Below are 72,089 nucleotides of genomic sequence, written 5' to 3'. Positions count from 1 at the left end.
GGTCACTAGGAAGCGAGGTACCCCGCAAAAAAAGAAGTAGGAAGCGAGGTGTTTCATCAACCAGCTCTCGGCCACATTCAAAGTGCAGCAAGCACGGTTCACACGAAGATGCGCCACAAGGTTTGCTGACCTGTTTACATGCTGAATAACAAAAAAGAGGAAATATTACTGAGCGCTACTATTTGTAACATGATATGAGCCAGAATTAAGCGAGAATTGTGGCGAGTGTTCCATGAAATCAACTTCCATTATCACATGCGAGAACCCTCAAAGAGAACCAAATGTGTTGAAGATTGCTTTATCACATTTTAAAATTATAATAAGAGTGCAGACGCTCCTCCATCCGGTTCCTAGTACTAGTATAGTACGTACCTTTATGGACTATAGTAGTAGTACTAGTAAACTTTGCGCTTGGCTGTTCGGGAAGTCGAACAATAATAGCACTAGTAGTATAGTGTATGCTTCTGGCAATCTAACACCGAATTAACTATTGCACGTCCACCGCCTGAGCGAGGGAAAGCTTGCATTAGTCAAAAGTTTCTCCTTGTCCTGCGAGCCACCGCGCGCAAGCTTCTCCCGCCCTGCAACCTTCTCCTCAGTCGACAAGTTGACGGGACATAGCAAAGTAATGCTAGTCCATGCTGCCTCCTCTCCGGTTAATATGGATTAATTTCAAACGAGATAAATACACTGTCTATCACTGTATATTTGTAAAAATACAGTCAGTGGACTTCATAATACGCTCATTGTGCTCAATATATATATTTTTCGGTGTTCATACGGTCACTAGCTCACCCTGACTGAGTATGTGTGTGCATGCACGTGTAGGTTGAGCACTTGAGCGTGACCGTGTGTGTTCCGTCGTGTGCTCGGGCATGCATGCATTAGGGCGTCGCACGCGTTTTTGCGTCCATGTGTACGCGTGACTGTTGCATACACGTAGGGGGAGTACGTGTAGGGGTCACTAAGGAGCAGTCAAATCACACAGTAAGTTAGTCGGAAGAAGCAACCATCATTTCACTCTTTAATGACACGTACACAATTTAAAATGGTTGATATGTAGAGAAAAAGAAAACCACTATATATACACTAGCAGGAGCCTAAGCTACAAGCCTGCTTGCTTAGGTTGCTCTCTTCACAAGCATAGAACGACGGGCCTGATCCCGCAGCTGGGGGAAGGGAACAATGTTCTGCGTAGACGCGGTCGGCATCGGCGAGGGAGAAAACCCACAGTCGGTGCGTCCCAATCGGGGGTCACCGCGGTATGGGCCGATGCCGCGTCCCAACCGCCCTTCTAGCTACAGCCCGACGTCCCAGGTAGTCCATCTTCCTTTTGGAGCCGGCTTGCTCCACTGCCGTAGCTCCATCTCCATGTCGATCTTTCTCTACTTCTACCGGCTTCTATTTGTGATGAGTTTATGTCTCATGAACTAGTGCCAGTACTATTATTCTAATCACACTTCTTCAATATCTTCGCCATCAAGGATGCTCAGGTCGATTTTAGTGGAACTGCACAAAAGCATCGTTTGATCCGTGGGTGCCAGTCGTCTTTCCTTCCCGACATTGGAAGTGCTATGGAACAAGAGGTACCAGAAGGTGGAGAACCAAAGAGTGTTGCTTCTATTGTTGCTGACATTCTCACTAAAGAATCTCCCTCTAGCACATTCCTTCGACGGGTTCTACCTGGCCAGGAAATTAAATCATGTTTAGGGTTTAGGGTTTAAGTCGTAGTGACCCCATCAGTACTTTTTCTATTGTACACGCTCTCAAAACTTTTTTCTTTAGTTGTGAAGTAAATATTGGCTATGATCTGTGAATCATTGAGATGCATCAGCATGCGTGTTAGTTTTCCTTTGTATTTGATGGAATGTTGTAACGGGGCAACCTTGGAATAGGAATGAAAATGGAGTGGAAAAGTTTCCATTTTTCTGGAGAAAAAATGGAAACGGAGAGAAACCAACGTTTCGTTTCGTTGGATCGCGCCATCGAGCAAAACCAACGCTTAAATCACGTTTGTCGTGTTCGTGTCTCACCGTCCTCCACGACTCGACCCCACACGGTCGCTCGGCATGCCACTCACCGCAAACCAAGTAGTATACCATAACTTTCCCGCCTTCTTGTCGATGGATCGCGCCATGGAATACTAGCACTACTGGAAGAGATTGACGAGCTGGGGGAGGATAGCTAGCGGTAGCATGGACTCCCAAGAACTTACTACTGGAAGAGATCGCGCATGTTGTACCCGGCTATTGTGACCTTTGAACGCGGAGCAGCCACGTGCACCCGGAAGCGGCGCGGGTGATGCTCTCTCGGTCGGTGCGCCGCAATCAATGCGGGCGCCAGTGAGAGGTCGCGTCCGCTCTGGCTGGCCATGAATGCGGCACTGACCATTTCGGGCGGGAAGTACGCGCGGGTGATGAAGAGGGTTCGGGTTGGTCAGGACCGACCGTGGCAGCGGTCCGGACATGCACAAACAAGAGATGATGTACGTTAATATTGCTGCGTATATAATTAACAACGTAAATAATGTGCCAGTTGGACAAATATGATTGGAGATGGAGATGGAAATGGAATTTTACGTAAACACGGATATGCATGTCTATGTCTATGTGTGTGCGCGCGAATACTCTCGCGACCTAGAAGCGGGGGCGTGTTTTTGATCGAGTTTTCTTTCTTGGTACGTTAGAGAATCAGTTTGTGTAATTCACATCTAGATGTTATTTAAGGATATCACATCTAAGCTCTCACAAGTATATAATGTAGCAACAAGAAACAAAAAAAACTAGGAAAAGACCACAAACATAGTGGACATCAACTTATATGTGACATAACTATGTCACATCTAGATGTGTCCTAGACAGACCCTTAAAAATTGTCCGCCAGTTTTCGGTTCTTTTTTCCGAGCACGCGCGTATTCTATTTAAAACCACTGCTATGGAGAGATTTTTTTACTCCATTATAGCCTCTTGGTTGATAGAGTTTCTCGTGTCTCGCTCTCTCACCCTCTCCATATCAAAACAAGATGACAGTGTCCACTCTATCTCTCTCCTCAGCGGTGGTCACAGATCCGGCCGAATCCCGTTCTCTGCGGGAGGTGAGGAGGTGCGGCATTGACATTGTCGCCGTCGGCGACGGAGGAAGCCGATGCACACCGTCCTCTCGGAGCCGGCGCTGGCGCGAACGAAGATCCTCTGCGCCCTTGTTCGCTGCCGTCGTGTGGGCAGATCCCACCCGCCCGCCTAAACGACATCTCGCCCACCTAAGGTATAACTTCTTGTACTGGTCCAGCTCCCCAGGTCGTTGCGTGCGGGTTTTCTTCTATGCGACTACTCCCCAGCTCCCCATGCATAGTAGCTAGGGTTCGTCGGCTGCTCCAACATCACCTACTAGTACTATTATAGAGGAAATGCCACTCAAAAGGTTGTCTTGATTTATGCCTCGGTAGAGGTATACATGTTGTTTCGATAAAAAGTACATGGTGGTTGTGCGGTTGTTGTCCATATGGTGGTAGTACTATCACTGGTTAAATGAAGAAATGCTTTTTTTCTCGGGTATCCTGGTTTAGTTCCCATCAAGATAATTATGATGCTTCTATTTGTTGGTGTACTTTTCATTAATTCTTACTGACAATTGAGATGTCGTTGCTAACCCTTTTTTATATTTTTGGAAACAGCTATGCATGTCTCCATACCCGGGCATGTCTTCCTCAATTTTAGTGGAACTGCACAAAATTGGATGGCCATTGTTGTTCCGCCTCACTGTCCTCTGCCATGTGGTTCTTCCTTCCTCGAGCTTGATTACTGAGAAGAAACAGACCACAGTGAGGATTTGTCGAACTTCTTAGGTGCCTCACCCAAACTTGATGCCAAATGCATGACGCATCACCACGATGACCTATCGATGCTCATGGTTGCGCCTCATGGTTGCGTCGGCTGGTGAAGCTGATCGATTTTTGACGAAAAACAAGTTGTCTTCCATCATTGCTCTTTGCTTGTTACGCACAAAGATGATATCCTTCGTCAGTTCACCTTGGTTGCGTTGGAGACGCAATCGTCTTTCACCTTGGTGCATTTTTCGCTAGGGTTTTACGACAGGTGGGCCCAAAATGTGGCTGGCTCACCTGTCATACAGCCAAAAGCAGGTGCAGTGAAGGCACCGGAGCTCAGTCCATACTATAGTAGTATATATATAAGCGGGAGCCTCAACGCTTGTTCTCTAGGGTTTGCACTCTCCACATGCTCGCCGCACTACATATATGTTACTCCCTCCATTCCGAATTACTTGTCTTAGATTTGTCTAGATACGGAGGTATCTAGTGCTAAAATGAGTCTAGATACATTTGCTAGGGTTTGCTATATTCACAATCTCTCACCCTCTCTTCACCAGATCTAAACAAGACTGCGTTGGCCTCTTGTCTCTCTCTCTCTCTACCCTCACAGCTGGTGAAGGAGGCGTCCGTATCCCGCCGCACCGGGAAAGGGAGGAGGTGCAACGTTCATTCTATCGCCTTCGGCGAGGGAGGCAATCCACTGTTAGCTGCGCTGTTCTCTTTCACCCAGCGCCTGTGCGGGAGGGCCACCGACCCCTTCTTCCTCGCTGCCGTACTTAGTGTGGGAAGATCCGGCCTCCCGCCGCACGCCTTGCCACATCCCGACAACCCTAAGGTATGAGTTTCTTTGAAACCGTCGTTCCTCTAGCTGCATGTGGATCTTTTTCAATCTGTAGTCGAATCTAGGTCTTGGTTCAAAGAGGAATGAAGGGTGCAGTGGGCTGGAGCAAGAATCTAGGACGTGGTTCAATGAGGAAAGGAGGGGCGGAAAGTAGTATAGATTGGCTATCCAGCCACTTCGTAGGTCGAAAAGGGAAAAAGGGGGTAACCCAGTACACACATCTATAAGGAACCGATCTCTTTGTTGAAAAGGGAAAGAAACTGGGGGGTCGGGTAGTTTGTGCATGACTAGATTTGCTGCCCTCACATAGGAAGAAGGTTCAAAGAGAACAAATATGGGACCAGCGCATATATGCTGCTTGGCTACATACTCTGCATCACTCATTTATACGCGTGGGCGCACATGGTGCTGGCATGTTCCATGCAGCTATTTTTCTGTTGTTAATCTCAGAATTAACTACTGATCTGTTTTAAAAGAATTTCTCTGTTAATATGAATCAATGCAATCGTTTTAGAAATGCTAGTGTCCTATACTTTGTTTTCCATCAAGATAAGGTAGATGCTTCTTTTTGTGGCCGCATGTTTCATCCTCCTTTATTGGCCAGTAATTGTTTTCTTTTTTGCATCTTAAAACAGGGATACCTATTCAACTTGTTGCTATAGAAAACTTAAATGTCACACCGACAACTTTGCTTGATTTCAGTGCAACTGCACAAAACTTGATTGGATTTCCTATTCGTGTTGGTAGATTCGTATTTTATGTTGGTCGTCTCATGAAAGGTCAGTATAGGCCTTCATCCACATGATTGTGCAGTGTGCTTTCAGATGATGTGCTACTGGTATTGGTACTGTTCTAAATAAATGATGAATTGAAGCTATTGTATTGCTGTCTCTTCCCATTAAGTAGTGAACAAAAATGGGAGCAACCCAGACATGATGCTTGTTGCTTTGTTACAACAAATTCAGCGTCCCCCCTTTATAAGCCAGTAATTGATGCCACTCTCAGAATTAACTACTGAATCTTATTTCAAAACTAGAACACTTGTTAGGGATTGGCGGGATTACCATTTTTGTGGCCGCATGTTTCATCCTCCTTTATTAGCCAGTAATTGATTCCTTTTTTGCCTCTATTTATACAGGGATATCTATTCAACTTGTTGCTATTGTGACATTTTGCTTCACTATGCGAAACACTTTGCTTGATTTCAGTGCAACTGCACAAAACGGGATTGGATTTCCTATTCGTGTTGGCAGATTCGTACGTGATCTTGTGTGCGTCATGACAGGTTGGTACTTGCCTTCATCCACATGATCGTGCAGAGTGTTCTGAGATGCTGTGCTACTTGTATTGGTACTGTTTTAAATAAATGATGAATTGAAGCTATTGTATTGCTGTCTTTTCCCATTAAGTAGTGAACAAAAATGGGACCAACCCAGACATGATGCTTGTTGCTTTGTTACAACAAATTCAGCATCACCCCCTTTATAAGCTTTGTCGTTTTTATACATGTTGAAACAACGCATTGTTGATAATGTCTCAGTCATATTAATGAATCACACTGATGGAGAATTGCTACTCTCCTGCTTTGTTTCCCATTAAGATAAAGTAGATCAGTAGATGCTTTTCTTCTGGGAGTACAAGTCATCAACCGTTATTTCTTAGTAATTGTTTCCCTTATACTTATTATTTCTTACAGGGATATCAAAATTAAAGCTCGGTTTTATTCCGACTTCGATTTTAGTTGAACTGCACAAAAGGAGCCAATGTGTAAGGCAAACTACTGCATTACTGGGTCTAGTTGGTCGTTCCACATTGCAGAAAGAAGTAGTCACCGTTTGCACTACATTACAGAAGGAATGATCGAGAAGCTTTAGGGAGTATTATTAGACACCGGTGACATGACTAGTCTGCAGAGACCATTGGCAATTTAACAATACATGGAGTGCCCTGGGCAAAAAGTGCCCAAACAAGTATAAAAGCTACGACAGGACTCCATGATCATAGGCATTACATATTTTGAATGGGAAAAGCTTGTAAAAGTTTAATCATTGATGTTAGCAAGAAGACGTTAGTTTAATATATTGGAATTGGAAAACCTTGTCAAAATTTGCTCATTGATGTTAGCCAGAAGACAAGCATTTGATATTTTTGAGTGGGACGCCCATGCTGTGAGTAGCGTCGAGTGTTTTTTCCTATTCCTATGTTCAGTTTAGAAGTAAATAGTTACTTGCTGAGATATTCCTGTGTTAAGAGTTTGTTTTGTATATTGTCTATGTAATGCCAGGCCTTGTGTTTGATTGCAAAGTTGAGCTTGGAATGTTGTGGCATGCGGCATCACGAGCTGTTCACCGTGCCTCCTAAGAATAATGCTTCGTATTGTTTTGCATGTCGATCTAATGCCAGTGATTTGCTTGTTAAGAAGATCATCCTCTTCTGTTGTTTCCGTGCTTAAGAAGTTCATCGTCTGATGTTTCATTCATAGCCTATACGACAAGTCAGGTAGGTTAGACGTGAAACCATATGATCTTCTGACCAACTCATGATATTAGGCCGGGATTGGATCGTCGTTTTCCAACCAAAACCGCTTGTAAAACTGAAGCTTGTAAATTAAAGCAGATGGTCTTGGGTGAAGGCGCTTGGTTGGTCGATTTCGACTAGTAAAATATCACAAGTACTTGACACATGATAAAAACGCTGAACGACACTCGGACGATTGCTAATCCAGCCGTTAGCTGCTGTTTCAGCCTTGCCCATGGATGGCATGATACGCACGTCGTGCATGTATCGTTTGGTAATGTCGTCCATATAGCAGTGCTCGTAAAATATACACTGGTCTCTCAAATTACACGCGTAACCCGCCGGTTTTACTTACAGACCTCGGGCCCTCGGTTTCATTACGCCTGTATTTTACGCGTTGTTTTCGATGATGAGTAAATTACACTTGTATGTTAATACATGTTTGAAATAAACCTGAGCTCCCAAGCGCGGCCTTACCGTTTCATGCCGTCTCAGTTTCTCGAAGGTGCTCATAGGTGCCCGATGATCCTAGCTTCGTGAATGAGTAGCGGGCGCTGTATCAGACCATCCGTAGGGCCCGCAAGGCCCTCTCCGTTGTCCTTCGAGTTGTTGCGCTCGCCGTGGTGCCGAGCATTGTTAACATCGTCAATAAACATGAGGATTCAGGAGATGACTTTATTTTGACTGGATGACACTAGGGACCCACTAGGGCCATAGCCGTACGTACGCAAGTGCCTCCTTATTATGTACAACTATATTTTTTTTGCTTTCTCCTGGTTTCGTGACATCACGGTCCCACACCATTGTCAACTTATGTAGTCAATATAAATGAGAGAATTGCACAAGCTGCGGCCGACAGCTGGTACCAAGCAGCTCGAGCAGTATTTGTGTTTTTGAGGCGTGAGCACTGCAGATTTTTTCTTGGTGATGATTTCGTTGTTGTTCAGAGGAGAGCAGGGTATTAACTGGGCGGGCTGTGGCCCGTCTAGCCCAGGCCAGATGAGGGCGTCCTGGATTGGGGGGTCTTCGAACAGTCGGACTATATCCTTTGGGCGGACTGTTAGACTATGAAGATACAAGATTGAAGACATTGTCTCGTATCCGGATGGGACTCTACTTAGCGTGGAAGGCAAGCTAGGCAATACGGATATGTATATCTCCTCTTTTGTAACCGATCTTGTGTAACCCTAGCCCTTTCCGATGTCTATATAAACCGAAGGGTTTTAGTCCGTAGGAAAACAGACAATCATACCATAGGCTAGCTTCTAGGGTTTAGCCTCTCCGATCTCGTGCTAGATCTACTCTTGTACTACCCATATCATCAATATTAATCAAGCAGGACGTAGGGTTTTACCTCCATCAAGAGGGCCCGAACCTGGGTAAAACATCATGTCCCCTGCCTCCTATTACCATCCGCCTTAGACGCACAGTTCGGGACCCCCTACCCGAGATCCGCCCGTTTTGACACCGACATTGGTGCTTTCATTGAGAGTTCCTCTGTGTCGTCGCCGTTAGGCTTGATGGCTCCTACGATCGTCAATAGCGATGCAGTCGAGGGTGAGACTTTTCTCCCCGGACAGATCTTTGTGTTCGGCGGCTTCGCACTGCGGGCCAACTCGCTTGGCCATCTCGAGCAGATCAAAAGTTATGCCCCTGGCCACCAGGTCAGGTTTGGAAGCTTAAAATACACGGCCGGTATCCACGGAGACTTGATCTTCGACGGATTCGAGCCCCTGCCTTGTGCGTCACACGGTCACGATGAGTACGATTTAGCTCTACCATCGGACAGTGTTCAGGAGGTCGCACCGGCAGCCGCTCCGACCCTCAATTTGGAGCCAGTTGCGCCGTCCATGGACGGGTGGATGGACCCCGCCACGGAGGCCTTATCCTCAGCGGCGATTGAGCAGAATGTCGACCTTACCCTGCACCAGAGCTGTGTTGTCAAACTGCCGGATCCTTCTCCAGCCACGGATTCCGAACCACCTACGCCCTTTCCTAGCGAATCCGATTGGGCGCCGATCATGGATTTTACCTCCGCGGATATTTTTCAGCACTCGCCCTTTGGCGACATACTGAACTCATTAAGGTCTCTCTCCTTGTCAGGAGGATCCTGGCCGAACTATGACCGGCAGGATTGGGATGCGGACGACGAAGAAATTCGACGCACACCCAGCACCCACTTAGTAGCCACTGTCGACGACTTAACCGACATGCTCGACTTCGACTCCGAAGACATCGACAGTATGGACGACGATGCGGGAGACGAAGAGGAACCACTGCCAACAGGGCACTGGACAACCACCTCATCATACGATATATACATGGTGGACACACCCAAAGAAGGCAATGGTGACGAGACAACGGAGGATGACCCCTCCAAGAAGCAACCCAAGCGCCGACGTCAGCGGCGTCGCTCTAAGTCCCGCCAAAGCAAAAGTGGTGATACCGGCACAGGAGATAATACCACTCCGGATAGTGCCGAAGATGGCAATAATCCCCTCCAGCATGATTTAGGGCAGGAGGATGGAGAGGCCAGCCCTCCTTAGAGAGCGGCAGACGAGGGGGATGATAATTACATGCCTCCCTCCCAAGACAAGGCAAGCCTCAACGATGACGAATTCATCATGCTAGAGGATCCCGTCGAACAAGAGCGCTTCAAGCACGGGCTTATAGCCACGGCAAATAGCCTTAAGAAAAAGCAGCAGCAGGTTCAAGCTGATCAAGATCTGCTAGCTGACAGATGGACTGAAGTCCTGGCGGCCGAGGAATATAAACTCGAACGCCCCTCCAAGGGTTACCCAAAATGCAGGTTGCTACCCCGACTGGAGGAAGAAGCATATGACGTGGCTGATCGGCCACCCCGTGGCCGCGACAGAGAGGCATTCCAGCCAAAATCTCAGCCCGCACCCCGACGCCATTCAAATAAAAAGGCATGGGGAAATACGTCAGACCTGCGAGACGTATTGGAGGACAAAGCAAAACATGCAAGATCGATCTACGGATCACGAGGGCGCGCCACTACACGAGACGATAATCGTCACGCCGGATACAGTAAAAGTAAATCCGGTCGGGCCGAGCACAACGGACAAGAATCATTGGAGCTACGTCATGACATTGCCCAGTACAGAGGCGCCGCACACCCCTTATGCTTCACAGACGAAGTAATGGATCATCAAATCCCAGAGGGTTTTGGACTCGTAAATATAGAATCATACGACGGCACAACAGATCCTACAGTATGGATCGAGGATTTCCTCCTGCATATCCACATGGCACGCGGTGATGATCTACATGCCATTAAATACCTCCCACTCAAACTCAAAGGACTAGCTCAATAGCTTGCCAGCAGAGTCCATTGGCTGTTGGGAAGATTTGGAAGCCACATTCCTCGACAACTTTCAGGGCATTTATGTGCGACCACCAGATGCCGATGACTTGAGCCACATAATTCAGCAGCCAGAGGAATCGGCCAAACAATTCTGGACACAGTTCCTAACAAAGAAAAATCAAATCGTCGACTGTCCGGATGCAGAGGCCCTAGTAGCTTTCAAGCACAACATCCGCGATGAGTGGCTAGCCCGGCACCTTGGTCAGGAAAAGCCGAAATCTATGGCAGCCCTCACGACGCTCATGACCCGCTTTTGTGCGGGAGAAGATAGCTGGCTGGCTCACAGTAATAACATATAAAGAACCATGGTACTTTGGAAACCAAGGACGGCAATAGCAGGTCACGTCGCAACAAACATAAGCGCCGCATTAGCAGTGATAATACCAAGGATACGGCAGTCAATGCTGGATTCAAAGGCTCTAAACTCGGTCAGCGGAAAAAGCCATTCAAAAGAAGCACTCCGGGCCCGTCCAGTTTGGACCGTATACTCGATCGCTCGTGTCAAATACATGGCAACCCCGACAAGCCAACCAACCACACCAACAGGGATTGTTGGGTGTTCAAGCAGGCCGGCAAGTTAATTGCCGAAAACAAAGATAAGGGGCCACATAGCGATGACGAGGAGGAGCCCCGGCAACCGAATACCGGAGGACAGAAGAGGTTCCCCCCACAAGTGCGGACGGTGAACATGATATACGCAACCCACATCCCCAAGAGGGAGCGGAAGCATGCGCTCAGGGACGTGTATGCTTTGGAGCCAGTAGCCCCAATCAACCCATGGTCCTCCTGCCGATCACCTTCGTTTGCAGGGACCACCCCACTAGTATCCGTCATGGCGGGTTCGCCGCACTAGTCCTAGACCCAATCATTGACAGATTTCACCTCACTCGAGTCCTTATGGATGGCGGCAGGAGCCTGAACCTGCTTTACCAAGACACAGTGCGCAAAATGGGTATAGACCCCTCAAGGATCAAACCCACAAAAACGACCTTTAAAGGCGTCATACCAGGTGTAGAGGCCCATTGCACAGGCTCAGTCACACTGGAAGTGGTCTTCGGATCCCCGGATAACTTCTGAAGCGAAGAGTTAATCTTCGATATACTCCCATTCCGCAGTGGTTATCATGCACTGCTCGGGCGAACCGCATTTGCGAGATTCAATGCGGTACCGCATTATGCATACCTCAAGCTCAAGATTCCAGGACCTCGGGGGGTCATTACAGTTAATGGAAACACAGAGCACTCTCTCCGAATGGAGGAGCACACTGCAGCCCTCACATCGGAAGCGCAAAGCAGCCTCTTAAGGCAATCCACTAGTTCGGCATTTAAGGACCCGGACACCTTCAAGCGCGCCCAGAGTAATCGGCAACAGGACCGCCTGGCACGTTCTGAGCTTGCATAGCAATGCGGCCCCCACCCCGGTCCCAGCCAAATGGCGAAATCCGTGCCACGCGTACATAATTACGCATTAAAAATACCATGGGCACAGGCGGGGAGGGGGGAACGACTGCGGCACGCTCCAGGACGCGGCTTAAACCGCACTAGGGGCTTCTCGCTTTGGTATTTTTCTCTTTCAGGACTTTAATCTCTGGAAACCTGTCCGGCAGTATGATTGTCGAACATATGATGCAGCAACCAAGAAGGCAAAAAGCTACGTCACACCACGGCACTCCTAGGTGGATTACGATAACGAGTGAGATATTTGCTTTAATATTATTCCTCAGCTTGCCCTTGGAAGGGACATGTCAAACAGTCCTACTTTTTGCTTATCGCACTACTTGTATCATTCTGCTTTAACACACCTTTTTGAATCAACAATGCATAGCATTAAGACTATTATTGCATTCTTCTTTATATATATATATATATGTTCATTCGTGACATCCAGCACCCGTACACTCTGGTACGGCCAATACGCTAGGGGCTTAAGCATACCCCATAATACGGCGTGAGAAGTCCGAACACTTTCAACAGTGCGGCACCCCGAATTTATAGCATTATATGCATCAGCTCCGAATCGTGTCTTGGGTCAATAGTTGGGTTTGCCCGGCTCCCATGTTTTGGTACCTTACGTTCCGCTATATTGTCTAAGGTAGCACTGGGAGAACTACTCCGATTGTGCCCCGGTTCTGCTGTAGAGAAAGCTAAAACTCACTGTCATGATAAGGCGAGAGACTGGTCGCTGTTCGAGAGGTTTTCGAGTCCTTAAAGACTTATCCCGCTTAGAGCGAGGAGTCGGCCCTGTCCAGCTTAAGGCGTGTATCGCGCCCTAGATTCGGCCTTCCGAATACTAGGGGCTTTGCGGAAATTTAAAATTATAGAATTCTATGGCTAAGTGAGAGTGATAACGCATTATAGTCCGATTGCCTTGTTCGTTGTGCTGAGCACCTCCCTCGAAGGACCCAGAACTGGGAACAAGGGTGCTCAGGTTTATCCCGAACACCGCAGCACTCGTGGCATGGGGGCAGAAGCCGATGACTAGCCATCTCTCAGATTTGATAAACGGCCGAAAAGAAGGTAATATTTTAAATTCAAACAAGCATTGCATAGCGCATATGAACAAGTTTTCATAAATACAGGATTACACAAATGACTTTACTCGAATATTGTATCTTTGGTACAGTCATCCGCTACGAGACGGGCACCCTTCATGACACCCTCATAGTACATCTCGGGGTGGCGATGCTGCTTGCCCTCCGGCGGCCCTTGATCAGCTTCACGGCATCTAGCTTGGCCAATTACACCTTCACACGGGAGAAAGCCCGGCATGCACCTTCGATGCAGACGGACCGCTTGACGACTTCCAGCCGTGGGCAGGCATCCACAGGCCGCCTCACCAGGCCGAAGTAGCTGTTCAGAAGGGCGTCGCCAGGCCACAGGCGGACTATAAAGCCCTTCATGGCCTGTTCGACCGCCTTGTGCAGCTCGACCAGTTGCTTCAGCTGGTCGCTCAGAGGCATCGGGTGTTCGGTCCCAGTATACTGAGACTAGAACAACTTCTCCGTTGAGCTTCCCTCCTCGGCCTAGTAAAACTATGCAGCATCCGACACGCTGCGGGGCAAATCTGCGAATGCTCCTGGAGAGCTCCGGATCCGGGTAAGTAACAGGTAATTTACTTTGACATGCTTGCTTTGCATATAGAATGCCTTACCCGCCGCTATCTTCTTCATCGCATCAATCTCCTGGAGGGCCTTTTGGGCTTCGGCCTTGGCATTCTTGGCGCTCTCAAGGGCCGCAGCAAGCCCGGACTCTCGCGTCTTCGAGTCAAGCTCCAACGCCTCGTGCTACGTCATGAGAGCTTGGAGCTCTTGCTGCACCTCGCCCACCCGCGCCTCTTGTTTTTCCCGCTCGGCACGCTCCCGGGCCACATTGTTTTCGGCCTCGGACAGCGCTTGCTTCAGGGCTGCTACTTCGGTTGTGGCCCTTGGCAAATTCATGATGATCCTGTCATTTTGCAATCGCATATTATATATATATATATAGACTAGGTATTACTTACCTTTGTTCTCCTCGAGCTGCCTCTTAGCAAGGCCTAGCTCGTCCTTGGACCCTTTAAGGTCCTGCTTCAGTGTGGCGACCTCCACAGTTAGTGCGGCAGAGGCCAGCTGCGAAGCCTGCATACACATATTGACATACTTATATTAAACACATGTGATATTGCTTGATCCTCCGTTCGGCTTTTCTTTGTGAACACCGAACAGGGCATCAGGGGCTACTGTCTATGCGGTAATATTTCTCCTATATTACAAACACTTACCTCAAAGCCTGTTAGAAGGCTGGCACAGGCTTCAGTCAGTCCGCTCTTGGCGGATTGAACCTTCTGGACCACCGCACTCATAATAGTGTGGTGCTCTTCGTCGATGGTAGCACTGCGAAGCGCTCCCAGCAGATTGTCCGGTGCCTCTCTATGGACAGAGGTCACCAGCACAGGTGTCTTGCCCGTTTTGGAAGGAGGCCGCCTGCCCGAGTGTGGAACCGCTGGGGTTACCGGCGCGGTGTTCGGCTGAGGGCCGAACTCAGAGCCCTCGGCAGCCTTGCTCCCTCCGCTCCCGGAGTCCTGAAGGTCGCCTTGAGGCGCCTCCGGGACTGTATCCCCTCGACCTGGTGCCTCTTGAGACCATACCGTGGCATTGTCCGTAGGGCCGGGGGAGGTGGCGGTCGGAAGTGGATCGCTATCCATATCGACGAGCCCAGGGAGCCGTCCGACGATACGTCGATACAGGCTGGTGGCGGTCTGCATAGTCATAATTCGGCGTTAGGAAAGGCAGTGCGACAAAGGTATGCTATGAGTTGCTCTTGCATCCGAATACTTACGACTTCGCCAGGGGCTTGTCCCTGAGCAGCCACTCGTCTTCGCCTACGACGGCGGTGGTGGAGTAGTCCAGAAGGAGAGTCCTTCCCTTCTTGGACCCTTCGGCCTCCCCAGTTGGGGCGGCCTTCCTTTTCTTGTCTCCCCCGGCTGGAGGGGGAGCATCTTCATCTTCCTCCTCGTCTTCGGGAGTGAGCGCGTCGTGGAGTTACCGGGCAATGAGTCTGATACCACCTGGCGCCGGGAACTCATTCGGGTTCCCTTGGCCTTCTTGGTCTTCTCCGGCACCTTGTAAGGAGCCGGAGTCAGTATCTTCGTTAGGAGAGCGTCTGCTGGGCCTTCGCGCAAAGGAGCCGGACAGTTGATCTATCCGGCCGTCTCCTGCCAGTCCTGTCAAAGGTACGGGAGATTAGATCCCGCATAGAGTCAAAATATGAAAAACGAGTATCTTGTAAGAGGTAAAACATCTTACCGCACTGGCTTGGTGCTTCGCGCTGAATCCGCGATCCTCGGTAGTGGGAGGGGGAACCTCGGCACCCTTGAATAGCACCTTCCAGGCATCCTCGTGTGTTGTGCGAAGAGCCTGTTCAGAGTTTGGTGCTGGGCGGGGTCTAACTCCCACAAGTTGAAAGCCCGTTGTTGACACGGGAGGATCCGGCGGATGAGCATGACCTGGACTACGTTGACGAGTTTGAGCTTCTTGCTCACCATGTTTTGGATACATGTTTGGAGTCCGGTCAGCTCTCCCGAACTACCCCAGGACAAGCCCTTCTCTTGCCAGGAGGTGAGCCGCGTGGGGATGCCAGATCGGAACTCGGAGGGCCGCTGCCCATTTAGGGTCGCGCGGCTCGATGATGTAGAACCACCCCGATTGCCACCCCTTTCTGGTCTCCACGAAGGAGCCCTCGAGCCATGTGACGTTGGGCATCTTGCCCACCATGGCGCCTCCGCACTCCACCTGGCGGCCGCTCACTACCTTCGGCTTGACACTGAAGATCTTCAGCCATAAGCCGAAGTGGGGCTTGATGCGGAAGAAGGCCTCGCACACGACGATAAACGCCGAGATGTTGAGGATTAAGTTCGGGGCCAGATCGTGGAAATCCAGGCCGTAGTAGAACATGAGCCCTCGGACGAATGGGTGGAGAGGGAATCCCAGTCCGCGGAGGAAATGGGTATGGAACAATACCCTCTCATGGGGCCTGGGGGTAGGGATGAGCTGCCCTTCATCCGGGAGCCGGTGCGCGATGTCGTCGGGCAGGTATCCAGCTATGCTCGGCTTCTTGATGTGTCCCTCTGTGACGGAGGAGACCATCCACCTGCCTCCCGCTCCGGACATGGTTGGTGAAGGTTGAGGTGGGAAGTGCGGACTTGGGCGCTGGAGCTCGAGTGTGCGAAAATGGATGAGCAAAGGAGGAAGAAGGCGTGGATGAAAAGTTCAAAACTTATCCCTTTATATGGGCGGCCGAAACTATGCACCCCCACTAGCCTGGTAAAAATCGCTTATCCCCCAAGTGCCGTAATCGATGGCGTGGTTGGGTTACTCACTCCCGTATTGATGAGAATCCTGTAATAAGGTGGAACACGATCTCTGCTTTGCCAAGACGTGTCAAGGAACTGCCTCGCGTTATGTGCGGGGCTAGTTAAAGGAAACGGTTCGAATAATTACTGAGCCATGGCATAATGTCATGTTGCCAAAACACTTCAGCAAATTATATTTGCGGAAATATTATTCTCTCTACGGTGGTATGTGGAACTTATTTTGCAGGGTCGGACACTATCCTTGTATTCAAATTCTTCCGTGATGTATTCGGAGGAGGAACCCGCCTTGCAATGCCAAAGACAATAATGCGCGCCGGACTCATCGTCATTGAAGCCTGGTTCAGGGGCTACTGAGGGAGTCCTGGACTGGGGGGGTCTCCGGATAGCCAGACTATATCCTTTGGCCGGACTGTTAGACTATGAACATACAAGATTGAAGACTTTGTCTCGTGTCTAGATGGGACTCTACTTGGCATGGAAGGAAAGCTAGGCAATACGGATATGTATATCTCCTCCTTTGTAACCGACCTTGTGTAACCCTAGCCCTTTCCGGTGTCTATATAAACCGGAGGGTTTTAGTCCGTAGGAAGACAGACAATCATACCATAGGCTAGCTTCTAGGGTTTAGCCTCTCCGATCTCATGGTGGATCTACTCTTGTACTACCCATATCATCAATATCAATCAAGCAGGACGTAGGGTTTTACCTCCATCAAGAGGACTCGAACCTGGGTAAAACATCGTGTCCCCTGCCTCCTGTTACCATCCGCCTTAGACGCACAGTTCGGGACCCCCTACCCGAGATCCGCCGGTTTTGACACCGACACCAGATATCCAGCCCAGATACTAATTTTTTCAAGATGGAAATGGCTAGCCCAGCTATATGTCTTTTTGAGGAATACCCACGCAAGGTCAACTTGTTACTCTCCGCCCCACTGGGCTGTAAATCTTTCATTGGGATGTAATTATAAATGGGATGTAATTATAAAAACTAGGCAGTAACTATAAAAAAATGGACCAAACACGAAATTAGTTTATAAAATATTATTTATGGATTTTTAAAGTCTTAAATTTTCATTGTTGCACGCGCAATGTTTCGTTGGATTTTTATGTAATACAAATTTATATTTAATCTGACTAGAAATTTCGGGATAAAAATATTTCGGAGCCCATCAAAATGTGGGAAATTTTATTGAATTCTGTCTTCAATGGTCGGTTGAAATTATTAATCATTGTCCTAGCTAGAAAATGGGCTTTACTTTTAACAAACTATAAATGGGTTGTTGTAAATTCCATTAGAATTCCAAAATGGGTTGTACATTCTTACAAAACGCAAATGGGCTATAAGTTCTCTGCCACACACTTGTGGGCCTACTAAGTGACGCGTCCCCTAAAAAATAAGTTGACGCGTATGCAAGGCTTTGCCAACTTATTATAGTCAACACACGGTTCTAGCAGCAGTGGCCGTTGGATGTCTATCCAACGGATGTCGTGGTTCTTCTTCAATCTCGGATGTTCTTAGCTTCAGCCGCCGAAAAAATGATTCCTTCCCCTGACATTTGGGGCGCACCATTTCGGAGGCTGACCTGTGGGCCTACTAAGTTGGAGCATACCAAGGGCTTTGTCAACTTAGTCAATAATAAACGTTTCTAGCTTTAGTGACCGTACGATGTCCATCCAACGGCCGTAGTGCTTCTTCAACCTCTGGTCTTCTTGGTCCAGCCGCCCAAAGCAGCGCCGGTCGTGCCGCCTGCTCCTGCCTCCCGTGGCCGGCTGTGCTGTCGCAGAGGCCTCACCGCCCCCATACTACTCCCACCGTTGGCCAGGCCATCCCTCCACTCACCCACACCCCCTGTTATTCTGCGGCGACGGCAGCCTCACATCGCAGCCGAACCAGTGAACCCTCGTACTCCTCTCCGCGCGGGCTTCCGCTGCTGCGTCTTCCCCGGCTCCGCGTCGTCCCCTTCCTAGCCTCGCCGTCATCCAGACCACCGCCCTGGTGCTCTCGGCGCGGCGTGGTCAATGTGGTCAATGACCGACTTCCATCGGAAGAGTACTGTACATGGAGAGGCTGACAGCTGGGTCCAGGCGACCGCAAGGAAGTGCCTCCTTATTACACGCAAAATAATTATTCCTCCACCTTACAGCAGTTACCCACCGGACGGGCCACCTTATTTCATGAAAAAAAAATGTTTCCCCCCTGACTGCTCGGACCCACCGGACGGGCCAGCGTATTTCGCGAGAAAAACGTTCCCCCGGCTGTCAGCTCGGACCCACCGGAAGTGCCTCCTTATTACGCACAAAAAAATGAATACTCCACTTGTAGCTGGGACCCACCATGGTGGGAGGATGACTTGTGGGCCTACTAAGTTGACTGGGATGGGAGCCTTTGTCAACTTTAGTCAACATGAACGATTCTAGCTCAAGTGACCGTATGATGTCCATCCAACAGCCGTAGTGCTTCTTCAACCTCTGGTCTTCTTGCTCCAACTGCCCAAAGCAGCGCCGGTCGTGCCGCATGCTCCTGCCTCCCGTGGCCGGCTGTGCTACCGCAGAGGCCTCACCACCCCCCTACTATTCCCACCGCTGGCCAGGCCCTGCGGTGACGGCAGCCTCACACTGCAGCCGAACTAGTGAACCCTCGTACTCCTCTCCGCGCGGGCTTCCACTGCCGCGTCTTCCCCGGCTCCCTGTCGTCCCCTTCATAGGCCTCGCCTTCGTCCACCGCCCTGGAGCTCTCGGCGCGGCGTGGTCAACATGGTCAAGGAACGACTTCCATCGGACGTGGACTGTACGTGGAGAGGCTGACAGCTGGGTCCACGGCCGCAGCAAGGAAGTGCCTCCTTATTACGTGCAAAATAATTATTTCTTCACCTGACAGCGGGGACCCACCGGACGGGCCACCGTATTTCGCGAAAAAAAACGCTTCCCCCTGACTGCTAGGACCCACCAGCTACACCTTCGCACGCAAGGAAGTGCGTCCGGGCAAAAAAACAAAACGATTCGCCCCCCTGACTACTGGGACCTACCAGCTACATCTTCGCACGCAAGGAAGTGCCTGACAGTCGGGCCCCACCTGGTCGAAGCGTACGTAGCGTTGTCATTCTGGTCGCGAACGTGTACATACATATATACTGGTCAATGTAGAGGCGCGCACGTGTCTTAGTAGAGGCGCGCACATAGCATGTACACGTACGTATAGCGGTCAGGGTGCAAGAAAGAAAATACGGCCACGTATGTGTACATGATTATGCTAAGCAATATGACAATGATGAATGTGTCATGATAAACGGAATGGTGGAAAGTTGCATGGCAATATATTTCGGAATGGCTATGGAAATGCCATAATAGGTAGGTATGGTGGCTGTTTTGAGGAAGATATAAGGAGATTTATGTGTGAAAGAGCGTATCATATCACGGGGTTTGGATGCACCGGCGAAGTTTGCACCAACTCTCAATGTGAGAAAGGGCAATGCACGGTACCGAAGAGGCTAGCAAGGATGGAAGAGTGAGAGTGCGTATAATCCATGGACTCAACATTAGTCATAAAGAACTCACATACTTATTGCAAAAATCTACAAGTCATCAAAAACCTCGGCACTACGTGCATGCTCCTAGGGGAATAGATTGGTAGGAAAAGACCATCGCTCGTCCCCGACCGCACTCATAAGGAAGACAATCAAATAACACCTCATGTTTCAAATTTGTTGCATAACATTTACCATACGTGCATGCTACGGGACTTGCAAACCTCAACACAAGTATTTCTCAATTTCACAACTACTCAACTAGCATGACATTGATATTATTACCTCCATATCTCAAAACAATCATCAAGCATTAAACTTTTCTTAGTATTCAACACACTCATAAGAAAGTTTTATTATTAATCTTGCATACCAAGCATATTAGGATTTTAAGAAAATTACCATGCTATTAAGACTCTCAAAATAATCTAAGTGAAGCACGAGAGAACAATAGTTTCTATAAAATAAATTCACCACCGTGCTCTAAAAGATATAAGTGAAGCACTAGAGCAAAACTATAAAGCTCAAAAGATATAAGTGAAGCACATAGAGTATTCTATCAAATTCCAAATCATGTATGGCTCTCTCAAAAGGTGTGTAAAGCAAGGATGATTGTGGTAAACTAATAAGCAAAGACTCAAATCATAAAAGACGCTCCAAGCAAAACACATATCATGTGGTGAATAAAAATATAGCCCCAAGTAAAGTTACCGATAGAAGTAGACAAAAGAGTGGATGCCTTCCGGGGCATCCCCAAGCTTTGGCTATTAGGTGTCCTTAGATTATCTTGGGGGTGCCATGGGCATCCCCAAGGTTAGGCTCTTGCCACTCCTTGTTCCGTAATCCATCAAATCTTTACCCAAAACATGAAAACTTCACAACACAAAACTTAAAGTAGAAAACTCGTGAGCTCCGTTAGCGAAAGAAAACAAAAGACCACTTCATGGTACTGTAATGAACTCATTATTTATTTATATTGGTGTTAAACCTACTGTATTCCAATTTCTCTATGGATTATAAACTATTTTACTAGCCATAGATTCATCAAAATAAGCAATCAACACACGAAAAATAGAATCTGTCAAAAACAGAACAGTCTGTATTAATCTATATCTAGCGCAAGATCTGGAACCCCAAAAATTCTGAAATAAATTTCTGGATGTGAGGAATTTATCTATTTATCATCTGCAAAAAAATTAACTAAATAGCACTTTCCAAATAAAAATTACAGCAGTTCTCGTGAGCGCTAAAGTCTCTGTTTTTTATAGCAAGTTCAACAAGACTATCCCCAAGTCTTCCCAACGATTTTACTTGGCACAAACACTAATTAAACACAAAAAAACACAACCAAAACAGAGGCTAAATAATTTATTTATTGAATAACAGCAAGGATAAATATTGGGTTGACTCCCAACAAGAGCTTTTCTTTAAAGGCTTATAGCTAGGCATTGATAATTTTAATGATGCTCACATGAAAGACAAGAATTGAAGCACAAAAGAAGCATCATAAAGCATGTGACAAACAAATTTACGTCTAACATACTTCCTATGAATAGGCATCTTATAGGAAAACAAATCAAGGCAAGCAAAAACTAGCATATGCAAGGAAAAGGAAAGAAACAATAGCAATCTCAGCATAACGAGAGGTAATTTAGTAACATGAAAATTTCTATAACCATATTTTCCTCTCTCATAGTAATTACGTCTAGGATCATAAGCAAATTCAACAATATAGCTATAACATAAAATATTCTAATCATGATCCACATGCATGCAAAGTTGGCACTTTTCCGAAATAGTGGGATTAAGATTAACTAAAGTCATGACTTTCCCAAACGCACTTTTATCAAAAACTTCATAAGATTGAAAATTCTCCAAATATGTGGGATCTAAAGTTGACATTCTTCCAAACCCACTTTCAGTATTATTGCAAACATTATAATCAATCTCATATTCATCATGGGGCTTAAATAAATTTTCAAGATTAAAAGAAGAATCACCCTAATCATGATCGTTGCAAGTAGAGGACATAGCGAAACTAGCATCCCCAAGCTTAGGGTTTTGCATATTATTAGCACAATTGACATTAATAGAACTAGCGGAGTCACCCGCGCATTTGCGCGGCTAGATTGACTATATATATTGTTATGCTTGGTACTATTTTTCCCTCTTGACTATATGCCATCTTGCTCAAATATTATATTATTTAATTTCACTAATTATATCATATAAATATATTCTAATCAAAAGGCGAGGACCAAGAAAACATGGTTTGATTACTGCATGCATTATAGTTCCAGTTTGTTGATAAAACATATTGTTGTGTGTGAGTTTGAAATACCAAAGAAAACCATATATAAATTCTTTATCAATCTTCACTTTTTTCCAGTTTGATCCACCCCGCATCCCTTGTTAGTTATCTTCACACCAATATGTTTTCAAGAAATTTGGCTTCTATGCAAACAAATTATTCCATTTTTCCACCCAAGCTTATCACCGGTTGCATTTTTCCTTGGCTTTCTTGACCGACATGTTATCTTGATTTACAAAGTTTTTTTCTGTTGTTGTCTGAACCTTCTACCATCAGCCATTCTTGGTGTGTATTTTATTGCCAAACCTTGATCATCGAATGTGGTGCCTTCTTTTCCAATCCGTCTTTACTATTTCTTCTACCATGTTATTTTATTGATTTTTAACCATTCTTTATAAGTTTTTTTTACTATGGTAACTGGTAGATATATTCATGTATGGTGCTTCTGTGATCCCTATTCACCCCATCGACTGATTTCTTACATGCATGGTACTGCCATGCATCTAAAACCTCTCGCATGTGCATGCCCTTCATCAGATCGTGTGAAAATACAAGAGGAGCAAACATATATAAACTATTTGAATCAACTTGATACCTTCAGCTCGAACAATTTTTTGATGGAACTGCACTCTAAGCCTGAGTCGATGTCCAAGATCAGAAAAAAAAAATATCTGAATCCAATCCATGCAAACCGCCAAATCGTATATTGTTGTATGTGGCATGTCGCACCGGCACCTGTGTTTGTCGTCTTTGGGGTTGCCCTCTATCAAATAACCTCATGGCCTTTTGGCATTGTCGCCTCTTGCTAGATCGATGGCGCCATATGGGACTCTTGTTGGACCGTGCCTAAGTCTTGGGGCCTGATTTCATGGCTGTTCGGCATGGTATACCATGTTGTGGCTCAAAATGCATTGTCTGTTCGTTTGTTGCATCTTCGCTTCTTGAACTCATCACATAATTTATGTTGAGCACCAACAGGGATTGTTGTCATCTCAAGATTCATTTGAAAGTGTTAGGGTTGGTACTGTTCATGAACCTTGAGATATATTCTACGACTCCTCGTTCATGCAGAAATTACTCATATGTGATGCTTGCTCATTGATTGATCTGATTAAAGCAGCAACATGACTTATTTATCAGAAAGAGATCATACATAGGTGTATCAGTGAATTAGCTTTTTCTGTTGTACGAAGTATTCCTAGTGTACACTGTACACCATGCATATATCCTTGGTGTATCAGTGAATCTCCACCATTGATTTTCTATCACTAATAATATAATATATTGCTTGATGCATATTTATATACTTATATGTTCTCTCTGATCCAATCGACTAAATTTTATGCATTTTACATTTGACAATAATTCTTCGTCGTTCCAGATGACATTTTAGTTTACATTAATGTAGAGTCCAATTTGTTGTTTTTCATTTAAAATTGCTTTGTTGCATTTAGCTATTCAGTCTGCAATTTTTTTTCTCTGGAAATTATTATGTTAGAAAGCTGCATAGGTAGACTGAGTTAGATTATCCAGTAAGGAGTTTTGAGAGGAACTTTACAATCAACTATAATTATATTTTACCCTAAAAAACTATAATTATATTCTTACTGTATATATAAATATACGTGTGCACAGCCGTGGTGGTGGTTGATTGCCCGGGTTGTACTATCCATCTAGTACACGTTTTGACAGCTGCATGTGGCACATCCGAGGTGGTGAAGTTTTTTTTGAGAACCGTGGTGGTGGCTGATTGATCCGATTGAGACTTACCTTTTTCTCTAGACCGGATGAGTCCTGGGTCTATCCATCTTTTATGTGTACGCCTGATGGTTGTATGTGGCCTGTCGTGCCTATGCACGTACACGTGACATAACAAATCCCAAGAGTTAAAAATATGATTTCTCAAGAATATATTTTCAGTGTATATGTGGATCAAATGAGTTGTTTCTCATTTGTTTTAAATAATATAATAATTAATAGATTTCTTTCATCGAAACAATATAATAAAATATATGCTTTGCACCTTTTCCGTCATAATACATGAACGTGGCAGACATCCTATGTTCCCCTTTTTCTTATATACTTCTCCTTGACCTATACGGATTTTCCTTTGCCGTTTTCATCCTAGCACGTGAACGTGACAGCTTCCTATGTTCCAAAAAAGGCATATACACAATATTTGTATGTAACGTTGACATATTTAAATATTAGCCTTTAATCTCCAAAATTAATGGTTGAGATAATTTAGTATATGTGGATCACCGTGATGGCTTATTTGTCTTCTGTCTTAATAACATCATTGCAATCATGCTTTCTATTCAAAGATCTATTGTGAATCACTTCATAAAATACTTCATCGCAATTTTCAGATTCACGAATTTCAAGCAAAACTTCATAAAGATAATCTAGTGCACAAAACTCACTAGCAATAGGTTCAACATAACTGGATCTTTTAAAAAGATTAGCAAGCGGATGAGGATCCATAGATCTTAGATTCTCTGTTTAGTAATAAATAAACGACTATTCCAACCATACGAGCAAACAAGAAACAGGCGAAAAGAGGCAAATAGAGAAAGAGAGAGAGGATAGAGAGAGAGGGCGAATAAAACGGTAAGGGTGAATTGGGGAGAGGAAAACGAGAGACAAATGGCAAATAATGTAATGCGGGAGATAGGGATTGTGATGGGTACTTGGTATGTTGACTTTTGCGTTGACCTCCCCGGCAACGGCGCCAGAAATGGCTCGTTGACGGGACATACAATTTTAACTTGACTTCGTGTGAGCCTCCCCGGCAACGGCGCCAGAAATTCTTCTTGCTACCTTTTGAGCATTGCATTGGATTTCCCCGAAGAGGAAGGGATGATGCAGCAAAGTAGCGTAAGTATTTTCCTCAGTTTTTGAGAACCAAGGTATCAATCCAGTACGAGGCTACGCTCGAGTCCCTCGTACCTACACAAAAACAATAGCTCAACGCAACCGACGCGCTTAGGGGTTGTCAATCCCTTCACGGTCACTTACGAAAGTGAGATCTGATAGAGATGATAAATAACATTTTTTGGTATTTTTGGTATAGAGATGCAAAGTAATTAAAGTAAAAGCAAAGCAATAATAAAGTGATAGAGATTGATATGATGAGAAAGAGACCCGGGGGCCATAGGTTTCACTAGTGGCTTCTCTCAAGAGCATAAGTATTCTATGGTGGGTGAACAAATTACTGTTGAGCAATTAACAGAACTGAGCATAGTTATCAGAATATCTAGGTATGATCATGTATATAGGCATCACGTCCGAGACAAGTAGACCGAAACGATTCTGCATCTACTACTATTAATCCACTCATCGAACGCTATCCAGCATGCATCTAGAGTATTAAGTTAAAAATAGAGTAACGCCTTAAGCAAGATGACATGACGCAGAGGGATAGTTTCATGCAATATGATAAAAACCCGATCTTGTTATCCTCGATGGCAACAATACAATACGTGCCTTCCTGCCCCTTCTGTCACTGGGAAAGGACACCGCAAGATTGAACCCAAAGCTAAGCACTTCTCCCATGGCAAGAATAACCAATCTAGTAGGCCAAACCAAACTGATAATTCGAAGAGACTTGCAAAGATAACCAATCATACATAAAAGAATTCAGAGAAGATTCAAATTTTATTCATAGATAGACTGGATCATAAACCCACAATTCATCGGTCTCAAAACACACCGCAAAAAGAAGATTACATCGATTAGATCTCCACAAGAGAGGGGGAGAACATTGTATTGAGATCCAAAAAGAGAGAAGAAGCCATCTAGCTACTAGCTATGGACCCGTAGGTCTGAAGTAAACTACTCACACTTCATCGGAGGGGCTTGGATGATGATGTAGAAGCCCTCCGTGATCGATGCCTCCTCCGGCAGAGCTCCGGAACAGGCCCCAAGATGGGATCTTGTGGATACAGAAAGTTGCGGCGGTGGAATTATGTTTTTGGCTCCGTCCCCGGTCGTTTGGGGGTACGTGGATATATATAGGAGGGAGAAGTACGTCGATGGAGCTTCGAGGGGCCCACGAGGCAGGGGGCGCACCCTAGGGGGGCGCCCCCTACCCTCGTGACCACCTCGTGGCTTTCTTGACGGAGGGTCCAAGTCTCCTGGATCTTATCTGATGAGAAAATCACGTTTCTGAAGGTTTCATTCCATTTGGACTCTGTTTGATATTCCTTTTCTTCAAAACCCTAAACAGGCAAAAAACATCAATTCTGGGCTAGGCCTCCGGTTAATAGGTTAGTCCCAAAAATAATATAAAAGTGGAAAATAAAGCCAAATAATGTCTAAAACAGTAGATAGTATAGCATGGAGCAATCAAAAATTATAGATACTTGGAGACGTATCACACAGCCACTTAGTTTCTTTTGTTGAGCTTTCATACATTTATAGCTCTAGTGCATCTGTTGCATGGCAATCCCTACTCCTCGCATTGACATCAATTGATGGGAATCTCCATAGCCCGTTGATTAGCCACGTCAATGTGAGACTTTCCCCTTTTCTGTATTCTCCACACAACCCACATCATTATATTCTATTCCACCCATAGTGCTATGTCCATGGCTCACGCTCATGTATTGCGTGAAAATTGAAAATAGTTTGAGATTACTAAAGTATGAAACAATTTCTTGGCTTGTCATCGGGGTTGTGCATGATGAGAGCATTTTTGTGTGAATAAAATGAAGCATAGCCAAACTATATGATTTTGTAGGGATAAGCTTTCTTTGGCCATGTTATTTTGAGAAGACATAATTGCTTAGTTAGTATGCTTGAAGCATTATTATTTGTCAATATTAAACTTTTGTCTTGAATCTTATGGATCTGAATATTCTTGCCACAATAAAGAAAATTACATTGATAAATATCTTAGGTAGCATTCCACATCAAAAATTCTGTTTTTATCATTTACCTACTCGAGGACGAGCAGGAATTAAGCTTGGGGATGCTTGATACGTCTCCAACTTATCTATAATTTTTGATTGTTCCATGCTATTATATTATCAATCTTGGATATTTTATATGCATTTATATGCTATTTTATATGATTTTTGGGACTAGCATATTAACCTAGAGCCCAGTGCCAGTTTCTGTTTTTTCCTTGTTTTTGAGTTTCGCAGAAAAGGAAAACCAAACAGAGTCCAATTGACCTGAAACTTCACGGAACTTATTTTTGCACCAGAAGAAGGACATGGAGTAAAAGAGTTGGGCCAGAAGAGTTCCCGGCTGCCCACGACAGTGCAGAGTGCGCCCACCCCCCTAGGCGCGCCTCCCTACCTCGTGGACAACCCGGAGACCCCCCCTGACTTGTTCTCGATGCCAAAACCTCTTATATATACTGAAACCTCCAGAACATAACCTAGATCGGGAGTTTTGCTGCCAGAAGCCTCTGTAGCCACCGAAAACCAATCTAGACCCATTCCGACACCCTGCCGGAGGGGGAATCCCTCTCCGGTGGCCATCTTCATCATCCCGGCGCTCTCCATGACGATGAGGGAGTAGTTCACCCTCGGGGCTGAGGGTATGTACCAGTAGCTATATGTTTGATCTCTCTCTCTCTCTCTCTCTATCGTGTTCTTGATATCGCACGATCTTGATGTATTGCGAGCTTTGCTATTATAGTTGGATCGTATGATGTTTTCTCCCCCTCTACTCTCTCTTGTGATGAATTGAGTTTTCCCTTTGAAGTTATCTTATCAGATTGAATCTTTAAGGATTTGAGAACACTTGATGTATGTCTTGCATGTGCTTATCTGTGGTGACAATGGGATATCACGTGATCTACTTGATGTATGTTTTGGTGATCAACTTGCGAGTTCCGTGACCTTGTGAACTTATGCATAGGGGTTGGCACACGTTTTCGTCTTGACTCTCTGGTAGAAACTTTGGGGCACTCTTTGAAGTTCTTTGTGTTGGTTGAATAGATGAATTAGAGATTGTGTGATAGATATCGTATAATCATACCCATGGATACTTGAGGTGACATTGCAGTATCTAGGTGACATTAGGGTTTTGGTTGATTTGTGTCTTAAGGTGTTATTCTAGTACGAACTCTATGATAGATTGAACGGAAAGAATAGCTTCGTGTTATTTTACAACGGACTCTTGAATAGATCGATTAGAAAGGATAACTTTGAGGTGGTTTCGTACCCTACAATAATCTCTTCGTTTGTTCTCCTCTATTAGCGACTTTGGAGTGACACTTTGTTGCATGTTGAGGGATAGTTATACGATCCAATTATGTTATTATTGTTGAGAGAACTTGCACTAGTGAAAGTATGAACCCTAGGCCTTGTTTCCTAGCATTGCATACCATTTACGCTCACTTTTATCATTAGTTACCTTGGTGTTTTTATATTTTAAGATTATAAAAATCTATATCTACCATCCATATTGCACTTGTATCACCATCTCTTCGCCGAACTAGTGCACCTATACAATTTACCATTGCATTGGGTGTGTTGGGGACACAAGAGACTCTTTGTTATTTGGTTGCAGGGTTGTTTGAGAGAGACCATCTTCATCCTACGCCTCCCACAGATTGATAAACCTTAGTTCATCCACTTGAGGGAAATTTGCTACTGTCCTACAAACCTCTGCACTTGGAGGCCCAACAACGTCTATAAGAAGAAGGTTGTGTAGTAGACATCTAGATCTTTTCTGGCGCCGTTGCTGGGGAGGTTAGCCCTTGAAGGTATATCTTTAGATCTCGCAATCGAATCTTGTTGTTTCTTGTTTTATCACTAGTTTAGTCTATAAAAGAAAATTACAAAAAAGTGGAATTAAGGATGCCTCATATGCTTCATCTTTTTAATGTCTTTCGTGAGAATAAGGATTCTGATAATTGTGCTCAAGTGCTAGAAGAAGAATGCATTAAAATGTTTGGCAATAAATATTTGAATGATGAGCATGATTGCAATGTTGTTAGTATGAATTCATTGAGTATCCATGATGCTAATGATATGAAAGGCCACAAGCTTGGGGATGCTATGTTTGATGAAGATGATATTTTTTGTCCCCCAAGTTTTGATGAGCAAATTTATTTTGATGATAGCATGCCTCCTATTTATGATGATTATGTTGATGAAAATGGGTTTGGAAGAGTGTCAACTTTAGGAAGTAATGATCCGACTATTTTGGAGGGTGTTGAATCTTTTTGTGATAATTATGAAAGTGGGTTTGGAGAGGTCATGACTTTAGTTAATGTTAATCCCACTATTTTGGAAGAGTGTCAACTTTGCATACTTGTAGATCATGAAAATAATGCTTTATGTGATGGTTATATTTTTGAATTCATTCATGATGCTACTAAAAATTATTATGAGGGAGGAACATATGCTTGTAGGAATTGCAATAATATCATGTTTCGTCTCTATGTGCTTAAAGTTTTGAAGTTATCCTTGTTTTGCCCTCCTATGCTAGTTGATTATTGTTCCCATAAGTTGTTTGCTCACAAAATACCTATGCATAGGAAGTGGGTTAGACTTAAATGAGTTAGTAATATGCTTTATGATGCTCTCTTTATGGTTGAATTCTTATCTTTTATGTGAGCATCATTGAAATCATCATGCCTAGCTAGGGGCGTTAAACGATAGAGCTTGTTGGGAGGCAACCCAATTTTATTTTTGTTCTTTGCTTTTTGTTCATGTTTAGTAATAAATAATTCATATAGCCTCTGTTTAGATGTGTTTTTATGTTTTAGTTAGTGTTTGTTCCAACTAGAACCTTTGGGAGGACTTGGGTGAAGTCTTTGCGATCTTGCTGTAAAAAACAAAAACTTTAGCGCTCACAAGATTAGCTGCCATTTTTTTACTGGAGAGTGTGATTACATTGATTATTTTTGCATATGATTAATAGACAAATTCCTCAGGTCCACCAATTTATTTTAGAATTTTATGAGTTCCAGAAGTGTACGTTTGTTACAGATAACTACAGACTGTTCTGTTTTTGACAGATTCTATTTTCTATGTGTTGTTTGCTTATTTTGATGAATCTATGAGTAGTATCGAAGGGTATGAACCATAGAGAAGTTGGAATACAATAGATATTACACCAATATGAATTTATAATGAGTTCACAACAGTACCAAAGTGATTTATTTTCTTATACTAACGGAGCTTACGATTTTTTTGTTGAGTTTTGTGTTGTGAAGTTTTCAAGTTTTGGGTTAAGATTCGATGGACTATGGAATAAAGAGTGGCAAGAACCTAAGCTTGGGGATGCCCAAGGCACCCCAAGGTAATATTCGAGGACAACCAAGAGCCTAAGCTTGGGGATGCCCCGGAAGGCATCCCCTCTTTCGTCTTCGTTCATTGGTAACTTTACTTGGAGCTATATTTTTATTCACCACATGATATGTGTTTTGCTTGGAGCGTCATTTTATTTTCTTTTGTTTTGCTTGCTGTTTGAATAAAATACCAAGATCTGAAATTCTTAAATGTTAGAGAGTCTTCACATAGTTACATAATTATTTGAATACTCATTGATCTTCACTTATATCTTTCGGAGTAGTTTGTCGTTTGCGCTAGTGCTTCACTTATATCTTCTTAGAGCATGGCGGTGGTTTTATTTTGAAGAAATAGATGAACTCTCATACTTCACTTATATATTTTGAGAGTCTTTAGAACAGCATGGTAATTTTCTTTGGTTATGAAATTAGTCCTAATATGATGGGCATCCAAGTCGGGTATAATACAATCTTTCATATAAGTGCATTGAATACTATGAGAAGTTTGATAGTTGATAATTATTTTTAGATATGAAGATGGTGATATTAGAGTCATGCTAGTTGATTAATTGTGAATTTGAGAAATACTTGTGTTGAGGTTTGCAAGTCCCGTAGCATGCACGTATGGTAACCATTGTGTGACAAATTTGAAACATGAGATGTTCTTTGATTGTCTTCCTTATGAGTGGCGGTCAGGGACGAGCGATGGTCTTTTCCTACCAATCTATCCCCCTAGGAGCATGCGCGTAGTGCTTGGTTTTCGATGACTTTTAGATTTTTGCAATAAGTATGTGAGTTCTTTATGACTAATGTTGAGTCCATGGATTATACGCACTCTCACCTTTCCATCATTGCTATCCTCTTTGGTACCGTGCATTGCCCTTTCTTACCTTGAGAGTCGGTGCAAACTTCACCGGTGCATCCAAACCCCGTGATATGATATGCTCTATCACACATAAACCTCCTTATATCTTCCTCAAAACAGCAACCATACCTACCTATTATGGCATTTCCATAGCCATTCCGAGATATATTTCCATGCAACTTTCCACCGTTCCGTTCATCATGACACACATCATCATTGTCATATTGCCTTGCATGATCATGTAGTTGACATCGTATTTGTGGCAAAGCCACCATGCATAATTTCATACATGTGTAACACCCTCGATGCGACTATATCTCCCACGTGTCGAGGCACGACTTAGAGGCATAATCGCATTGAAGGCATATGTCACAAGTTAGGCAATCTTCACAACATCCCATGCAATATGAATAATAAAGGGGAGATAACATAGTTGGCTTACACTCGCCACGTCAATCAAGTACATAAATAACATTACAACATCCAAACACTCATGGCCCGACTACGGCGCCAAAATAAAAGAGAACCCAACATGCGACACGGTCCCAATCACCCCCAACTGGGCACCACTACTGATCATCGGGAAAGGAAACATAGTAACGTTGAGAGTCTTCGTCGAACTCCCACTTGAGCTCATACGCGTCTCCTGGAGCGGAATCATCAGGCCCTGCATCTGGTGTAATAGTAATCTGTGAGTCACAGGGACTCAGCAATCTCGCACCCTCGCGATCAAGACTATTTAAGCTTATGTAAGGTAAAAATATGTGGAGCTGCAGCAAGCGACTAGCAAGTATGCTGGCTAACTTATTCGCAAAAGAGAGCGAGAAGAGGAGGCAAAGCGCGAGCGAGAAACTAGAGAACAGCCTGCGCAAAGATTACTCCAACACCGTGTCCACTTCCCGGACTCCGCCGAGAAGAGGCCATCACGGTAACACACTCAGTTGATTCATTTTAATTAATCAAGGTTCAAGTTATCTACAACCGGACATTAACAAATTCCCATCTGCCCATAACCGCGGGCATGACTTTCGAAAGTTCAATCCCTGCAGGGGAGTCCCAACTTAGCCCATGACAAGCTCTCATGGTCAACGAAGGAATAGACCTCCTCCCAAGACGTTCCGATCAGACTCAGTATCTCGGTTACTCAAGACACTTCGACAGGTTAAAACAAGACCAGCAACACCGCCCGAATGTGCCGACAAATCCCGATAGGAGCTGCACAGATCTCGTTCTCAAGGCACACTCAGATAAGCCAGACGTCGGGTAGGCCAGCCCAGAGTTGCCCCTGGTAGCCCCGGACATCGCTCGGTTGGACCAACACTCAGGGGAGCACTGGCCCAGGGGGGTTAAAATAAGATGACCCTTGAGTCTGCAGAACCCAAGGGAAATAAAAGGGCTAGGTGGCGAATGGTAAGACCAAGGTTGGGCATTGCTGGAAAAGCTTTAATCAAGGCGAACTATCAAGGGGTTCCCATTATAACCCAACCGCGTAAAGAACGCAAAATCCGGGAACATAACACCGATATGACGGAAACTAGGGCGGCAAGAGTGGAACAAAACACTAGGCGAGAGGCCGAGCCTTCCACCCTTTACCAAGTATATAGATGCATTACGATAACATAGCAATATAATGATATCCCAACAAGTAAATAAATGTTTCAACAAGGAACGGCCTCCATGTTCCAACAAGGAACAAACTTCAATCTTCACCTGCAACTAACAACGCTATAAGAGGGGGCTGAGCAAAGAGGTAACATAGCCAATCAATGGTTTTCTAGGACATGGTGGGTTAGAGGTTTGACATGGCAATTTGGGAGGCTTGCAAGCAAGTGGTAGGCATCGTAGCATTGGCATAGCAAAAGAGCGAGCAAACTAGCATAGCAAAGATAGTAGTGATTTCGAGGGTATGATCATCTTGCCTGCACAGTTGTCAGAGTTGACTGGATCCTCGAAAGCAAACTCAACGGGCTCCTCGTTAGTGAACTCGTCTCCCGGCTCTACCCAAACAAGACAAACAAGCAACAAGGATACAATCAACCACATGCAAACTCAAACAACACAATGCAAAGATGATATGCTATGCGGGATGCGATGCGGGATGCAAAATGCAAGATATGACAGGAAAAGAATGAACCTGGCCTCAACATGGAATTCCAAGTGTGCCACTGGAAAGATGAGATGAAATCGCTTGAAAACGATATAAAGAACGCGGGAATCGGAGTTACGGTTTGGAAATGGCAAGCGATTCAAAAATGACACCGGTCTGTGATTTACAGCAAGTAGCCATCTAAATGCAATGAGATGAACATGCTACAGCACCCAAACATGACAACAAAATACATGGCAGGGATGCATACAAGATTCTTAACAAAAGTCTAGCACTGAGCTACGGCCAATTCATCCATTAACAGGTTCAAACAAGCATGGCAAAAATGCATATGGCAAACAGATCTCAGACTTAGTGAAATTAACACTTGTCTGTAATTTCAGATCAGGTAGCCCACTTCGGAGCAACAAAACTACACGCTACAGGATCTGAACATGGCAAAGTAAAGCATTTCATGGAGCTACTCAAAGAGCTTAACAAAAGTTCCTTAGTGACCTTGAGCCAAAAGAGATCAGAAAATACAATTGCAAGCATGTGAACATAGCAAAAACATAATCAGTTTTCAGACTTAGTGAAAAACTTGCACATGCTGAAATATAACTCAAGTAGGCATGTTTACGAGCTCGATGCACTCACTACGTTGCAATTCATGACAAGACAAGCATACATCCATCAAGAAGGCACAAAATGCTAGCTAGACATGGCAAGAACAAAAGCATAGCATGCACGGATCAACTACAACATCACCGGCAAAATTGCAAACAAGTTGACAATCTGCCCAGATTCACAAAGTAGCAAAAGTAGAGCTCGATTGACTCAAGCTAGGGTGCTCCAAAATTGCAAACAAAGACATGGATGGATAGAGACCTACAATAATAACAAACATCCTTACTGATCATCCTCAAAAGAGGCACGAATCACTAGGAAACAACATGAACATATGGCATCATGAGCTAAACAGATCAAGGACTTAGTGGAATTGCTAAGTCCCTGAAAACAGAATTAGCAAGTGCACCACTTTGCAAGCTTGCACAAGTCACCACACACATCACAAAAATACATGGGTTGCCCCTCTGGAAAGATTACAAAACCCTTAACAAAACACATGTAGAGCATTAGGACATATCATGCACACATTAATCATGGCAAAAATGACAAAAACCTAAACGGAGTAGCAGATCTGACAATTAACTCAAGTAGCCCTCTTCTAACAGCATTTCGGGCATCAATATGAGCTCAAATGAAAATGATGCAATGGAATGAAATGATGTACTCTCTGAGATGAACATTTTGATATGCTATATGCATGAATCGGAGCTACGGATGCAAAGTTACGGAGCTATGAACATCAGCACTTGGACTGAAAATATCAGGGACTTAGAAAAAAACAACCCTCAGATCTAGGGTTTGACCGGCGCGCGAACCGAGGCGGCGGCGGGCACTGTTCACGGCCGGCGGATCCGAGGTCGCCGGCGGCCGGCGAGGGTGAAGCGAGGCCGGAGAGGGGCGATGGCGGCGAGCTCCTGCGGCGGCGGCGAGGCGGCGGCTCGGGGCGGCGAGGAAGAGGCGGCGGGGTCGGCGGTCCGATGGGGCGGCGAGGTCACCGGCGAGGGTGCGGTGGCTGGCGCTAGCTCCGGCAGCGGCGGCTGTAGAGAGAGGCGGCGGCGCGAGCGAAGGAGAAGGCCGGCGGGCGCGCGGGGCGGCTCGGCCCGGGAGGCGGCGCGGGAGGGCCCGGCTTGGGCCTTGCGGGCTGGCGGCGGAGGTGGCCCGACGGGACAGGTGGCGGCTTCCTATTGGATTGGGGCGGCGGCGCGGCTCGTCCGACCGGAAACGGACATGTCCGGCGGGCGCGAGGTGGATTTTAGGGTTTCGGGGAGGAAGGAGATCCGAAAATCAGGGGGGTGTCTATTTATAGGCATAGAGGGAGCTAGGAGAGTCGAAATGAGGTGCGGTTTTCGGCCTCGCAATCGTGATCGAACGATCTAGAAGATGGAGAAGAGTTAGGTGGGTTTTGGGCCAAATTGGAGGGGTGTTGGGCTGCAACACACACGAGGCCTTTTCGGTCCCTCGGTTAACCGTTGGAGTATCAAACGAAGTCCAAATGGTACGAAACTTGGCAGGCGGTCTACCGGTAGTAAACCAAGGCCACTTGGCAAGTCTCGGTTCAATCCGGAAATGTTTAATCCCCACACACAAAAGAAAGGTAGAAATGACCACGGGAGGAGAACGAAGCACCGGAATGCAAAAAGGACAACGGGGAAAATGCTTGAATGCATGAGACGAACACGTATGCAAATGCAATGCACATGATGACATGATATGAGATGCATGAAAACGATAACAAAACACGGAGACAAATACCTGAACCCGAGATAATAAATTAACTTAACGCCGGAAATGGCAAGAGTTGGAGTACAAATTGGGGAAGTTACATCCGGGGTGTTACAACATGTCACTCTTGATTCATTGCCCATCCCGGTACACCGCTGGATGCATTCATATAGAGTCATACTTTGTTCTAGTATCGAGTTGTAATCTTTGAGTTGTAAATAAATAGAAGTGTGATAATCATCATTAATAGAGCATTGTCCCAAAAAGAGGACAAAAAGAAAGAAAGAAAGAAAAAGAAAGGCCAAATAAATAAAAAAACAATAAAAGAAAAAATAGGGACAATGCTACTATCCTCTTTCCCACACTTGTGCTTCAAAGTAGCGCCATGATCTTTATGATAGAGAGTCTCTTATTTTATCACTTTTCATATACTAGTGGGAATTTTTCATTATAGAACTTGGATTGTATATTCCAACAATGGGCTTCCTCAAATGCACTAGGTCTTCGTGAGCAATCAAGTTGGATGCACACCCACTTAGTTTCTTTTGTTGAGCTTTCATACATTTATAGCTCTAGTGCATCCGTTGCATGGCAATCCCTACTCCTCGCATTGACATCAATTGATGGGCATCTCATAGCTCGTTGATTAGCCGCGTTAATGTGAGACTTTCCCCTTTTTTTCTTCTCCACACAACCCCCATCATTATATTCTATTCCACCCATAGTGCTATGTCGATGGTTCACGCTCATGTATTGCGTGAAAGTAGAAAAATGTTTGAGATTACTAAAGTATGAAACAATTTCTTGGCTTGTCATCGGGGTTGTGCATGATGAGAGCCTATTTTTGTGACGAAAATGAAGCATAGAAAAAACTATATGATTTTGTAGGGATAAGCTTTCTTTGGCCATGTGATTTTGAGAAGACATAATTGCTTAGTTAGTATCCTTGAAGTATTATTATTTTTATGTCAATATTAAACATTTGTCTTGAATCTTATGGATCTGAATATTCTTGCCACAATAAAGGAGATTACATTGATAAATATGCTAGGTAGCATTCCACATCAAACATTCTGTTTTTATCATTTACCTACTCGAGGACGAGCATGAATTAAGCTTGGGGATGCTTGATACGGTTCCAACTATCTATAATTTTTGATTGTTCCATGCTATTATATTATCAACCTTGGATGTTTTATATGCATTTATATGCTATTTATTACGATTTTTGGGACTAGCCTATTAACCTAGAGCCCAGTGCCAGTTTCTGGTTTTTCCTTGTTTTTGAGTTTCGCGGAAAAGGAAAACCAAACGGATTCCAATTGACCTGAAACTTCACGGAACTTATTTTTGGACCAGAAGAAGGTCATAGAGTAAAAGAATTGGGCCAGAAGAGTCCCGGGCAGCCCATGAGGGTGGGGGGCACGCCCACCCCCCTGGGCGCGCCTCCCTACCTCGTGGATAGCCCGGAGACCACCCTGACTTGTTCTCGATGCCAAAACCTCTTATATATACTGAAACCACCAGAACATAACCTAGATCGGGAGTTCCGCCGCCAGAAGCCTCCGTAGCCACCGAAAAACAATCTAGACCCGTTCTGGCACCCTGCCGGAGGGGGGGGGAATCCCTCTCCTGTGGCCATCTTCATCATCCCGGCGCTCTCCATGACGAGGATGGGGTAATTCACCCTCGGGGCTGAGGGTTTGTACCAGTAGCTATGTGTTTGAGCTCTCTCTCTCGCGTGTTCTTGATATCGCATGATCTTGCTGTATCACGAGCTTTGCTATAATAGTTGGATCTTATGATGTTTTCTCCCCATCTACTCTCTCTTGTGATGAATTGAGTTTTCCCTTTGAAGTTATTTCATCGGATCGAATCTTTAAGGATTTGAGAACACTTGATGTATGTCTTGCATGTGCTTATTTGTGGTGACAATGGGATATCACGTGATCTACTTGATGTATGTTTTGGTGATCAACTTGCGAGCTCCGTGAACTTATGCATAGGGGTTGGCATACGTTTTCGTCTTGACTCTCTGGTAGAAAATTTCAGGCATTCTTTGAAGTTCTTTGTGTGGGTTGAATAGATGAATCTGAGATTATGTGATACATATCGTATAATCATACCCACGGATACTTGAGGTGACATTGGAGTATCTAGGTGACATTAGGGTTTTGGTTGATTTGTGTCTTAAGGTGTTATTCTAGTAAGAACTCTATGATAGATTGAACGGAAAGAATAGCTTCGTGTTATTTTATTACAGACTCTTGAATAGATTGATCTGAAAGGATAACTTTGAGGTGGTTTCGTACCCTACAATAATCTCTTTGTTTGTTCTCCACTATTAGTGACTTTGGAGTGACTCTTTGTTGCATGTTGAGGGATAGTTATATGATCCAATTATGTTAATATTGTTGAGAGAACTTGCACTAGTGAAAGTATGATCCCTAGGCCTTGTTTCTTAGCATTGCAATACCGTTTACGCTCACTTTTACCATTAGTTAACTTGCTATTTTTATATTTTCAGATTACAAAAACCTATATCTACCATCCATATTGCACTTGTATCACCATCTCTTCGCCGAACTAGTGCACCTATACAATTTACCATTGTATTGGGTGCGTTGGGGACACAAGAGACTCTTTGTTATTTGGTTGCAGGGTTATTTGAGAGAGACCATCTTCATCCTATGTCTCCCACGGATTGATAAATCTTAGGTCATCCACTTGAGGGGAATTTTGTACTGTCCTACAAACCTCTGTACTTGGAAGCCCAACAACGTCTACAAGAAGAAGGTTGTGTAGTAGACATCAGCAGCACGCGGGGGTGTTCTTTTGGCCAAATGGTGGCACAAATGAATCATCGGCGAGCCCGTTCCCGCGCAACCTCGCATGTTCCCGCTCAAGCTTCCCGCACGACTCGATGAAATCCCCCAAAATCCAAATGCTTACCGGCCTGCTATAAAAACCCTCATGACCGGTGAGTACTGCGTCGCATTTTCCCCTCCCTCCCTATAGCTTATCTCGTGTGCTTCTCCCACAATTGCCAATGGCACCGGTCCATCGTCGTCGCTCTGCCACTCCGCTGTCATCAGAGGACAGTTCCAGCTAGGAGGCTACACTACGGTGGCAGCGTAGTCCCCGACGTAGTGTAGCGCGCGTGGCGTCCCTGTTGGGTCTGCATGGAACACCCACCACACGCTCCGCCGCCGTTGCCCGTTGGTGGCTATTGCCGGCCGCTGTTGCCGCCACACCATCGTTGAAAGCCAGGGCCATCTCCCGCTCCGCCGCTGCGGCCCGAAGGCGGGAGGTGGCCGCCGTGGCCGTGACCTCACTGCCGGCCACCATGGCCATCACCTGCTCTGCCACCATGGCCCAAAGGCGGGAGGTGGTGGTCATGGCCACCACCCCATCGTCAGCCTCCATGGTTGCCAGCCCACCGTCGACCACCGGGATCATCACCCGCTCCGCATCCGCCGCCTGAAGGAGGGAGGCGGAGGTGGAGGCCCCCACATGCATCAGTGACCTTGTGTGCTACATCGAGTTCCTGTGGGAGGAGGAGGAGCGCCTCGTCGAGCATGCAGAAAGCCTTACTGCAGCCGTGGCCGCAGCACATGCTGATGCAGAGGCGAGGAATCAAGAGATCTACGAGCAGTCTGGCCGCTTCGATAGGGATCGTCTGGAGCGGGAGTGGGCGTTCGAGCTGGCAAGCGTCGCTGAACATGTAGCAACGGCATGCACCGTATTGCATTTCTCTAGCTCGTCGGTAGGCTCCTCCTCCTGCTATGCCTCTTACTGAGCGCTCTCGGTAGAGGAGAGGCTGCAGGAAGTAGCACAAACCCCTCTGTGGTAGTAGTAGTATTTAGGGGCTATTTTGTTCAGTTCATCTGACTAGAGATGTGTGGACGAACTGTACAACGTACTTAAAATTAGCGAGTATATATAGTTGAACTAGCTATTTCAGTATGTGGTTGGCAACAATTGGGGAAAAGTTTGGTCAGTTCAGCTGTCGAGTTGAACTGTTTGTATAAATTAAGAACAATTGCTTAATCTATGAATGAAATCTATGCTTCAGTACTGAATTTTAGTTGCAAAAATTAGATAGTGCTAGTGATTTCTAGCTGCATATTTTGAAAAATTGCAGCGTTACAGGGATTGACAAATGGCAAGGTTACTATATAAACAAATGTAAATCTTTCAAGTTTGACAAATGGAAACATACCCAATATGAGAGATGCAAATCTTACCAAATTGGTTGTACGTGGTTGCACACGGGTCATCCAAAACAACCGTTTGCGTTGAAGAGATGCACAAATCACGCGCTGTGGATTTTCCCCTGACTTAAGGGGGAAGACCATAGCTCTCACTTTGCATACGGGTGTTCTATCTAAAATGTTTGCGATCAAGAGCTGCAGAAATCCTACTCGGCACATTTTCTCTTGGCTTCTTGGGGAAAGCTGTCGTTTGCGATGAGTGTTTTATATTTAAAAATCATATTAAACTATGGCTTGGCCGCCATTAATGTAGGGGATGCGAGCAAGGCAGGCGGCCATGGAAGTCAAAGGGCTCGTTTCTCGGTGAGCCTGCACGGCGTACAGCTTGCACGCTTCCCGGTGAGCCTCCGCATTGGAGTACAGCTTGCACGCCTTCCATTTAGTCAAGCACCTGTCCGCACGGCACCTCCTAGTCATTAAAAGAGTGAGGTGTGGCGTCACGCGAATGGTTAACAGAATACACACAATTTAAATTATACAAAAAAATTGAGATGTTACAGTGGCAGCTATTTGTTTCAAAATGCCTTTGTTGGCTGTTATTCGAGTGTGCCTTCTCTCAAAATGGACACGAAAAATACCACAGCATGGTAGGTGCCATTCCATTATAGCATGCCAAGTTTCATGAATTTCAGACGAGTTTTGGATTTACTAGAATTTAAAAACAACGTATCTCAATGTTTTGCCGGCAATCAATAGTGCCCTGGTGTTTGAAATTCATTCCCATTTCTTGCATGGGACCTAAGCATGCCCCGAAGGACATATATTTCATTTTTCAACCAATTTATATGCACTGGAGCTTGTGCATGTAGTTAAAATTTGAATTATGCACATGAAATGCCTAGAAAACTTAGTTAATGTATAAAAATGTCCAAATGAACCTTGAAAAATTCCAAAAGTGAACACAACACTCATGTTGTTCTATGTTGACACTGGAAAAATTTTGAAAGCAACAAGAGGCAACGGATATCATTTCATCCCCAAAGGTGGCACGTTCCCTACTGAAACCATCACGCTTGTTGTGAGAAGCTAAGGTCTATGAGAAGCTTATACCCAAACCTTCCACAAATGGGACAAAAAATTTATGACGGCATGTTGATGTTGCTCCATGTAGCATGCAAAGTTTCATGAATTTCAGACAACTTTGGATTTAGTAGAATTTAAAAGCCAAGTATCTCAATGTTTGCGGTCGAGTGACGGTGGCAGGATGTTTGAAATTCATTCTCATTTATTGCATGGGACCTAAGCATGCAACCAAGGACACATATTTGATTTTTCAACTAGTTTATATGCACAGGAGAATGTGCATGTAGTTCAAATTTGAATTATGCACATGAAATGCCTAGAAAACCCAGTTAATGTATAAAAATGTCCAAACGAACTCCGAAAAATTCCAAAAGCAAACAAACACTCCTGTGGTTCTATGTTGACACTAGAAAATTATTGAAAGCAATAAGAGGCAGCGGATATCGTTTCGTCCCCAAAGGTGGCACGTTCCCTACCGAAACCATCACGCTTGTCGTGAGAAGCTAAGGTTTGTGAGAAGCTTATACCCATACCTGCCCCAAATGGGACAACAAATTTACCACGGCATGTTGATGCTGCTCCATGATAGCATGCCAAGTTTCATGAATTTCAAACAACTTTTGGATTTACTAGAATTTAAAAGTTAGGTATCTCAATGTTTGCGGCCGAGTGACGCTGGCGGGGTGTTTGAAATTCATTCCCATTTCTTGCATGGGACCTAAGAATGCATCCAAGGATACATATTTGATTTTTCAACCAGTTTATATGCACCGGAGAATGTTCATGCAGTTCAAATTTGAATTATGCACGTGAAATGCCTAGAAAACCCAGCTAATGTATACAAATGTCCAAACGAACCCCAAAAAATTCCAAAAGTAAACACAACACTCCTATTGTTCTATGTTGACACTAGAACTTTTTTGCAAGCAATAAGAGGCAACGAATCGTTTCGTCCCCAAAGGTGGCACGTTCCCTACCGAAACCATCACGCTTGTTGTGAAAAGCTAAGGTTTCTGAGAAGCTTATACCCAAAACTGCCCCAAATGGGACAGAATTTTTACCACGACATGTTGATGCTTCTCCATGATAGCATGCCAAGTTTCATGAATCTCAGACGACTTCTGGATTTACTAGAATTTAAAAGCCATGTATCTCAATGTTTGCGGTCGAGTGACGGTGGCAGGGTATTTGAAATTCATTCACATTTCTTGCATGGGACCTAAGCATGCAACCGAGGACACATATTTGATTTTTCAACTAGTTTATATGCACTAGAGAATCTGCATGTAGTTCCAATTCGAATTATGCACATAAAATGACCGGAAAACCCAGTTAATGTATAAAAATGTCCAAATGAACCCCGAAAAATTCCAAAATTGAACACAACACTCCTGTTGTTCTATTTTTTTGAAAGAACTAAGAGGCACGGGATATCATTTCGTCCCCAAAGGTGGCACGTTTCCTATTGAAACCATCACGCTTGTTGTGAGAAGCTCTGGTTTGTGAGAAGCTTATACCCAAACCTGCCCCAATTGGGACAAAACTATTACCATGGCATGTTGATGCCGCTCCATGATAGCATGCCAAGTTTCATGAATTTCAGACGAGTTTTGGATTTACTAGAATTAAGAACCAGGTATCTCAATGTTTGCGGTCGAGTGACGGTGGCAGTGTGTTTGAAATTCACTCCCATTTCTTACACGGGATCTAAACATGCAACCAAGGACACATATTTGATTTTTCAACCAGTTTTATGCACTGGAGAATGTGCATGTAGTTCAAATTTGAACTATGCGCATAAAATGCCTGGGAAAGCCAGTTAATGTATAAAAATGTCCAAACGAACCCTGAAAAATTCCAAAATTAAACACAACACTCCTGTTTTTCTATGTTGACACTTGAAATTTTTTGAAAGCAATAAGAGGCAACGGATATCGGTTCGTCCCCAAAGGTGGCACGTTCCCTACCGAAACCATCACGCTTGTTGTGAGAAGCTCTGGTTTGTGAGAAGCTTATACCCAAACCTGCCCCAAATGGGACAAAACATTTACCACGACATGTTGATGCCGCTCCATGATAGCATGCCAAGTTTCATGAATTTTAGATGAGTTTTGGATTTACTAGAATTTAAAAACCAGCTATCTCAATGTTTGCGGCCAAGTGACGGTGGCAGGGTGTTTGAAATTCATTCCAATTTCTTGCATGGGACCTAAGCATACAACCAAGGATACAGATTTGATTTTTCAACCAGTTTATACGCACTAGATAATCTGCATGTAGTTCAAATTTGAATTATGCACATAAAATGCCTGGGAAACCAAGTTAATGTATAAAAATATCGAAACGAACCCCGAAAAATTCCAAAATTAAACACAACACTCCTGTTGCTCTATGTTGACACTCGAAATTTTTTGAAAGCAATAAGAGGCAACAGATATCATTTCGTCCCCAAAGGTGGCACGTTCCCTACCGAAACCTGCCCCAAATGGGACAAAATTTTTACGACGACATGTCGATGTCGCTCCATGATAGAATGCCAAGTTTCATGAATTTCAAACGAGTTTTGGATTTACTAGAATTTAAAAACAAGGTATCTCAATGTTTGCGGCCGAGTGACGGTGGCAGGGTGTGTGACATTCATTCCTATTTCTTGCATGGGACCTAAGCATGCAACCAAGGACACAGATTTTTTTTCAACCCGTTTACATGCACTGGAGCATGTGCAGGTAGTTTAAATTAGAATTATGCACCTGAAATGCCTACAAAACCAAGTTAACACTACAAAAAAAGACACATCCCTGACATTTTGGGCCAAACGAAAAAAAATTGTCATACTTATGACACTTCTATGATGATAATTGTGACAAAACCTGGTATCATCATAGATGTGGTGGGGTCCTACTTCTATGACAAAAAATCATGACAGAAAATGGGCTTTTCGTCCTGGGCGGGCCAGAGACGCAGCTGCATAACATTCTTTGGGCCGTCCATGATGGAAAAAACCGTGGTATAAGCGAGGGTGCGGAAAATATCGGGGAGTCCCCGGTTACGGTGGGTGGTCGGGGGCCGAGCGATGCGCGTTTCTCTCGTACGTACGCGCGTGTGTGCGAGGCGTTGGCCTCTAACTGAACCCGAGTGAGGCTTTGGGTTCTAACTGAACCCGAGCGATTGCACTGCAGGCTACGCATTAGTGAACCCGCGCGATCAATCGATGGCTGTTAACTGAACCCGATCGAGCGATTCCTTCGCTACTGCTGCTAACTGAAGCCGATCGATGCTGCCTCTGGATGAATTGTGAGAATTGCAGGGGGTGGATGAACAGTTCCCGGTGGGAGTGGATGAACAGTACCCCGATCGATCGAGCCGGTTGGGGCTGGATGAACAGGACCCCATGAAGGGCAGGATGAATAGGACCACCCCGTGGAGGGTAGGATGAACAGTAGATGGTGGAGGGCAGGATGAACAGTAGCCCGTGGAGGGGTGGTTGAACAGGAGCTCGTGGAGAGGGCTGGTTGAACAGTAGCCGATGGAGTAGCGTGTGGTGGAGGCTGGATGAATAGGAGCCCGTGGATGAACAGTCGCAGATGGAGGCTGGAGGAGGTCGACGGTGGATGAACAGTAGCCCATGGAGGATGGAGGGGTCGACGGTGGACATGAACAGTATCCCGTGGAATCCCGTTTTGCGGTACGCCACAACCCTCCCGATGAACAGGACCCCCGTTTCGACCATAGCGCTCCAACACAAGTCCGTTTCCTCGGTTTTGCGGTACGCCACACCCCTCCCAATCAGCAGGACCCCCATTTCGACCATAGGAGGCCCGTTTCCTCCATTTTGCGGTACGCCAGACCCCTCCCGATGAACAAGATCCCGTTTCGAACATGGCCAGTCGAACACAAGGCCGTTCCTCCGTTCTGCGGTACTCCAGGCCTCGTTTCCATCGGCTGTTCCGTCCAAGCCCTCCCGATGAACACGACGACGCATTCCATTCCGACCCAGTCGGTGGGCTCCCCATGAACACGACGACGATGTTGTTTCTCCGTTCCGACCCAGCCATGTACACGAGCCCTGGCCGTACATATGCGTGGGTAGGCGTTCGGACCCTGCCCGTTTGAACGTACGTGGCCGTATTTTCTTTCTTGCACACTGGCCGCTGTACATACGTGTGCATGCTACATGCGCGCCTCTACTACGACACGTGTGCGCCTCTACATCGACCAGTATGTACGTATGCATTCGCGACCAAAATGACAACGCTACATACGCTTCGACCAGGTGGGTCCCGAGTGTCAGGCAGTTCCTTGCTTGCGAAGATGTAGCTGGTGGGTCCCAGCAGTCAGGGGGGTGAATCATTTTATTTTACCCGGACGCACTTCCTTGCGTGCAAAGACGTAGCTGGTAGGTCCCAGCAGTTAGGGGGAAACGCTTTTTCGCGAAATACAGTTGCCCGTCCGGTGGGTCCCTGCTGTCAGGTGGAGGAATAATTATTTTGCGCGTAATAAGGAGGCACTTCTTGCGGCCGCCGTGGACCCAGCTGTCAGCCTCTCCACGTACAGTACTATTCCGATGGAAGTAGTTCCTTGACCACGTTAACCACGCCGCGCCGAGAGCACCAGGGCGGTGGACGACGGTGAGGCCTAGGAAGGGGACGACGCGGAGCCGGGGAAGACGCAGAAGTGGAAGCCCAAGCGGAGAGGACTACGAGGGTTCACTCGGTCGGCTACGGTGTGAGGCTGCCATTGCCGCAGGGCCTGGCCAGTTGTGGGGATAGTAGGGGGCGGTGAGGCCTCTACGGCAGCACAGCCGTCCATGGGAGTTAGGAGCATGCGGCACGACCGGCGCTGCTTTGGGCGGCTGGAGCAAGAAGACCAGAGGTTGAAGAAGCACTACGGCTGTTGGATGGACATCGTAGGGTCACTAGAGCTAGAATCGTTTATATTGACTAAGTTGACAAAGCACTCCATCCCCGTCAACTTAGTAGGCCCACAAGTCAGCCTCCCACCAAGGTGGGTCCCTACTAGCAGGGAGAGTATTCATTTTATTGTGCGTAATAAGGAGGCACCTCCGGTGGGTCCGAGCTGACAGCGGGGGGAACGTTTTTTCGCGAAATACATTGGCCCGTCCGGTGGATCCCAGCAGTCAGGGGGGAAACGTTTTTTTGCCAAATACGGTGGCCCGTCCGGTGGGTCCCTCCTGTCAGGTGGAGGAATAATTATTTTCCGCGTAATAAGGAGGCACTTCCTTGGGCTGCCGTGGACCCAGCTGTCAGCCATACAGTACTCTTCCAATGGAAGTCGTTCCTTGACCACGTTGACCACGCCGCACCGAGAGCACCAGGGCGGTGGACGACGGAGAGGCCTAGGAAGGGGACGAAGCGGAGCCGGGGAAGACGCGGCAGTGGATGCCCATGCGGAGAGGAGTACGAGGGTTCACTGGTTCGCTATGGTGTGAGGCTGTCGTCGCCGCAGAATAACAGGGGGTGTGGGTGAGTAGAGGGATGGCCTGGCCAGCGGTGGGAGTAGTAGGGGGCGGTGAGGCCTCCGCCGCATCGCATCCGGCCACGGGAGGCAGGAGCACGAGGCACGACCGGCGCTGGTTTTGGCGGCTGGAGGAAGAAGAACAGAGGTTGAAGAAGCACTACGGCCGTTGGATGGACATCGTATGGTCACTGGAGCTAGAATCGTGCATATTGACTAATTTGACAAAGCCCTCTGTCCCCCTCAACTTAGTAGGCCCACAAATCAGCCTGCCACTATACTAGGTCCCAGCTAGTAGGGGGTATTCATTCTTTTGTGCATAATAAGGAGGCACTTCCTTACGTGCGAAGATATAGCTGGTGGGTCCAAGCTGTCAGCGGTGATAACATTTTTTTTGCGAAATACAGAGGCCCTTTCAGTGGGTCCCAGATGTCAGGTGGAGGAATCATTATTTTGCGCATAATAAGGAGGAATTTCCTTTCGCGCGGTCGTGGACCCAGCTGTCAGCCTCTCCACATACAGTCCACTTTAGATGCATGTCAGTCATTGACCACATTGACCAGGCCGCACCGAGAGCAATAGGGCGATGGACGGCAGCGAGGCCTAGGAAGGGAATGACACGGAGGCAGGGAAAACTCGGAAGTTGTTTCCCATGCAGAGGGGAGTATGATTGTACGAGGGTTTACTGGTTTGTCTGCCGTCGCCGGAGAATAACACCAGGTGTGGGTGAGTAGAGGGATGGCTAGGCCAGTGATGGGAGTACGGTGGGGCGGTGAGGCCTGCACGGCAGCATAGCCGGCCGCGGGGAGGAGAGAGCAGGCAGTCCCGCTGGCGCTTGTTTGAGCGGATGGAGCAGGAAGAGCAGAGATTGAAGAAGCATGACGGCCGTTGGATGGACATCCAACAGTCACTGCTTGTGGGTCAACCTTTTTTCAGGAAAGCCTCAAATCTGTGGAAAATATTATACAGCCCATCTGCCATTATTTCTAATAATTTACAGCCCATTTGCTAATTCTTAAGGTTTTTTGGAGCCCATATTCTTTTTGTTAGCATTACAGCCCATATTGTGGCCACAGTTAAAAAATTATACGAAATTTTGCATATTTTGGTGCGGTCCAAACTGTTTTTAATCCCTTAATTTCGAGTCACATTCAAACTGATTTTAAAAATAAATGTATATCAATACAAAATCCAACAAATTGTCCACGCAGAAAAATCAATGCAATTTAAAATCTCGAAATGAAAAAAAGAAATTTGAAACTAATTGCCGGTTTGATGTGTTTTAAAAATGTATAGCCCATTTCTCATTACTGATAGGCCATTTTCTCGGCCAGCCGAACGAAGCTCTCCTTGTCTTGAAAGATTTGCAGCCCAACAGGCCTGACAAAGAGACTTACCTGGCAAATCACAAAAAAACTGGGCTGTGGCTGTGGACCCAGCTGCGGCCGTGGACCCAGCTGTCAGCCTCTCCACGTATAGTACTCTTCCGATGGAAGTCGGTCGTTGACCACATTGACCACGCTGCACCGAGAGCACCAAGGTGGTGGACGACGACGAGGCCAAGGAAGGGGACGACGCAGAGCCGGGGAAGACACGGCAGTGGATGCCCACGGGGAGAGGAGTACGAGAGTTCACTGGTTCGACTGCGGTGCGAGGCTGTCGTCGCCGCAGAATAACAAGGGGTGTGGGTGAGTAGAGGGATGGCCTTGCCAGCGGTGGGAGTAGTAGGGGGCGGTGAGGCCTCCGCCGCATCGCAGCCGGCCACGGGAGGCAGGAGCACGAGGCACGACCGGCGCTGGTTTTGGCGGCTGGAGCAAGAGGACTAGAGGTTGAAGAAGCACTACGGCCGTTGGATGGACATCATATGGTCACTGGAGCTAGAATCGTGCATATTGACTAAGTTGACAAGGCCCTCCGTCCCCATCAACTTAGTAGGCCCACAAATCAGCCTGCCAATATACTAGGTCCCAGCTAGTAGGGGGTATTCATTTTTGTGTGCATAATAAGGAGGCACTTCCTTGCATGCGAAGATATAGCTGGTGGGTCCAAGCTGTCAGCGGCGGTAACTTTTTTTCGCGAAATACAGAGGCCCTTTCAGTGGGTCCCAGATGTCAGGTGGAGGAATCATTATTTTGCGCGTAATAGGGAGGCATTTACTTGCGTGCGGTCGTGGACTCAGCTGTCAGCCTCTCCACGTACAGTCCACTTCAGATGCATGTCAGTCGTTGACCACATTGACCAGGCCGCGCCGAGAGCAATAGGGCGGTGGACGATGGCGAGGCCTAGGAAGGGAATGACACGGAGGCAGGGAAGACTCGGAAGTTGTTTCCCACGCAGAGGGGAGTATGACTGTAAGAGGGTTTACTGGTTCGTCTGCCATCGCCGGAGAATAACAGCAGGTGTGGGTGAGTAGAGGGATGGCTAGGCCAGCGATGGGAGTATGGTGGGGCGGTGAGGCCTGCGCGGCAGCATTGCCGGCCGTGGGGAGGAGAGACAGGCAGTCCCGTCGGCGCTTGTTTGAGCGGTTGGAGCAGGAAGAGCAGAGATTGAAGAAGCACGACGGCCGTTGGATGGACATCCAACAGTCACTGCTTGTGGGTCAACCTTTTTTTAGGAAAGCCTCAAATCTGTGGAAAACATCATACATCCCATCTACCATTATTTCTTATAATTTACAGCCCATTTGCTAATTCTTAAGGTTTTTTGGAGCCCATATTCTTTTTGTTAGCATTACAGCCCATATTGTGGCCACGGTTAAAAAATTATACGAAATTTTGCATATTTCGGTGTGGTCCAAACTGTTTTTAATCCCTTAATTTCGAGTCACATTCAAACTGATTTTAAAAATAAATGTATACCAATATAAAATCCAACAAATTGTCCACGCATAAAAATCAATGCAATTTAAAATATCGAAATAAAAAAAGAAATTTGAAACTAATTGCCGGTTTGATGTGTTTTAAAAATGTATAGCCCATTTCTCATTACTGATAGGCCATTTTCTCGGCCAGCCGAATGAAGCTCTCCTTGTCTTGAAAGATTTGTAGCCCAACAGGCCTGACAAAGACACTTACTTGGCAAATCACAAAAAAACTGGGCTGTGGCTGTGGACCCAGCTGCGGCCGTGGACCCAGCTGTCAGCCTCTCCACGTACAGTACTCTTCCGATGGAAGTCGATCGTTGACCACATTGACCACGCTGCGCCAAGAGCACCAAGGCGGTGGACGACGACGAGGCCTAGTAAGGGGACGACCCGGAGCCTGGGAAGATACGATAGTGGATGCCCACGGGGAGAGGAGTATGAGGGTTCACTGGTTCGGCTGCGGTGTGAGGCTGTCATCGCCGCAGAATAACAAGGGGTGTGGGTGAGTAGAGGGATGGCCTTGCCAGCGGTGGGAGTAATGGGGGGCGATGAGGCCTCCGCGGCATCAGAGATGGTCATGGGAGGCAGGAGTACGCGGCACGACCGGCGCTGGTTTGGGCGACTGGAGCAAGAAGACCAGAGGTTGAAGAAGCACTGCTACCGTTGGATGAACATCGTACGGTAACTGGAGCTAAAATCGTTCATATTGCCTAAGTTGACAAAGCCCTCCATCCCCGTCAACTTGGTAGGCCCATAAGTCGGCCTCCCACGATGCTGGGTTCCAGCTGGCATGGGGAGTATTCATTTTTTGTGCGTAATAAGGAGGCACTTCCTTGCGTGCGAAGATAGCTGGTGGGTCCGACCTGTCAATGGGGGGCACGTTTTTTCCGCGAAATACAGAGGCCCTTCCGGTGGGTCCCAGATGTCAGGTGGAGGAATCAAAGACTTGAGAAGGCGTACAGAACAAGCTAGTGTACCAGTAAAGAGATGTTGCTGAGTTTTAGAAAAAAGAGAGACGTGCTCCTGTAGCTGGTTCAAATATAAACATAGACTACGACTATATATGGTGCTATGCCACTCTGCAAGTAATGAAACTTACAAATCCAACATTCGCTTCTCCTCTTCTCTACTTACTCTGCCTAGCATCAGAAGCTCTGGCCGCAGCAACCATGTCCGCTGGCTGCTCGTCCACCTGCTCTTCAGCAGGCAACAACCAAATATGCGCCAAGTCGCCACCCGTACCATCGCCTGTGGGTCTCATCACACCCCCGTCGGCACACGTACCGCAGCCTGTTGCTCATCGCAACCCACTGTCGTTGGTGTGGTGCCACTGCTGCAAATCACGCAGAGTCATCCGTCACGTTTCAACCACAATCCTCAACCTTGGCCGAGTCTTCTACAAATGCCCGAATCATGGGGTAATAATATGTTTAAGTGTTGTTCTACTGCTTTCAGTTGCTGATTTTTTTAATAGTTTGGTCGATGATCTACCAATTTGATTCATGCAGAAAATGGAAGATTCGTGTGATTTGTATTTCTGGGAAGTTGCTGATGTGGGGGAGTGCAACTATGCTGATTATTTGGTTAGCCGAGGAACCCCAATACCAGCAGGTTGGGGTGTTGGACAAGTAACTGAAGGAACGGAAGAAGAGGAAGATGCAGAGCAGAAGGTTAAAGATGTAGTTCCTTTGATCATGGCCAAGCAACAGCTGTTGAACGGCCTTGACAACAATGAGGAGATGAAAGAGCTTGTGAAGATAATAGGAAAAATCGATGTGCTCTGTAGGATGATTATGTCTTTATTTGAAGTGTATATAGCACTCGTGACATATTCAGTGGCTATGGCATAAGCATTTGCCGAAACTAGTAATGAATGAAACCTGTGTAGCAGGCTGGGCGTAGTGTTGTGAACGTCTAATGATTTCTATTAACGGAAATCAGGGGGTATCCCATTTTGCTCATAAATAAATAAATAACAGAGGCCCTTTTGGTAATAAATAAATAAATTAGCAGAGGACCTGTCGGGTCAGCTTTGTTCTTGTCGGCGTTCTGGGAACGGGGGTCCCCAGACTTGACTGCCTGCGGCCCGCGGCGTGGCTGAGCCAGCAGGCCGTACGACCCATCTTCACCAACAAAGCATCCAAGACCCTCGCGAGGGTCCAAGCCACGCGAGGCGGATGATGCAAGGCCTCCTCTAGAGTAGCCTAGCTAGGCAGGCTCGCGAGGAGCGGAGATATCAAGGTGGGGAAAACCTCACGAGACCCTCGTGACATGAGCCATGACGCACGACACCAGGCGGGCGCCAGTGCGCGCAGCGTCCTTGTTTCCTCTTTGGTGCAAAGGAGGCCAGCGCAGGCAAAGAGTACCAAGGCATCAGGCAAAGGTTGCTATATTGGTGCAATGAGACCAAGACCAAGAGGACGGCAAGACGGAGGTCATTGTGGAGCCCAAGACGGCGTCACCACAGAGCATTTCGCAGGCGAAGACCACTTTTGTCAGGATAGCTTGTACTAGTTGTCCCACTTCAAATCGGCCCGCCATTGTTGGCTCCTTTCCCGCTAGATTTTTGGGAAGAGGACCAGGGCGTATATAAGTAGAGATAGCCACCATAGTAGGGGAGGATCGGATCATCATCTCATCTCACCTTAGATCGATCCAACCCGATCGAGAGCCCTCTCAGAAGAACACCTCAACCTCAGGAGGCTGTTCTTCCCTTGTACTGTTCATCATGAACCCTAGAGGCAATCCACCACCACCACACCGGAGTAGGGTATTACACCACAACGGTGGCTAGAACTAGTATAAACCTTGTGTCTCTCTGTGTTGTGAGTTCGTTGAGTTCCTCCGCGAGATCTTAGTGAGCTAGGGCGTAGATTGGTAGGAAGGAAAGACTTCGCCTGCACCCCAGTGTTCGAACCTTAAGGGGTTGCCAGAGCCCCACATCCGACATTTGGCGCGCCAGGTAGCGGTGCGCCATAGCTTCCCTTCCATCAGTTCGTCGCTCCATCGCTCCGCCATCTCCATGACGGCGCACGCCGTGCTCCAGCTTCGCGTCGGGCTGCCCTCACCGCCCGCGTCGCTCAGACGGCTCCCGTCGGCGGGCCACATCACCGTTCTCCGTCGCCCGCCACCAACGCTGCCACCGGCCCGGCGGGGAACGAGCAGCAGGCACCCTTGCTGCATCCTTCGGTGCGGCAGGACAGCCGCACCGCCACTCCATCGCTGACCCCTGCCGGTTCTTCATCTCACGCACACCGCGCTCCGCTGGAGGCACGGGCTGCGCTCCTTGCAGTGAACGAGCTCCTGCGCCACCGCCCCATCGACGACCTCTACGAGGAGTGGCTCGAACGCATCGCCGAGCTCGTCCGCGCCGTGGGGGGGCTCTCCGGCACCGTCCCACTCTCTGCCTCCCCCTCAACCAGCCACGGGCGACGGGGCTCATGGCGCGCTACCACCTCAGCCCCAAGACGTCACCTTGGCACCAAGGTGCCCCCGCGTGAAGAGAGAAGCTGCCAAGAAATTCCGCGGCCGTGAGAAGCTGCACCTGCGCTCTCTGCGCCACCTCGTCAAGACCGCACACCACCTGCAGCGGCGCAGCGCGGACCTCATCAAGACCAAGCTCCACCTCTGAAGCGGGCCCCGGCTACCACGGCTGGCTGCCGTGCCTTCACCCCCGAGTTGCGTAGCGTCGCCTGGCCGGGCAAGTTCAAGCCGGATCTGCCTCCTCGCTACGATGGTACCGCCGACCCCGCGGAGTTCTTACAGCTCTATGAGCTGAGCATCGAAGCGGCAAATGGCGATGAAAAGGTCATGGCGAACTGGTTTCCCATGGCTCTCAAGGATGGAGCTCGCCCTTGGCTCCTGAATCTGCAGCACGGCTCGATCTCCTCCTGGGACGAGATGCGCGGCCGCTTCGTTGCCAACTTCTAGGGCACTCGCGACCGTCCTCCAGCTGCGGGTGATCTACACCGCATCAGGCAGCAACCTGGAGAGACCCTCCAGAAGTACATCCAACGCTTCAACAACACCCGCCTCAAGATCCCCAAGGTCACGGATGAGGCCATCATCTCCGTGTTTTCCGACGGCATCCGCGACGTCAAGTTGAAGGAAGAGCTCTCCATCCACAAGGAGCTCAGCACATCTCAGGAGCTGTTCAACTTGGTGACCAAGTGCGCAAGAGCTAAGGAGGGGCTCCTCTCTCTCCTTGAGCTACCAGCCATGGGCGCGGAGGGGAAGAAGGCCAAGGCCAAGGACGTGATGCACAAGGAGGTAGATGTGCTCGCAGCAGAGCCCGATATCAAGCGAGGCAGAGATCAGCCCGAGTCATCCAAGAACGGCCGACCATTCTGTGCCTTCCACAACCTGAACACCCACAACACCAGCGACTGTCAAGAGCTGAAAGCCATACGAGAAGGACGCTACGGTCGACGCCCCGAGCGCAACGACCGGGGCTACGGCCGCGGAGGAGGACATGGAGGCAGACGCTGGGACGACCATGGCCCGTGCTAGGAGTGGCGCGACCGACCTCGTGAGGACCGCTCGCAGGACCAACCTCGCGAGGGCTCCTGGAAGGACCCGCCGCATGAGGATCGGCCCCAGGGCATCTCTGGTCTTCCTCCGCTGCCGCCACCAAGAAGGAACGACGACCACCACCCGGACGAGGCGGCTGGGGGCTTCTGGGAGCCGCGTGTGATCGCCTGCATCTTGGGCGGCGCCCAGGCCCCAGCCTCTCAGTGCATCTTCAAACAGTTTGCTCGCAAGGTGAACGCGGCGCTCCCCAAGCTCGAGGCCACGGGCCCGCTCAGGTGGTCCCAATGCGCCATCACTTTCAACTCAGCGGATCAGCTCAAGTGCGCAGCCACCACTGGCACCTTCCCTATGCTGTGTTCCCCAGTCATCAGCAATGTGCAGGTCACCAAGACCTTCATCGACAGCGGCACAGGGCTCAACGTCCTGTCCGTCGACACGTTCGACAACCTCCAAGTGCCATATGAGCAGCTCCAGCCCACCAAGACTTTCTCAGGAGTGACCGACGGCTCCACCACGCCGATAGGGCAGGTCCGTCTGCCTGTCACCTTCGGGGAGCGCAAGAACTACCGCACCGAGCTCATCGACTTCAACGTCGCGCACATCCGCCTACCGTACAATGCCATCCTCGGGTATCCAGCCTTGGCCAAGTTCATGGCAGTCACTCATCACGGCTACAATGTTCTCAAGATGCCAGGAAGCGGAGGAATCATCACCGTCCCGTGTGAAGAGAGGGATGTGGTGTGCTCCCTCGAGCGCGCCTTTCAAGCCGCAGCAATCGATGACCCCGACAACAGAAATGAAGGCCCTTTGGAGGCTATCCTCAAGAAGAAGAAGCCGCACCGTGCAGGACCTCAGGAGGACGGCGTCACGGAAGAAGTCATGTCAGGACCAGCGCCCGCCCAAGGGCGTCTCCCTCCATCACATAGGAAGGCGCGCCCGACGCCCTCCTCAGGCAGGGTTCGGGGGCTCTCTTCTGGAGGGCCTCAGGCCTTGCCAACCTCATGAGGGAGTCGCTTGGGCACCACTTGGAGGCGTGCTTCGCGGCACGTGACCCTCAGGAGAGCACAGGGTAGGGAGTGCCCACCACTCAGGAGTTCATCACCAAGACCACCCAGGAACTACAAGAAGCAAGAGCCATGTGCGGCGACAACCGCCCACGGGGCGCACCTCTGCATCCTGGCGAGGATGCTCGACTGCGTGTCTGCATCGATGTCCCAGGGCTCAATAGGGCCACATCTCAGGAGCGTTTCTGCCCTTCGCCTATGGGCCGCTGCGAGGGCCCGCCGCACAGCTATGTTCGTATGCCCTTTGTCTTGCCGAGCGTGGCGTCGGCCTATCAGCACAACATGCGACGTATCATGGCAGCTGAGGAAGCCAGGTACCACGCCGTTCTGGAGGAGATGGAGACGGTCTTCAGGGAATCTCCCGAGGCTCAGGGTTCTGGCGGCTCATGAGGTGTCATTTCTTCAACGCTCGCCTTCAGCTGCACCAACTCTACTTCGTCTACAGAACCAGGTGACATCTTCCAAGCTCGTTTAGCTGGGAGCGCCCCTCGGGCTGCATTATTCCCTGGCCGCGTGGGTCCGTTCCTGTGGCACGTACCCCATTTGCTTGTGTCTTCAGCTTACCTTGTTGGGGGCGCCCCTCGGGCTGCAACATCCCCAAGCTGCTCGGGCCAGACCCGGTGGCATGTATCTTCCTGCATTTATCCAAGTTGACCTGCTCTCCACGCTCAACCTGCCAACTGCTATCACCTACTCGATCATCGAATCCCCCGGGGCCTCCACACAGGCACGGCGCTCGTGCATGGGTCCGTCCCTGCCACACCGACAAATATGAGCGATCGAGCTCTGGCTAGTGGCACGCCCCGCGCACGTCACCTCACCGGGCCCTCAGTGCCTTCTCCTCATCCAGAGTAACCAGCGGTAGGCTGACAGCTGTAACGGCAAACCATGTTTCTTCTTGTGCCTGTTCACAGGGACCCCATGGGAAGGATAGCAGGCGGCACCACGAGTCTCCTTTTCTCTCGTGCAATTCTCTTGCGCGTTAAAAGGGGGCTCCTGAGCATCGCGACTCAGGAGCTCTTACTGGCTCTCCAGCCCTCACCCCCTGGCCTTGACTACGGCATCACGACCTGGCATACCAGCAGCGGCTGAGCTCGCTCGAGGGTCGGGACCTGAGGACGTAGAGCACTAAGGAGAGCATGAGGGGAGGGAAACTCGTATGGGCCGGCCTAGCTATGTCGCATGAGTAGGCACGCAGCCCAAGCATAACTTTAGGACTCGCCACGAGATCAACAAGATAAGTCCCGCACTTGGATTGGCTAAATGTTTGGGCCTAATGGTCACTCACGCCTTGCCGCAACCCCATTGCGGCCACGTCAACTCCCTTTCTCGCCTTACCATGGCTGCTTGAGCGCTAAGGGGTACCTCCTGAGCATCGCGCCTCAGGGGATCTAACTGGACCGCGGGCCGCACACCTCCTGGCCTTGACCATGGCACGCGACCAGGCATACCAGCGACGGCTATACCCTACCTGTGGACCGGGACCTGTTGGCATAGAGAAACGCTATTGCGAGGAAAGAAAGGGGGGACCGAGCCTTAACGAGACATGCGTTCATCAAATTCTCATAACAGGGAAGATAAGCACAAAAGACATTACGGACCCTTACATGCCCCCATGGGGTAATTCATGATTAATTGCAGGAAACAAAAGCCGATACTAAGGGGAATCCTACCTAGATCCTTCCGTGGTGGACACTGAAGGAAATATGCCCTAGAGGCAATAATAAAGTTATTATTTATTTCCTTATATCATGATAAATGTTTATTATTCATGCTAGAATTGTATTAACCGAAAACATAATACTTGTGTGAATACATAGACAAACAAAGTGTCACTAGTATGCCTCTACTTGACTAGCTCGTTAATCAAAGATGGTGATATTTCCTAACCATAGACATGAGTTGTCATTTGATTAACAGGATCACATCATTAGGAGAATTATGTGATTGACATGACCCATTCCATTAGCTTAGCACCCGATCGTTTAGTATGTTGCTATTGCTTTCTTCATGACTTATACATGTTCCTATGTTATGAGATTATGCAACTATCGTTTACCGGAGGAACACTTTGTGTGCTACCAAATGTCACAACATAACTTGGTGATTATAAAGGTGCTCTACAGGTGTCTCCAAAGGTACATGTTGGGTTGGCGTATTTCGAGATTAGGATTTGTCACTCCGATTGTCGGAGAGGTATCTCTGGGCCCTCTCGGTAATGCACATCACTTAAGCCTTGCAAGCAATGCAACTAATAAGTTAGTTGCAAGATGATGTATTACAGAACGAGTAAAGAGACTTGCCAGTAACGATATTGAACTAGGTATTGAGATACCGACGATCGAATCTCGGGCAAGTAACATACCAATGACAAAGGGAACAAACGTATGTTGTTATGCGGTCTGACCGATAAAGATCTTCATAGAATATGTAGGAGCCAATATGAGCATCCAGGTTCCACTATTGGTTATTGACCGGAGACGTGTCTCGGTCATGTCTACATTGTTCTCGAACCCGTAGGGTCCGCACACTTAACGTTATGATGACAGTTTCATTATGAGTTTATATATTTTGATGTACCGAAGATTGTTCGGAGTCCCGGATGTGATCACGGACTTGACGAGGAGTCTCGAAATGGTCGAGACATAAAGATCGATATATTGGACGACTATATTTGGACACCGGAAAGGTTCCGGGTGAGATTGGGACAATACCGAATCACCGGGAGGTTATCGGAACCCCCCGGGAGGTATATGGGCCTTATTGGGCCTTAGTGGAAAGGAGGGGAAAGGAGCAAGGGAGGGGGCGCGCCCCCCCAAGCCCAATCCGAATTGGGAGGGGGCCCGGCCCCCCTTTCCTTCCTCCCTCCTTCCTCTTCCTTCCCTCTCCTACTCCTAATAGGAAAAGGGGGAGTCCTACTCCCGGTGGGAGTTGGACTCCCCCCTAGGGCGCGCCACCCTCCTTGGCCGGCCCCCTCCTCCACTCCTTCATATACGGCGGCAGGGGGGCACCCCATAGACACAGCAGTTGATCATTGATCTCTTAGCCGTGTGTGGGGCCCCCCTCCACCATAGTCCTTGATAATATTGTAGCGGTGCTTAGGCGAAGCCCTGGGCGGTAAAACATCAAGATCGTCACCACGCCGTCGTGCTGACAGAACTCATCCCCGACACTTTGCTGGATCGGAGTCCGGGGATCGTCATCGAGCTGAACGTGTGCTAGAACTCGGAGGTGTCGTAGTTTCGGTGCTTGATCGGTCGGGCCGTGAAGACATACGACTACATCAACCGCGTTGTGCTAACGCTTCCGCTTCGGGTCTACGAGGGTACGTAGAGAACACTCTCCCCTCTCGTTGCTATGCATCACCATGATCTTGTGTGTGCGTACGATTTTTTTTGAAATTACTACGTTACCCTACAGACACCATCATCAACAGTGGGCCACGGGAGGCCAGCGCCAACCCCATCCAGATCAGCGGCGGTGACGGCCGGACGCCGCAGCTCTGCTCCGAGCATGGCGAGAGATCAGGGGCACGTAGCTGTCGTCGCTCATCTCCGGAGTCTCATATAGCTCAGGAGAGCTGTTGGACTCCCAAGGACTACTGCTGCTAGAGTGGCCGTGAGTGGGATGCGCGTTAGCCTCACGCTCCTCTCCGGAGCAGCACTCCAGGTGGCGGCCCTCGGCATCGAAGACCTTGAAGAAGAGCGTGGAGACGTCGTCGTACTCAAAGTGGATCGCGAGGGCGCCCCTCGCACGGAAGACCCGCACGATCTCGCCCCAGCCACGCGTCATGAAGATCTTGCTGGTGGGGACCGCTTCGATCTCCGCTGCGGTCGCCGGAGCGCTGCAGTCGGCATGCTGCAGCCAGAGCTCGAGTGGCCCCCTCGGCGGCATCACGTCGGAGAAGAACCGCGGGAAGCAGATCCAGGAGCTCGGAGGCATCGGCGCCCACAGCACCAACTCGCGCGAGGAGTCCGCGGCGTGAACCCCAGGAGCGACGGCACGCGTCGCCGTGGCGCGGTGACACTGGATGCGGCATGGGCGGCGTTGCTCGTCACCTTGTCCTCCCGAGCCCTCGACTCGGCCGTACAAGGGCAGTGGGTACCCCGGAGGAGGCCGCTCGCACCAAGGCCTCGACACCACCTGGATCGCCGCTTCATCGCGGTGATGGATCAAGCTCTTCTTCGGTGGAAGAGGCCCGGGATCATCGCGGGGAGGCTTTCCTTTCTCTTCAGTAGGAAACTTTCAGACGGTCCCCATTATTGTCAGCAGTGGAGCAAGGAGGAAGAAGCAAGCAAGCAAGGAAGAGATGGGCAATGGGGGCTCTGCCCCCGTCCCCATTTATAGCAAGGGAAGGCCAACCGGCAACTCCCACGATCGCAGGTAATGATGGTTTTCCTTGCATGTCGCAGGGACCTGACAAGTCGAGCAGTTGCCGAGGCAACATGGGGAAGCAGAGATGCCCATGTCCTATCATCCACCATGTGTCAATCGAGACCGCAGGCTTTTGGGGCTCGCGGCGCTCGGTACTTGGCCCTTGGCTTTGCTGTGAAGCCAAGCCCGAGCGCACCTTGGGCCCGAGGGCTACTGTTGGCGTTCTGGGAACGGGGGTCCCCAGACTTGCCTGCCTGCGGCCCGCGGCATGGCTGAGCCAGCAGGCCGTACGGCCTATCTTCACCAACAAAGCATCCAAGACCCTCGCGAGGGTTCAAGCCTCGTGAGGCGGACGACGCAAGGCCTCCTCTGGAGTAGCCTAGCTAGGCAGGCTTGTGAGGAGCGGAGATATCAAGGCGGGGAAAACCTCACGAGACCCTCGTGACGTGAGCCATGACACACGACACCAGGCGGGCACCAGGCGGGTGCCAGCGCACGCAGCGTCCTTGTTTCCTCTTTGGTGGAAAGGAGGCTAGTGCAGGCGAAGAGTACCAAGGCATTAGGAAAAGGTTGCTATATTGGTGCAATAAGACCAAGACCAGGAGGACGGCAAGACGGAGGTCATCGTGGAGCCCAAGACGGCGTCACCATAGAGCTTTCCGCAGGAGAAGACCACTTTTGTCCGGATAGCTTGTACTAACTGTCCCCCTTCAAATTGGCCCGCCATTGTTGGCTCCTTTCCTACTCGGTTTTTGGGAAGAGGACTAGGGAATATATAAGTAGAGCTAGCCACCATAGTATGGGAGGATCGGATCATCATCTCATCTCACCTTAGCTCGATCCAACCCGATCGAGAGCCCTCTCACAAGAACACCTCAACCTCAGGAGGCTGTTCTTCCCTTGTAATGTTCATCATCAGCCCTAGAGGCAATCCACCACCACCACACTGGATTAGGGTATTACACCACAACGGTGGCCCAAACCAGTATAAACCTTGTGTCTCTCTGTGTTTTGAGTTCGTCGAGTTCGTCTACGAGATCTTAGTGAGCTAGGGCGTAGATTGGTAGGAAGGAAAGACTTCGCATGCACTCCAGTGTTCGAACCTTAAGGGTTTGCCGGAACCCCACATCCGACAGTTCTCATTCGAAGACGTCGAGCAAATTGCAGTCCAACAGCAAACTATGTCATCAAATTCAAGTTTCACACCCAAATATGAGTACAACTAAACAACAATGTCATCATGTTTTAGTCATCATACAATCACCAAACACAAATCAGCATACATAACAAGTGATGTTCTCACAGGAAAATACTAAACAACATGTTCATCAGGTTTCAGTTGTCATAGCAAACACAATTTCACATAGTAGATAAAAACGTCTTTTGACAGGCAAATATGACAAAAGCAATGTAATCATCATCCGCAGCAGCAGCGTCAACATCTTCGCCATGTGTATCAGTCTGAATCGTAATTCCCCATGGTGTCATCTTCTTCTTCGTCCTCAACGTCCTCGAACGTTGGCTTCTTCTTGATCAACTCTTGTATGTCCACAGCACGACATGCAATCTTTTGACCGGCATCATTGACATGATGGTTCTCAAAGATATTAGGAACATCTATGTTATCTTGTACATCAGGAGCAGTGTAAGCATCATCTTGTTGTGCAACTTCATTAAACGAATTCCTCTGCTCAAACCTTTGCACTACTCTCCAGTCATCGCTACGTGCAAATGTGTCTTCCAAGAAAAATATCTGTGTTGCTTGTTTGCCAAAATAAAAGGCTCGTTGGTCTGGTACGCCACCTTGATATTGATGGATTTGAAATAATCATCAGCTCTGGGTTTTGCGATCCTGGAAAACAGGTTATACCAATGACAGCACAATAGAACCACACACCGATGATCCTCGAAACTGGAGATATACTACAACTGAACAATGTCTGTTATGTTAGCATACATTTCAGTTGTCTCTTTGTCATATGTATCCGTGCTCATGATGGCACTGTTTTGTGTCTTCCTGCCTTCGTCTCGTGCAAGGGTGTTGTAGCGCACATCTCCAACAATGCAAGATTCATAATGTCTTACCCGAGTATCAGGACCCATTGCTAGTGAGTAAAGGGCATCATCAACAGCCTGCCCATCCTCCCGCATCTTCTTAACCTATGGTTAGAAAATAGACAAGCTAGTCATATTATGTACTCAATATATTAAAAAACTGATAGTGCAATTCAAAAGCTTACATGGCTCTTGAACCATTTCGCAAATTCTACCATAACCAGTTTGTCAATGTTTCTTGGATTTTCTGGCAGTAACTCCTTTTTGTAGATGCTGCACAACATAGTGATCGCGTCAAACATCTAAATATATAAGAACATGCCGCAAGTTTAGTAGATTATGATGTATAAGCTGCAGTACTTAGCACTTGCTGGATATAAGGTAGTATCTTAGGACATGTATTCAAGACATACCAAACCATTTTGTCCAAATCTTTAGGTTTGTCCTCTTGTCGACTCTTCCCTGTAACTCGAACAGAATAATCGAAAACATTGAGCCCGGGATTGTCTTCATCCACATCTTTGCTAAGCTGATCAGCTGTTTCAATGTATTTTGAACAGAATGTCAACGCTTCTGTAGCAATGTAGGCCTCTGCAATGGAACCCTCAGGTCTAGCTCTGTTCCTAACATAGCCCTTGAAAGTGCCTAGCCGCCTTTCAATAGGGTACATCCAGCCATACTGTACTGGACCTCTAAGTAGTGCCTCATCAGGTAGATGAACAGCCAAATGCACCATCACATCAAAGAAGGCTGGAGGATATATCTTCTCAAGGTCGCATAGGATAGTTGGTATCTTGTCTCTAAGACGCTCCAAAGCATCTATCCTGATATTTCTACTGCAGAGTTTCCTGAAGCATTGTCCCAACTCTGCAACTACTCCGTATAAGTCAGGGTGGCCCAATCCTCTAAGGATAACAGGTAAAACCCATTTAAGTAGGACGTGGCAGTCATGAGTTTTCATCCCTTGTACCTTGTCTCCATCTACACTGACTCTCCTTTCAGGGTTGGAAACAAATCCATGTGGGAATCTCACACGTGACAGGACCTTGCAGAATTCTTTTCTTTTTACCTTGTCCAAGACGTTCACAGCTTCACCGTGATGAACCCACCTAGTATATGTGACCGACATCCCATACAAGTGTAGACGATATTGCACAGTTGACTGGGGTCTTGTAACTGAATTCATACAACTGTCACACGGGCACATCACATCTGATTTCGAACCACCATACTCAGCTCTGATAAAGTTCATGAAGTTATCAACCCCCTCGACATATGCAGCGGAGAATCTTCGAGCAGAAGTTATCCAAGTCATGTCCATCTGTTAGACATACAAATTAGTTCTTCTACTAGATATTACAGGAAAAACATATATGCTTTTTTATGAAGTCCAGAAGAAAATACCTAGGTCGATGTCTAAAGCTATGGCAAGATATTTGGACGAGCAGATCTAAGTAAGGAAATATATGTAAATCTAATTTAGCAAACATATTTGAGTGCTAAATTATGGCAGGTTGTTTCAGCAGTCAATGAGGCTGAGCACATAGCCATCGAACCATCGAAGGCCATCGCAGCAACAAAGTTCGAGTATAAAACGGTGTAGAGCTATTTCACCTAACAGATTGGCTACTAGATCATGGCAATCTACGTCACCATAAATATATGGCAGGATATTTTAGCAACTAATCAGCCTTGGCATGCCATCTCAGCTAAGCAGATTGAGTGCAGAATAGGGTAAGGAAGCTTCTTAAGTAGAGCATATTGACTGTAAACTAATTCGGCAAACAGTGAGATTAACAGCGTCTATCAGCTATCATTCATCGCTACACTGACATGCACAGGGCCTCAGTCTAGAATGCACGTACCGTGGGAGAAGATGACCGTCGTGCGTCTCCACACGAACGTCGCCAGCAGTGGCGGCACTGACTGCCGTGTGCCTCCACAAGAACGTCGCCAGCTGTGGTGGCGCGGCTAGAGGACGGCAGTCTACGAGACCGTACTGTGGGAGCGAGAGGATCATCGTGCGTCCCCTCGACGAACCGCGGCACCGACGTATCGGCGTGGCGGGGAGGGCGGCTTTGGCGGAGCGAATGGAGTGGAGGGGGACGGGGGGAGGGGGTTTGGGGAATATTATTGGCTCTAGTTGGCCAAAGTGCGGTTGAATCTAGGATTTGGGGGCAATTTTTGGGTGGGGGAGGAATTTTTCACGGTGGGAGGGGAGAGTTTGGCACATGGTCGGTTTCTCCAAATGCAGTCCCATGTGTCAGTGAAGAGGCAAGCCGAAGCGCGTTCCGTTTGCGTGAGCCGTGTGCAGGACCGAACGTGTGTGGGGTGCAAGCGACCGCGACAGGGGTGTTGTGAGTGTACCTCCTTTTTTCCTTTTAAACTAGGTGCTTCGCCCCCTCAAAAAAACGTGTTGCTTCGCGCGATCCATCGATACTACTACTAGTAATCCAGTAGTCCCGACTAAAACGGCGCGGTCGGGTCTTTTCCCACGCGATATGCTGGGAGGTTGGCTTAGTTTGGTTTTTTAGGACGAGTAATGCTACACCTACATAGTCCCAGTTACGTAATTAACATAATGTGAAATGTGTGAGCTGTTGATTGTAGATTGGGGGGAGGGAGGGGCCCACCACCATGAAAATCAGGGGAGGAGAGAGAGAGAGGCAATTTATGTTAACCCTTTCATAGGTTCCCATAGATGTAGAAAAATGTGAAATGTGTGAATGTGCATTTGCAGATAAGGCCTTCCCTCGTTCATCCTTTTCTCCCACAAGATCTTGATCTACCGTGCAATGCACGGGCATCTTGCTAGTACTCCTACAATATACTATATTATTCTGAAAGTTCATATACACTGGCCGAGATTAATGCAAACACGACATATTTTCATTACATTTCAAACTTTATAGGACAGAAAAATAAAAGAAACCCGACCCTAAACCTATTCTACGGCGGCGATCGACGTCCTCCATCTGCGATCTCCATGTACGGGGGTGGGGTTCTAGACCCGTGAAGTGAAGGTGCGGTCTCTGGCGAGGAAAAGTAGAACACGGGAGACGGACTCGCCAGTTGGCACACCATGCCCTGCCGCCTCCCATACCCTACTCATCCTCGGAGGAGTCCCCGACCTCGGCGGTGCCGGACGTTGGACGGCGGCAAATAGGATGCGTGGCTGATGGTGCTCCCGTCGTCGGCTGCCAGCGTGGCCACCGCTTTGTGCGGCGACTTGAGCGAGGGCGGCGACCTTGAGCTCCATCCCCGAAGCCAAGCTCTCCCGCAGAGCGTTCGCACTTGCGGTCATGGCGGATGTGGTGCCAGGTAGGTGGACGATGCGCTATGGTGTGGAGATTAGCTGGGCGTTGCCGCTTTATGTAGCGCATTCCGGTGAGGCTAAGCATCCTTGTGCGTCATTAAGTTGCCGGAGTTGGTTCCTCGGGCACCGAGCCTCTTAGCGATGGCATACGGACAAACGACATGAATGGGGGCAGCTGGCGCCGGCTGGGAACGCACCACGCAACAGCACGAGGGATGAGGGTTTTTGGTGTGTCAGGGTAGTCAGCTACGGTCGTGGCAACGTTGGAGATGCCCTTTGCTAACATGCGATCGATGCATGTCATTGAAAAAGCAAGACGACCCGGCATGGTCTCAGGTCCTGAGGATGCAGTTGGTCGTGTTACACCACTCCACGGACGCGTCGCGGCGCCCCGTGCATCCTCGACGAGCCGGGTGTTGGGGTGTGTTTGGATTGTGGCCAAAGTGCACCTTACCAAAATTTTGGTCATGACCCAAAGATTGGTCTTTGTTTGGATGGTTGCCATTTTTTTAGGTTTTGGTCATGACCCAAAAATGGATGGTTGCCATTTTTTTGGCATGCCAATGAACTCTGGCCAACTCTAGTTCATTTTTCTTGCCGATGTCGGCCAAATCATGGGCAACCAAAACCTCAACCAAAATTTTGGCTACCCAATGATTTGATGGGGAAACCTTGGGCACAAACCAAACATACTGTTGGTCGTGCCACGGCACTAACGCCACCCTCGGCACACTGAAACCGATCGTTTCTAGCGACGATGAGCGTGTCGCTCACGGGGGTCGCCGTGTCCAGAGGCGGTGCTGGAGGTGCGCCACGTTGTTGGCCCCCACGACCCATATGAACGGTTTCCGGTGGCGAGGAGGTCGTGGTCTAGCTCCTCCATTGCACTAGTTTGCGCTACGTCGTCTCGACAGGTGTGCCCCACATGTCAGTTTCCCTGTCTTCCCGGCCATATTCGAGCGCCAGTGCTCCGTGTTGCGCATCAGGTCTTTCACTATGTGGGCCAAGCAAGACAACTTATTGTTTATTTGAGTTGTTCAAATATAATCATGTGGCGTTTGCTTATTTCTCATTCCTCTCCAACCCTCTTCTCCATCGATCATGTCGCCCTCCGGTCGAGTCCATCCTCCCGCATGCCTCATTTGAACATTCCGGCGAGTATCACTCGCATGTGGGCCTATACCGCATACAAACAAACGGTTCGTTTGAAGTTTCACTTTGCCTCCACTACGCACTACGTGTCGCTTCACGTCTTAGTTTTGACATCCCATTCGGTTCATGCCCCGACACATGTTGATGAGATCGATTGATGTTCAGAGATCAATTGCGTGTCGTGCAAGGAGATAAAGGTTTGGTCTGTTTCTATGATAGAAATGACCCGCGGGGGGAGGGGGTCTGTGGGGATCAGAGGGAGTATATTGTACGTTCATAAGCGAAACGAACGTATTGTACCCACCCAAGTCCTCTTTCAATTGATCTCCCGACCCCGAGATGAAATCGAGAGAGAACGAGTGGAGGCATGTGTGATACCTAAGGCGGATTCAAAATTTTGAACCGGTGATCATATCATCCGCAAATCATATATAAAGGGTATTCAACGTTCGTTTTGTTTTTGAACGTACAATATACTCCCTCCTATCATTTCTAGTTTACATATAAGTTTTATGTGTAGTCAAAGTATCTCTACTTTGATAAAAAAAAGTATCAACATTCAACAACGCCCAATCAATATTGTTAGATTTGTACGTACTCCTAGATTTGTACTCGAGATGGTTTCCAATTTGTTTTCAACCACGTGAATGTGCTTGTTCTCGCGCATGCTCTTCCTACTAGGATTTCGCCACGTATAGCCAGTCCAATAGTAACTTTTTAAAGCTCCCTATCCAATAGTACTAGTGGAGTACTGACAACATCTGTACTAGAGTATGCAGTGCTCTTAGTTATACTCCCTCCTTCCATTTATATAGGGCCTATGTGGAGGAGAGAGATGTGAAAAAGTAAGGGGAGTGAGCTCTCATGCAAGAGCCTAGCTATATACGCATTCCTAGTTAAATACGTACAATAAATATGGAGAAAGAGATGGAGAGGAGATGGAAAAAAGTACTAATACAATAGCCAACCTTATAATTTTTTTTTGCGGGAAATAGCCAACCTTATAGCCCACACTACTGTATGAGTGCATATAATAGATGATGGCTATAGATGACATGGCAGTTCCTTATAGCCATCGACTGGCTATATTATTAACCATGCTCTAATGCATTTTTCAAAACCGCATTTGACTATTGACAAGATTAATAGTACATGATATGTATAATGTGAAAATTATATCATTGGATGCTCCTTTCACATACGTATCCCTGCCTTACCCTCCCTTTCGGTCACTTACTGGTGGACCCCATGCTTGCTAGGCCCCGCATGTCAGTTACTCAATGGGTTAGGACATGTCAGGGGATCCTCATCCGTAGTACACTCCCTCTGTTTGTATATACTCCGCATAAAATTACGCGGGGGGGGGGGGAGGGAGAGGGACGTCGGTTTGCTCTCAACTGCGGTCCAACAAGCGAGCGAAAATGCAAGATGAAGTGTGTTCCATTCGGTGAGCAACGTGGAGGGTCCAGCGTGCCGGCTGCAATGCGAATGCGACAAGAGCGATGTACAGTCAAAACCGATTGACCGGTCATCACCAGAACCACTATTCACAGCAGAACCTTCGTTGCTCGGCCTACGCCAACCACTGCCCTAAAACCACACCTAATCTCTAGCCCCTTCCCCCACATTTCGATCCCCTAGCCCGCATCAAGCGTCCCCTAGTTCGCCGGAAAGGCATGGTGCGCCGCAAGATCACGTACTACAAGATGCTGATGCTGGAGTGCCGCGCAGAAATGGCAACAACGGTCGGCACCAGAGACCTCCGTTCCCAAGCTCACTTTGTGGCTGGCCAATCCTCGAGTTCTCTGGAGCCAAGCTACGAGGAGGAGGAAGCCGATCCAGTCTTCCTGGTGGAGGTCGTGGCACAGAGGGCCACCGATGGGTATGAGACGATGAACGTCGACTTCGTGCTGGCATCCGAGTCCCCCATGGTGCAGGCGGACCAGCGGATCAACCTGGTGATACTAAAGGAGGACCGGGAGGCAGAGGCTCAACTCGACATAGAGCGCGTGCATGCTGCTGCCATCGAGGCTCTCCTACAGGCGGAACCCGATGTCGTGGATGTGAACCGGGCAGCAGAGGCTCAACTTGAGGCGGAGCGCGTGGATGCCGCTACCATCGAGGCCCTCCTGCAGGCGGAACCGGAAGTCCTGGACTTGAACCGGGTGGCAGAGTCTCAACTCGACGCGGAGCACGCGGATGCCGCTCTCATCGAGGCCCTCCTGCAAGCGGAACCGGACATCCTGGACTTGAACCGAGCAGCGGAGGCTCGACTCGACGCGCAGCACGCGGATGCCGCTGCCATGGATGCCCTCCTGCAGAAGGAACCGGACGTCCTCGACTTGAACCGGGCGGTGCTCTCGTCCGTGCAGAGCGCACGCACGCTCCATGTGAACGAGTAGCTGGAGGCCGAGGACAACCACGGTGCGGAGATACACATCGGCAGCTACGGCCGGTTCGCGCCGGCAGCCAAAGACGACAAGGTCGTCTCGTTCCACGAGCAGTGATAGTTTTTCTTTATGTTGTTGTTTTTATGGATCTATTGCTGTGTAGTAAAAACATATATTATTATGCAAGTTGCGTGACTTGGGTCAGTCTACCATTTCAGGCGGTTGGATGAATATCCTACATCTCCTAACCATTCTTCCTCACCTCTTCTTCTTCCCCAACAGACCACCGCACGGGCCGTACGGATACTCCCCAACATGCAGTTGGATAAACATACTCTATGAACAAAAATTATGTGTCAGCGGTAGGATGGCTGAGTTTGGTTTGTTCACATGTGATAGCACGTGTCAGTGAGGGTGCGTTCCCTTGGTTGGGTTTGCGGCGTGCAGGAGCGACTGTGCATGTGAGGGTGTGGTGCGACCGCGACGTGCAAGAGCGACCGTGTGAGGGTGCAGTGCGACCGTGACAGCCGTGCCCAAGTATACCTCCTTTTCATTTTGAAAACATTAGGCAAGCTTGGCAAAAATGTGTGGCGAAGTATGGCAATGCAAGGCCTAGACCCAAACAGGATAAGTGCATAGTACTACGTACTAGGAGTAATAGTGTTAAAAAAGAAAGGCGGGGGTTTCCTTCATGGGATTAATCGATACAAATCCTCGTTTCACGTGTCAATTAATGTGTATTTTTTTCTCCAAAGCCCAAAGAGCAAACCATCTCACTCCTCATCGCTTAATCAATGCAGCGCCATGCAAACCAACCTTGTCACTTCCGCATGCATGTAGGGGATATTAATGTCCTTGGTTGCTAGTACGAGGCAAACCCCATCAATTTTGCCTCGATTAGTGTTAGTGGCCTTTTGCAAATTGTAATTTTGATATACTAGCCTTGTGTACAAAAAATGGAGGTAGTAACTATATTTGACTTCCTTCCCCATTGTGGTGACATCGACGATATCTCGAACGTTCTGGTTTGGCGAAGTGCCTTCGACGGAGAACACCATTGAGGGAGACCATGGTAAGTCGTTCGCAAGTGCCGCCTGCAAGCCAAGAAAACTGCCTTATTTGCATCCAGGAAGTCCGTTGAACCAAAGGACGTGTAAATGTACTAGTACTACTCATACACAATAGCGTCGTCCGTCCAGCTTAGAGCGGTGAGATGGTTTCTCAAAGAAGACAATGGAGAAGCAGAGTCAGTGAAGAGTGAAATGATGGTTGCTTCGTCCGTGCTTTGTGATTTGACGCCTCACCGCTTTGTGATTTGTGATAGAAGGGACAGGGGAGTAGACTCTGTCCTCTATACTGTACATGCGTCCAAGCACGGGAGAAAGAGAGACGTTGCATTTTTCTATTTCTTCAATCAATCAATCAGGGAGTTTCGGTTCCATCCTTCTGGCTTTGGCAACACCGTCCACAATGGTTCCCACGATGCCAAAAGCTATTTTCACATTTGGCTACACATTGTGGATGCCCTTAACCATACCACTTGGTTTTTCTCCTGTGTGCTATCTATACAAATCTCAATTACATTGATCTAAAAAATTATGGAATCAAGATTAGTAAAAAGGAGGTGTGAGGGAGTCCTGGATTAGGGGGTCTCCGGACAGCCGGACTATATCCTTTGGCCGGACTGTTGGACTATGAAGATACAAGATTTGAAGACTCCGTCCCGTGTCCGGATGGGACACTACTTGGCGTGGAAGGCAAGCTAGGCAATACGGATATGTATATCTCCTCCGTTGTAACCAACCTTGTGTAACCTGAGCCCCCTCCGGTGTCTATATAAACGGTTTTAGTCCGTAGGACAACATACAATCATACCATAGGCTAGCTTCTAGGGTTTAGCCTCTCCGATCTTGTGGTAGATCAACTCTTGCAATACTCATATCATGAAGAATAAATCAAGAAGGACGTAGGGTTTTACCTCCATCAAGAGGGCCCGAACCTGGGTAAAACATCGTGTCCCCTGCCTCCTGTTACCATCCGCCTTAGACGCACAGTTCGGGACCCCCTACCCAAGATCCGCCAGTTTTGACACCGACATTGGTGCTTTCATTGAGAGTTCCTCTGTGTCGTTGCCGTTAGGCTCAATCTTTGTGTTCGGCTCCTACTATCATCGATAGCGATGTAGTCCAGGGTGAGACTTTTCTTCCCGGACAGATCTTTGTGTTCGGCGGCTTCGCACTGCGGGCCAACTCGCTTGGCCATCGGGAGCAGATCAAAGTTACGCCGCTGGCCACCAGGTCAGGTTTGGAAGCTTAAACTACACGGCCGATATCCGCGGAGTCTTGATCTTTGACGGATTCGAGCCCCTGCCTTGTGCGCCACGCGGTCATGATGAGTACGATTTAGCTCTACCATCGGACCGTATTCACGAGATCGCACCGGCAGCTGCTCCGAGTCTCAATTCGGAGCCAGTTGCGCCATCCATGGACGGGTGGATAGACCCCGTCACGGAGGCCGTATTCGCCACCCACCCACCACCCACTTAGTAGCCACAGTCGATGACTTAACCGACATGCTCGACTTCGACTCCGAAGGCATCGACAGTATGGACGACGATGCGGGAGGAGAAAGGAACCACTGCCCACAGGGCACTGGACGCCCACTTCGTCACATGACGTATACATGGTGGACACACCCAAAGAAAACAACAACGAGGAACGGAAGGACGTAGCGAAGGGTTGTTCCCTCGAGAAGCAGTCAAAGCGGCAGCGTAAACGCCGCTCCAAATCCCGCCTCGGCAGAAATAACAATCATAAAGACCCAGCGATAGAGCAGGGTGCACCATCGCCAGACCAGGGCAACACGGGGAATCAAACCGAACAACCCGACTCCGTCGAAGATAACAGTCCGGACGACATCACACCGGACAAGCGCCAGGAGCAACATAATGCCCACCAAAGGCTTGTTGCCATGGCGAGGAGTCTGAAAAAATAGAAGCAAAGGCTCAAGGTTGCACAAGACACACTCAAATGGAGTGAAGTACTCAACACTGAAACGAAGTACGGCAGTAATCGGCACGCCAAGAGCTATCCGAAGCGAAAGTTGCTACCTGAATTTGATGAGGAGGCCTTAGATCCTCCACAATTAAAAAATAAAACGGACATCCGGTCGGATAGACGACCTCATAGACAACATAAAGCGGCAATCAACGCTGCACATAAACCAGTATGCGATCCGCGTAAGGGCTCGCATCAAAAGGACGGCGCAACAAGATCCATCTATGGACCATGCATGCGCGCTCCAACATACAATGCAACACAAAAAACATTCGAACACCACGGTACACCCAAATACAGGGGTGCCGCACACCCTCTATGTTTCACCAACGAGGTGCTGGATCATGAATTTCCAGAGGGATTCAAACCCGTAAACATAGAGGCGTACGACGGTACAACAGACCCTGGGGTCTGGATTGAGGACTACATCCTCCATATCCATATGGCTCGAGGAGATGATCTCCATGCCATCAAGTACTTACCCCTCAAGCTCAAAGGGCCAGCTCGGCACTGGCTTAAAAGCCTCCCCGAAAACTTCATCGTTAGCTGGGAAGAGCTCGAAGATGCCTTTCGGTCAAATTTTCAAGGGACATATGTCTGACCACCGGATACAGACGATTTAAGTCATATAACTCAACAGCCCGGTGAGACAGCCTGAAAACTTTGGAACTGGTTCCTCACTAAAAAGAACCAAATAGTTG

Source organism: Triticum urartu, chromosome 5A, assembly GCF_056163025.1.
Source record: "Triticum urartu cultivar PI428250 chromosome 5A, HENAU_Tu73, whole genome shotgun sequence".
Lineage (NCBI taxonomy): Eukaryota > Viridiplantae > Streptophyta > Magnoliopsida > Poales > Poaceae > Triticum > Triticum urartu.
The sequence above is the reverse complement of the archived record's forward strand: the minus strand, read 5'-3'. Positions refer to the sequence as shown.